The sequence below is a fragment of the Schistosoma haematobium genome, chromosome 1, assembly GCF_000699445.3.
Source record: "Schistosoma haematobium chromosome 1, whole genome shotgun sequence".
Classification (NCBI taxonomy): Eukaryota; Metazoa; Platyhelminthes; class Trematoda; order Strigeidida; family Schistosomatidae; genus Schistosoma; species Schistosoma haematobium.
The window spans coordinates 6,232,327-6,304,415 of record NC_067196.1 but is presented as its reverse complement, the minus strand read 5'-3'; the positions used below and the strand labels follow the sequence as shown (position 1 = coordinate 6,304,415).

The 72,089-nt window shown below is 35.0% G+C and overlaps 2 protein-coding genes across 2 annotated transcripts in view; both read left to right on the top strand.

The window, feature by feature from the left end:
• Positions 1-9,041, top strand: part of CTDNEP1 (CTD nuclear envelope phosphatase 1) — a 14,290-nt gene extending 5,249 nt beyond the window's left edge. The window contains exons 5-6 of the mRNA XM_051208788.1: positions 4,376-4,487; positions 6,611-9,041. Coding sequence (XP_051073018.1) covers positions 4,376-4,487; positions 6,611-6,762 — 264 coding nt within the window. The 3' untranslated portion in view covers positions 6,763-9,041. The remainder of the gene's footprint in view (positions 1-4,375; positions 4,488-6,610) is intronic.
• A 17,299-nt stretch (positions 9,042-26,340) lies between these two features.
• Positions 26,341-35,537, top strand: MS3_00009920 (uncharacterized protein; the record flags this gene model as incomplete). Its single annotated transcript, XM_012941610.3, has 3 exons — positions 26,341-26,667; positions 28,666-28,746; positions 35,332-35,537. The coding sequence occupies exons 1-3, from the start codon at positions 26,565-26,567 to the stop codon at positions 35,535-35,537; spliced, it is 390 nt and encodes a 129-aa protein (XP_012797064.1). The 5' UTR covers positions 26,341-26,564.
• Positions 35,538-72,089: the final 36,552 nt, after the last annotated feature.

Here is a 72,089-nt window from a genome sequence, read left to right as displayed (position 1 = left end):
AGTTGGGTGCTTTCCTCAATATGTGTCCTATCCATTTCCATCGTTTCCTCCTGATTTCTTCCTGCGCTGGGATCTGGTTTGTTCTTTCCCACAGTAGGTTGTTGCTAATAGTGTCCGGCCAATGGATCTGAAGTATTTTGCGTAGACAATTGTTAATAAGCACCTGTATTTTCTGGATGATGGCTTTCGTAGTTCTCCAGGTTTCCGCCCCATACAGTAGAACTGTCTTGGCATTTGTATTGAAAATACTGACCTTGGTGTTGGCTGACAGTTGCTTTGAGTCCCAGATGTCTCTAAGTTGTAAATATGCTGCTCTTGCTTTGCCGATCCGCGCCTTCACATCTGCATCAGATCCACCCTGTTCATCAATGATGCTGCCCAAATATGTAAAGGTTTTTACATCTTCTAAATCTTCTCTGTCAAGTGTGACTCGGTTGTTGCATGTTGTGTTGTATCGGAGAATTTCGCTTTTCCCTTTGTGTATGTTGAGACCTACTGCTGCTGAGGCTGCTGCTACACTGGTCGTCTTCTCCTGCATTTGTTGTTGCGTTTGGGATAGAAGGGCCAGATCATCTGAGAAGTCTAGATCGTCCAGCTGCATCCTAGATGTTCACTGTATCCCATTCTTCCCCCCAGATGTTGACGTCTTCATGATCCAGTCGATCACCGGGAGGAAGAAGAAGGGTGAGAGCAAGCAACCTTGCCTGACACCGGTCTTTACCTCGAACGAAATTGTCAATTGTCCTCCATGCACGATTTTGCAGTTTAATACATCATATGAATTATGTATGATATTGACTATCCTCTGAGGTACGCCGTAGTGTCGAAGAAGTTTCCATAGTGTTGTTCTGTCCACGCTGTCAAATGCTTTTTCGTAGTCAATGAAGTTGATGTAGAGTGATGAATTCCATTCAATTGATTGTTCCACAATGATCCATAGAGTTGCGATTTGGTCTGTACACGATCTATCCTTACGGAATCCAGCCTGTTGGTCACGAAGTTGGGCGTCTACGCAGTCCTTCATCCTGTTTAACAATACCCTGTTGAAGACTTTTCCCGGTATTGAGAGAAGAGTGATGCCCCTGTAGTTATCACAGTTGCTGAGATCTCCTTTCTTTGGTATTTTGATCAGAAGTCCTTCTTTCCAGTCTTTTGGTACTTATTCCTCATCCCAAATCTTATTGAAGAGAATGTGGAGTATCCTTGCAGTTGCCGCTACGTCTGCTTTTAGTGCCTCTGCTGGAATGTTGTCTGGTCCTAGTGCCTTTCCACTCTTGATTTGCCTGATGGCCATGCTTATCTCTTCAATTGTTGGTGGGCCAACATCGACTGGGAGGTCCGTGGGTGCTGCTTCGATGTTGGGTGGGTTCAGTGGAGCTGGTCGATTCAAGAGTTCTTTGAAGTGTTCTTTCCACCTATTTTGTTGCTCTTCGATGTTGCTGATTACCTCGCATTCCTTGCTTTTCACTGGTCGTTCTGGTTTGCGGCGATTTCCAGAGAGTTTCTTTGTTATGTCATACAGTTGTCTCATGTTTCCTTCTCTTGCAGCCTTTTCCTCCGTCGTTGTTAGATCTTCCACATATTTACGTCTGTCGGTTCTGATGCTCCTCTTCACTTGCTTGTTTACTTCTGTATATTCAGCTTGTGTCTTAGCTTTTTCTGCTCTTGTTCGGCTGGTATTGATTGCTGTTTTCTTGTTCCTCCTTTCTTGAATCTTATCCAGTGTATCAACAGTGATCCATTCCTTGTGATGGTGCTTCTTGTGACCCAGGACCTCATGACATGTTGAAGTGATTGCCTCTTTGATCCCCTTCCAGTTGCTCTCCATAGTAGTTCCTTCTCCATTGAGTAGATCATGAAAGGCTTGTAACTTATTGCTGAGGACTATCTTGAATTTGTTGAGTTTGTCAGTATCCTGAAGAAAGGCCGTATTGAACTTTTGTGATATTGTCCGCCCCATTGTCCAGTGCTTCTTGAGTTTCAATTTCATATTGACGACTAGTAAGTGATGATCTGATGCTATATCAGCTCCTCTCTTGGTTCTCACGTCTTCCATCATCCTCCTGAACTTTTTGTTGATGCAGATATGGTCGATTTTGTTCTGCGTAGTGTGATCCGGTGAAGTCCATGTGGTTTTGTGTATGCGTTTCTGTGGGAATATGGTGCCGCCTATGACCAGTTTATTGAAGGCACATAGGTTTGCAAATCTCTCACCATTTTCGTTCCTTCCTCCCAGTCCGTGTCGTCCCATGATGTCTTCATATCCAGTGTTGTCCGTTCCAGCCTTGGCATTGAAATCTCCCATCAGAATGGTCAAGTCCTTTGTTGGGCACTTCTCGATGATTGACTGCAGCTTATCGTAGAATTGATCTTTAGCGTCTTCATCGTAGTCGTTGGTAGGAGCATAGCATTGAATGATGTTCATTGAAATGCCTTCTTTCTTTGTTTTCAAGGAGGCTTTTATGATCCTTGGTCCATGAGATTCCCATCCTATAAGTGCGTTTTGTGCTCGTTTGGACAGCATCAATGCAACTCCTTGTGTATGTGGTGCATTTTCTTCTTCATGGCCGGAGTACAACAGGAGCTCTCCTGTAGTTAGTCGTTGTTGTCCAACTTGTGTCCAATGTGTTTCACTGATCCCAAGTACCTCTAGGTTGTATCTTCTCATTTCTGCAGCAATTTGGAAGACTCTCCCGGTGTCTCACATTGTACGAACATTCCATGTACCTAAATAAATGGTTGCTCTGGTTGTCGGAAGGGGCATCGGCCTCGTAACTTCTGAAGGAATTCGGCTTTCATCATGAAGCGTCATAGTTCTAAATGAAGACCTTCTGATTCCCAGGGTAGAGTTTAAAAGGTTTGAATAATTTTTTCTGGTTAGCGTTTTTTAGCGAGTTAGTTTTCTACGAGATGGGGACGCTAACCCCATGCCCAACCCTCCTCCTTTACCCGGGCTTGGGGCCGGTAGTAGCCCCCGGAGGGACTGCAGGCGGAGTTACAAATAGATATATAAGTTGCAAATATTGATCTATTTGGCGAATTATTCCTCAGTGGAGGATCTATACTTCTATGAAAACTCAGTTCTAAAGATTATTAGGATTGATCCCATATGATTTCTAGGATAGTATCCCTCATTTCGAACTCTGAAGAGTTTGCGTGAAGTGTGATCACATGTGGAGTTGAAATCAGCCAAGTACCATCATTCCCCTACATATCGCTTATATTCTAATACACAATATTCTGCATGTATGTTAGATTAAATTGTTGCCACGTAGTATTCCTGATTTCCATTTTTCTTAAGATGATCATTCGTGCTCATCACCAACCCAATCAACAAAACCACTTTTTTGTCTTAGACTTTCCCATCCCACAATAGTCGATTACAAAACAAGATTATAATGGGTTACAATCGTCTTGTATTTATTGTCCAGTCACCTCGTTTTTGAACAAAGAACTCTAAAAAAAACAATTGAAGAACAACCAACGACATAGGCTTATGTTGCCAACTAGAAATGTTTAGCGCCTTGGAATGCTGGGTTTAAGTTTAAATAGCTATAATCTAAATGAAAGTAACAACCTTAGAGAGTATGAGTTATCTAATTTTGTGTGAATCTGGTAGGCACGTTATGATTATGTCTATGTTACTCTTCTATCCATCTCAAATAAGTTAATTGGTGTGTGTTTACTTGACCTGTACTCAACCAGTATAAAAGTTTTAACATAAATTAACCACCCTAACATAATACCTTTCTTTCGTAGTCCATTCTATACGATATCTGAGGACTTATTTTCTTCAGTTGTGTTTAATGAGAAATAAAAATAAAAAGGTACCAGTTAAATAGAAAACAACCAATTTGCTGTACTTGCCAGTTCTCAGGTCATTTGTGAATCTAAATTGCTGATAATAAATGTCTATATTTCTCATAGAGGTTTTCTGCACTGTAGAACAATTTAATGAGAACCCAATGTTACTAGAAAAACCAGAGCTTCTACGTGTCATTTTACCATTGAATGAAATTAAACCAACCATTCAAGAATTGTCTAGGTTCGGTACATAAAAAGTTTACACTAAGCATTTTAGACTCCAATTAAGACAAAAAATGTAATATTTCGGGTCATCCGGTTTCATAAGTTACTCTAGGATCATATGTCTATCTTTAAGTTAGATGTAAGACTGAAAGCCATAATGTTTCGGTGTTAATAAATGTAAATCGTTTGATAACTTTTGTGGTTTAGTGATTTGGACCTTAGCACGTTTATGCCAGGTCCTCGGTTGATTATAACTAATTGAATCTCTCATTTCTATGTTGTTGAATGTCTTGGCACCTTAAGAAAGCGCTTATTTGGTGTTTTTTTTGTTTATCTACTGTTTTAGCATTGTACATATGATAATGGCAGCTATTCAAAGAATCTTTCCCTAATTACCTCTGATATGGCTTCTGTATTTATATTAGACAATTCTCCAGGGGCCTATCGATCATATCCTGGTAATTTTGTGTAATTTATTACTATATTTCAACTTCATCTATTGTCTAGCTTGTTTTCGAAGGAAATTTAAGGTTCTTTCAAATTTGAATCGTTTTTTAAACGTTTGTTTGATAATTTTTGCAATCTGATCTCATGTCCGTGTCAGACAATTTTTATTTTCGACATACGAAGAGTTGGTTAAATAACCTGTAGTTGAGTTTCGTCCATCTATTAACAATGGGACAGTGATAACAAAGATTGCTTATATTGATGTATTTCACCCTAATTTTTACTAGGAAAAGATATAACTTGTTGCACCGTGATACAACCTTCTAGAAGTAAGGTTCTTCTGATTCTATTCAACGACTAATCGCAAGTAATCAATGCATATACATTATCATGTTAGTGTTATAAACTTCAGTAATGCGAAATAATTACTATACGCACTGTCGCTGATGGCAAGCTAAGCGCAATATATGTAATGAGTATGTTATCACAAACGGATGAAAATGATGTTATCAAGCCCCCACTCCCACATTGTGTTTATTCAAAGAACTTTCAGTATGTTGACGATTGACTCAACGACACTTTCATTTGTATCCAGTATCAGAAGACAGTTCTGTCCAACAAAAGTAAAGCGACTCTTATATCAAATAACAATCACTGCATGAGTGTTATCAACCACCTTGTGAAGGGTTAGCGTTTTTTTAGCGAGTTAGTTTTCTACGGGATGGGGTCGCTAACCCCATGCCCAACCTTCCTCTTTTACCCGGGCTTGGGGCCGGCAGTAGCCCTCGGAGGGGCTCCAGGCGGACTTGTAATGAATGTACACAACATTTAAATGAAATACTCGCTGTTTGTCGCTGGTAGTCTTCCACGCGTTTCTCACAGATCTACACTGTATGACGAAAGTAAATATTCCATACAATTTAAATCAGATCCCTACCCTTTTTAAAATGGATGCGACAAAGGTCTAATTATAACTAAATATATACTCCTAGGTTTCTACTGTTGGAAATGTAAGTACAAACTGCTAATCACACGTAAACTTCAATAATTTCATTAAAACATACCAGATATTTTCAAATGATCAAGTCTCTCTTCCTCGACAGAAATATATCCATCTTTGTAGAAAAAGCTTGAAAATGGTTCTTTAGTTCCTATGTACTGTACCACCTTATTAGTTGAAACTTTCTCTAAACACTTGTATCATCGAGTATATTAATGTTCAGCTGTTAAACATGCTCAACATATTTTGACCAGAGTTTCTACGACGGTAAATCAGTTAAAATATCTTTTGAAGTCTTTTACTCAGCTTTACAAGTATATTTAGTTGTCACCTATCGCTGTGCCGTCAATCTCAGAAGTGAATTAAGGGAGTGTTATTACAAACACTTTATTTGATACGGTCATTTGATAAATAACTTCAGGGTGTGTTGTTTGGATATAGGGATAAAGTTATTTCGTTGGCAAAAGTAAGTGTGCCACTATAGCTTCAATCTACGTTATGATAACGGTTGGTTACATATCATTGTTAACACCTATACGTTCTTCTAAAATTGATATTTGTACTGCTTTGTTTGTCTTTCAGTTGAGAAATATTAATATGCTTATATCATTATTAGGAATAGTTTGAATTATCTTGTTGATATTCAGGACTGGGTTTTGATCAGTATTTGTTAGTGTATGTGCATCATGTATGGATTGCCTCGATATAAACATGATGACACAAGTTATTCATTTTAGATTAACTGTTGTTAGTAATAAAATCCCAGTGTGAATATCAACGATAAAATGCTGTCCATCCATCTGATGAGTCCCAAACAGGACGAAATGTGGGTTCTGGATCCAACTCCTAGCCACAACTCATCTGTTTTATCAATATTCTTTTCGTTTATTTATTTGTTTAGAGTTATTGGACTTTTACTAGTAATTGTCTCTTTTTGTCGTGTAGTAGTAGTCAAATGGCTCGGCTTCCATTAACTAAGTCTCAAGTTCGTACCCCGCTCTACCCACTTCTGTTTGGGTAGCTGGGTTGTATCATTAATTCTTATACTCAAATACCTAGTGAATGAATCGATTTAGTAAATTTATTTTTATCTCTTATTTTGATGCTTGTCCATCTTTATTTTAATGCCTACAGATAATGCTATTCCGATTCGGTCGTGGTTTTCCGATTCACGTGATACAGCCCTTCTATGTCTACTACCAGTACTGGATGCTCTTAGGTTTGTGAGCGATGTACGTTCAGTACTAAGTCGTAATTTACACAGGCCCCAATCCATACTACCTTAACACTAATACATGCATACATGTTCTTCTGTCCAAATACCTGATTACCTTTTTGTGTGACCAGATTTCATAGGTTCTAATTATTATTAATACTTAGTTGTATATTCAACTTCACAATTCTCATTTCAGTTAAACCTTTCTAGTGCGTTAATCTTTATACTTAGAATTTTATCAGACTATATAATGTGTACATGATGTTTTCTAATTTCATTAGGGCTCCTTATCTAATAGACTCAGTACTGTGTTTTGGATTATTATTCTCAATATCTTTCTGTGTTTGCTACGTTTTTGTTCATGTTTTAAAGCTTTATAATCTTTTTGTCTCCAGTCCACTCTATTGTCTGCACAGTACTACTCTATTTTGCGTCTGTTGTTTGATTCCATGAATAACTTTAGGGAGGTGTTGTTCAAATTAGTATGTATACTCTACTTTTTCTGTGTACGCCTCAGTTAATATGAAATAGGTACAATTGATTTGTTGATACACTACTAGAATAGCATATTCTATTGTCCTTGTGAGCTAAAATTGTATTATATTTTGAATACTTTGTTTCTTATACTTATCAGTATTATACCTGTTGTTATTTTTAGAATTCCCTTCATGTCTGATTCCAGTCTCTATTTCCTTCTTTTTCTTCTAATGATAAATACAGTTATTTAAACCTAATTATTACCTCAATAACCAATTCTACCAGCTTTCTTGTGTGTGTAAATAATAAATATACAATTTATTTCTTACTGTAAATTAGCTTTCTTTTTGTGGACATATTTAAACTATACGTTGGAGTGGCCTAGCGGTCTAAGGCGCTAGACTCAAGTGTTCTTCTGGGTGTTCTGGTTCACGATGTGGGCGTGGGTTCGAATCCCACCTCCGACACATACTCGCCCCCAAATGCCCTGGTACGACCGAGGGTGGGGAGAGTCTGCTCTTCCTCTCAGGACGCGTTCACATGGCCATGTGTATGCAACCACTGTCAGAGAAGTTCTACTCACTTCCTTCTCGCGGCATCACCGTTGTTTACAAAATTGAAAGAACGAAAAGCAAATGTTCGGCGCTTTGACCGGGCTGGTGGATATGGAGGATCCACCTAAGGGGGTTAGAAAACCCTTATTCCAAACTGATGGTACATATGGGCTGGCTCCAGTATCCTGAAGGAACAAATAGTGTATGAACCAATTGTTGGTCACCGGTTACCATAGGACTGCATCTCCCTACGTTGCTCCACTGTCTTGTGTATTAGACCTTTAGGTTGAAGTCTCGGGGTGTGACCCCCTGGGAAAGCCACCTGCTTCGATCTGGGCACCCAAGCAGTATCACAGCCCACACAAATCGAGTGACTTGTGTTGCGCATTTGTATTTATGTGTTCAAGTGTTATAAGGTAAAAAATAATGCTGATGACAGGGTAATTTTTGGGATATTTTCCTGAATATCCCAACACCTTTTTTTGGAGATCCGGAGTTGATGTCCGGATTTTAAATTTTTCTCGCGTCTATCCTCCCCCTCGAAATAATGTTGGGTCCTCATTTACCCAAGGAACAGTTGATGTGACTCTATTTGAAGCATATTTCCCGCGTTGAGTAGAGAGTCCACTAGGACTGACTAGATGGTGAGGATCAGCGACAGTAGATATGAGGTCATTAGGGTTTAATTCTTGTGAAACATTCCCATCAGATCTCTTCAAAATTCCATTAGTGGATAATGTTTCATTAAAATAAACAGCATCTATCAAAATTGTATTAGATTTCTGACCATTATTTGAAGTATGGGACATATTTTCTGGCAAAACAATGGGATCTTTTCGTGAGCTGGATATGCCACTGTCTGTACATGCTGTTTCGAGGATAATGGAGTTTGACTCCATTACCGGGAATGTTTCTGGAATGGAAAGTACTGGACCACTGGGCGCATCGTGGATGACTGCTGTCTCGTTTGAAGTACAGTTCATCGAGGATTCATGAAGGCTGTTGTCATTTTCCAGCTCACTGTGTAATTCAGATATCAATCCATCCACCTCCGTCGCGTCTTAGTAGCATGAAAGATTTAGCAGCTGCGTGCGGAATTTGACTAGTAGCTCCAAATGTCGTTCAAAGAGCAGCTGTAATCGATCGGAAGGGAGAGTCATTTTTTCGAATCAGCACCTGTGATGAAAATTACTGTATGAATAATGACCAATGTCGTTGAAGGACAGTGACGACAATCTGGATGCTGATTGGTTGAATAATTAGACTGGATGTCGTCCAATTACAGAATGACTTTGGGTTGTTTTTTTTCTTCATCCCCGTCGCCAATTGTTATAAGGTGAAAAATAATACTGATGACAGGGTAATTTTTCGGATATTTTCCTGAATATCCCAACATCAAGTAAAAATAAATTATACACATTTATGATTATTACAATTTCTGGTTGATTTCGTGTATAAGAAAAATGCAAAATCTTATCATAACCATAAGATAACTAGTTTAACCTAAAGTTTCTACGTTCAAATTAATTTTTGAGAAGCATAAAACGAGATCTTAAAACTGGTCTTGTTTGTATCAACAATATTTATGACATTTAATTTCCAAAATACATTACTGTTCACTATGGCTCAATAGCATTATGTAATTCTATGAGTCTATAGGTTTTATTAAGCTTACTCTAAATGTTAAAAATTTTATAGGTAAGAATTTTTTGGGTTATACACTTTCCCCTTCATATTCATCATTGAGTTTGGTCGGTCTCCTCCCCTTCTAGTCAGCGTTAGTGAAATTCGAAATTTAAATAACAATGCTTAATTACTACATTATTTGGCTCCGGAATGTATGGTTTATGATTGCTTTATACTGATCGTATCCTGTGTTTTTGTATACGCTTTGAATATCTTATTCATCTCACTTACATGGAAAATAGTATCTGCTCTAAATAATTATTGATCAACAAATTTTACCCATGAAAATGCAAAGCGGAATTAGTGTATGTGCGTGCATGCATCATATGTCATTCAGTCGATTGGGTGGGACGACCAGACTAATCTATATTGCACTACTTGTTTTCAATACATATAGTGATACCCAATTTTAAGCAATTTGAGTAGTACAGTATTGTTTTCCAGGTAGAAGGGTGTAGGATATTTTATAAAACTGTTTATGATTGATTAATATTTATTTTTTCATAGCATTATAGATTTGGAATTATTTGAGTATGACTAATTTCCATTTGTTAGGAGTTTATCAGAAACATTAAGGTGGATAGTTAGCTATCTTATCAGATTCTAACCATCCACTTCATCCATGTCTTTCTCCTTGTATATCCTCTGGTAGAACGTGACGTCAGTACTTTAGATTCTATGCATTCAAGCAAAGGTATAAAAGCTCTAAAACAACTTATCTAGTAAATATACTATGCGACGAATAGGTTGTTAGAGTTGACCTGTCAGTAAATTATATTATTAAACATGTTTCTAATTATATAAAGTTGTACAGATTCAAATCTTCTTTAAAAGAAAACATTCCATTTAATTCCAAGTAGTTTATCTACTTGACTTATGTATATATGTATGCACTTATCAGTTCCTTTCATTTTTTCCCCTTTTTTGTAAACGAAACTTGTTGAAATATCTTGTACTGAGAATCCTATATTGTACCAAAAATATAATATTGAATAAAGTCAATAATAATGCCGTTAGATTTTGATTTCGTTTGGTCAATGTGTTGTACTGGTGCCAAGGTTTGACTTCGTGCAGCATATTCTTCAGTAAGTTAGTATGCCGAGACTACACAAAAACTATGAAAATCATCACTGCCATGTTACCTTATATAGTCATTCACTATCTGAATTGTTGTTAATAACTCCCAATACTAGGCACTACAAAACTTAAACTGCTTACTATCACTTCTCTTGAGATGAAAGATTTTACGTCTGCTTATTTCTTTTGTGTATTACAATCATACATGTTGTTTTCCCATCCATTGCATATTTGAATTTTTATTAGTATTATAGTGAACGAGAACACAAGTGGAGACAATCGAATGTATTTGAATACAAAATTACAGTATCTCTTAGTAAAATCTGAGTACTATAAAGTAAATACTTTATTTACAAAATATCAATCAATTGTCTCAGGCTTTATTGTTCCTTCATTTCCACACCAGTCATTCTCTGTTCCTGTTCTCTTTTCTTCGATCTTCTTAACCTTCTGCCTTCAGGTATTTCATTTTCGATTGATAATACATACTACTAATACCTATTGACATCAGTAGCCCACACCATACAAGTATTGATGAAATAGATATAATGTATATACCAGTCAAATCCAGAACTCATATTTCGTCCTATTTGAAACACGTTAGCCGGATGTGCGAATCATTATAAATTAAATTATAATTAAAGCGTAAATAAATCATATCGAATATTTAATAATTCGAACAAACATGCTAGAAGACAAAGTAAAAGTTGAGAAACAAAGATAACATTGTAACCATAATAAGCAAATAAATGTATGGCATTTGTGGGTAAGGTCCATGATAAATGTATTTAATAGACAAAAATATTTTCAGTTTAACACCTTAAATAAAGTATAAAAGTACTCTTGAAATATGTATTAAGGACAGCAGTACATTGTCACTATCTCATCACTAACTAACTCCGTGATTTAACTGAGATCGATAATGTGCACCCTTGAATTCACGTGTTTGGTTTATGGTTGTGTTATGAGTATGCACTGCTGTGAAAATCCGTTCTTGGATGTAATAACTAATCCGTTGATTCGTGATCCTCAATTATTTTCTAGATAAGGTCATCCGATTAATTTCTTTATTAAAACTTGTTTGTCATTAATATTCGAATCACAATAACTATCATGATTGATTTGAATTTGTCACTTAAATAGTATTTATTTCACACATACAAAACGTCTGTCTGATCTAAATAGCACGGTGAAATCAATCTTACGGAATGTAACCGTTCTAAAGATTCGTACGATCTACTGATTTTTCACTTTTGAGCAGATAACACTACATGTTATAAATGAATCGTGATAGCAAATGTCATCTGATAGGTTTTTTCTGGGTTTACTAAATACTCTCAATCTAGCGGTAAGTTTTTCAGCTCTGACTTCAACTTTACTAATGGTTGTTGTAAAATGATAGTTTCTTATTTTAAAGCATGACTACCCTAGACGTTACATATGATGTATTTTAATTTGGCTTGGTTCATCTGAATTACACCTGTGCTTTAACTTCACGTAATACTTCCCTCATTTGGTTAATGAGTTTAGTCAGGTATCCATGACCAACTAAGCATGTAAAACAAATATACATCCATCAAAGTTCCTAGATTACCCTGAAGACGAAGAAAGTTGACTCGATAAAAATTACAGGAGTCGGAAAACCAAGGAACGTGAAGTATGAAGTATTGTTAAAACAGCATCTAAAGGAAGGCAAGAAGTGAGTATTGTTGTATCAAGAGATATTGCCTGAGATCTTCGATTACTAATTATGATTCTCGCATGAACCCCAACCAAGAGATCTGAACTTTCTGACAACTCAGTCAAGTGGTTAATAACTTAGTGAACTGATGTCATGTCTTCTTCCAACCTACTGTAATCAGTCAGTCATTAATAGACCTCTGGCTCAAATTTAAAATATTTTTGGTAGCAATCAATGTTTCTATTGAGAAATAATTAAAATACCCTAATCCACTGATAAAAAGATAGATGATAGTTTGAGCTAATGAGTAATAGCTATTATTCAACTATTAATTAAAACTTAATAGATTGTTGTAGTGTGGCGTCCACTCGCGGTTGACTATGATCACCACTACAAGAAGCTTGCGTACCAAATATCAGAAGGCGATTGAAGGTTGTAGCGATATTTATTTGTTGGCGATCCCGTGGTATCGAAAGAATACCGAGATCGTACCAAAGGAGTACAAGTGGAATCGCTGAGCAAACGTAAGTACGTGCAAGGTCACACTCAACGGAAGGAAGAATGTCTTTAGCACAGTAAAACAATCACTGGTGCAATTGGTTATAATAATAATTTTTTACATTAAACCGATCGCGTTCTCTTGATAAAAATAGGTCACTACAAGATCTTTATTACTTAACCTTCTGTATAATACAAAACAAGTAATGATAATAAATGTATTTTTTGCTATGTCCCAAAAAATGGAAAAATTGTATTTCTGACGACGTTTCGTGACTTAATGTAATCCGCTTCTTCAGAAGGATTATCTACCCAATGCTCAATTTATTTGAAACTATGAGGTCCAACCTTGGTATTGATACTTGAAAAGTAAAGATGTTTTAGCGTATTTTTAACCAATATAAAAGTATACTGGAAATTTACTTATCTTATCAATTTTGATTATTTCGCCAATAAGATATTGTCCAAAAATAGTTATTTAGACAGTTTAGTAACATGGATAACAATTTGGAAACTGAGATACGTTATTAATGAGTTATTATAATAATTTCAGTGGTTGAGATCATGAGTCATTTGAAGCTAGACCACCATGAAAAAACTGGAAGTAAAAAAATTATCACTTGGAAAAACACAAAAAAACAAGTTTTTTTAACATCCTGGATTGTTAAGGAAGCATCGACGGAACATTTTGTAATCTATAGAGATGTAGGAAACGTAAATTGATATTAACAGCACTTGACATTATGAAATGAAGTTCTAAGTAGATCCATGAGCTTTGTACATCGTCGGTAGACGAAACGGCTTGTCTTTTTAATAGATCGAAAACTGCTTGTTTGACAATTGTCGCTTAGACTAAGCTTGTTGTCATTTGCGAATATTTATAAGGCATTGTTCGTTATCAGTTGACCTCAGTTGGGATACCACTTACAATCAGGGAGCACTATAGTAGCTGCTTTTTTCATCTATATTGGGTTTGTCAACAATTCTCAACCGTGATCCCATAAAGCATAGAGTTCAGGGTCTTTTGATCTTGTGGCGAGCGCCTAAACACTAGAGCACTGAGTTGTCTTCCAGTGGTATACATCAACATTAGTCCACTCCCTGTATACTACAATGATCTTCTGATGCCAATGATAATAATTGTTTCACTTATAAAATCTTCTAATACCACTGATCAAGACCTCACACTAGTACTTCAACAACCGATCTTGAAGTCAGTCAATAGTGAGCACACAGTTATAGTATTGACAACCATTGAGAATCTTAAAATACTAAACAGTCGTTCCATCCTAGTCTGAGACCTCAGTACTGCTCATCTACAACTGCATCATCGAGGACCACGTCAAAGACCTTGTAATAGTGCGTGATTATCTTCCATTTTCTTTAGTGCGTTCTTGCGTCACAGTCGATACGGTTGAACTTCACTGGTCACTGCTCCTCACTAGAACTCTAGAGATCCTCTCTCGAGGTTAGTTACTAGTAAAATGATAATTATCAGTATGGGGGTCATGGAGGATTAAATAACTATCGAGTAGTTTGAATTTTTCAATGGTTGTTTAACCAAGATAGATTCATAATCTCAATACATTTCAACGATATCCACAAACTTCTCTTCCATAGTTGTAGTTTCGTTCGATGAGTCTTGAAGAGATAAATTTAATTTGTGATTAATTATCGTCTAGTTATAATCTAGTTAGGAGAACAACACCTTTATATGATTCTAAACACGATAAATCTAATCCTGTATTCTTCACCGGTAATATATTTCTAATACTCAAAATTCCCTCTATAAATTAACTGTGTATATCAATTACAGACTATGTTTAAATTTGTGGATTACATAACACACGGAGATTAAATCTAAATGTGTATCTATTTATTTTCAGGTGCATAATTCGCCGAGCAAAGCCATAAAAATAGCATGATGTCTCAAGGATAGATAATATGTAAACTCCCATTATAGGAAAGGGGAGTTAATGAACGTAAACCAACGATACTTTGCTTACATGTCTTCATTTGAATCAGTCTGATCATATACGATGATGTGTAATTTGTAAACGATCATTGTCAGACTTACTTTAATTCAAGGAACTATGCGAACTACGATTTCCTTCTCGAACTAAACCTAGACGACAACTTCCCAAGTTTCTTTCTTTCAGGAATTGCACTAGAGATTATACTAATACTTACTCCCAGTGTTTATTCATCGAAAAAATGAAATCAACAAATTCGGTATTCATATGAAGTATTTCCTTTTCAAAAAATTATTCTTTACACCACTAAAAGATTCACAAATGCTTTTTTTTAAATTTCCGCTTGTGAATACTTTACTGACAAATAAGTAGTATTACACTTTATCACTCCATAAATTGTTCGACAGAAGGGTGTTTACCTTAACTTCATGAAAACTAAACAGTAAAAGCATACTTTACTGCCGACACCTACTGACTGTAATCTCGAAAAAGTGAAGACAATCCTCAGCTAATCAAGATGCAGGTGATATAAACAATGATTTTATGAAATATCCCTACTAAGACATCAAAAGTTCAAATTGAACGAAGAAATATTTCTTTTCAGTTAGTTCCTTATCGGGGTTCTACACAAATATATTGATTTTACATTTCAGTAGATGTGCAGTCAGTTAGTAACCCGAAATAGTGTCTAGGAATCACGTACCCATGGGTTTACGTATTGTGTACAGGTATTAAAAGATTGAACCCGGTTGTTTCAGACTATTTAATGATTATCAGTATAGTGATTATGGAGATTGTTAAGTTTTTGATTGAGATCACTGCTGAGGAGTCCCATAATGGGACGAAACGGCTGTCCAGTGCTTCCAGGTTTTCAATGGTGGTCTAAAATCAATCGGTTCATGATCTCAGTCAAAAAATACTTAATGATTGATTTACCTGTCGCTCAGTTTTTTCTATGGGGTTGTGTCTAGAAGACAATTTCTAAAATTTGATATGGTCACTGAGTATTGTATTCATCTTTTCTATGTCGACTGTTTTATCCATCAGAACTATTCTTGATTTTTTTCAGATTTGGAAACCATTAGGTTTTCATCTGTTTTTAGCTTATTGAAATATTCTTTGTCCATTTTAATCAGGATGCTATCCGTACTGTCAACAATATATTTAAGTGGACTTTAGCCTTTCTACCTCCTCGTTATTTGATGGTATTAGATCATTCATTTGTGCACAGAGTTTTTCCAAATGAACTTTCATATTCATTTTATTATAGCTTTTGTGACTATGACAAAATTTCAGATCAAGAGATAATACTTCAGTATCAGTCATTTAATAATAAAGGCTTGAAAAATTATGGACATTCTGGATTGAATCTAGCAGGAATTTAATTTCTAGGCACTGATTTCCTAGACTTTTGACCAACTGGGTTCGCTTTTCTCCTTTTCTGACATTTACAACTTAAATCACGTAATCTGAACTATTTTTTGTTTGAAATGAGTTTGAGTTGAGTTTTAGGGTTAGGGTTAGACGGTGTCATTAGAGGAGGAAACGCTTTGTATCCACATAGAGGAACAGTTGTGTAGATAGTTCTTTTATTTCAAATCTTAAGAACTCGTAAGTTAAGTCGAAACATTCAAAAATCATACTAAAATTGTTTCAATTTGTTAACTTTGTATGACTTCTATTAGTTTTTTCCATGAAAAATTAGCCACTTACACATTATCATAACAAAAGTTGCTCAAGTTTGTTTCTATTCTTTATTCTCACAATGCTCATCAATTTTAAACGTCTTAGTAACTTGTTAACCACATATCTATTATATACTATTCGTCATCATGTTATAATTTGGTGTAAAAGCTCAAGAGAATATATCTTAGATCTAACTGATTCAATACTAACTAACCGACTGGATATAAGCTATATATATATATATATATATACATATACATATACATATATATATATATATATATATATATATATATATATATCAGTCTTGCGCGCTCGAGCGCTTAACTACTGGACATGGTTGAACTCCATTGGTCACTGTTTCTCACTAAAACTCTAGGAAATACCAGGTCTGTTGTGAGATACTAACTAACTGATGACAATGGTGGATGTGTCGCTAAATTTCGTGGATTAGTTGAAATTAAACATCAACACCGCTGGATACCGGTCGGCTCAGTGGTCTAGAGATTAAGTGTTCACATACGAGATTGATATGTCCTGGGTTGGAATCTCGCGAGGTGTGTTCGTGGATACGCACTGCTAAGGAGTCCCACAATAGGACGAAACGACTGTCTAGTGTTTCCAGATTTTCCATGATGATCTAGTTTCAATTGACTAATGATCTCAACTACTGAAATTACTAAAGTATCCAGAAAAACCCCTTCTAATTTAAAAGCACTGGCTGATTCATAATACAATATTACTTATTGATTTGTCTGTAATCTAATTGTGAATTTTTTAATGGTAAGATTAGAATTCAATCACTAAGTTGTTAAATAATGTAGTCTTTACAGATGACTAGTCTTATGTAATGTATATTCGAGATACCGATTTTCTAATTAATCTCTTAATTTGACTAATTTTTGATGCTTGAAACATTAATGAAACAAGAAGATGGAAATATGAAGAGAGATTCACTTCTAGGAATAATTTGATTGACGGAAACAAAATATGCTGACTAATTTGATTAGGGTAGGCAGATACTGAATGGGCTTCTAGAAAATTCTGGAAACTTTTCAATAACTATGATTGGTGAAAGGTAATATAAAGTTGTTTTGAGCTTTTCAAATATTTTTGAATAATTACAGGTTTCTCTAGATAGTATAGTATATTTCCGTAAATCATACAATATGATTATTCGAATATTTGAATACTGAAACTAATCTAGTTGTGTAGTAAATTTCAGTTGTCTAAGATTTCAAATCAAATTCCTAACCATGGTTCTTCTTTTAGTCATTAGCATGATTTCACTGACCAAATAATAATAGCACAATGCTGATAGATGTATGATCTAGTCAGTCACAGAGACGTTAGGAATTTGACGTGAATTTTCATTGACTCAAATTATCACACCATATCAGCACAATGTTAATATTAAAGTAGTAAAAGTAGCAATGGTATTAATGATAATATAAATGGTAAAGTTTAGTACGATTCTACTGAAGGAAGGAAGAATTCCTAGAATGAAAAGTATAAAATCATTCTGAAACTCAGGATCAAATGATAACAAGATTGTTTGAAACGAACCACATACGTTATATTATGGATGCTCATTAATTTGACTAGATACTAATTGGTCTCATTTTGACAACTAACTTTCCATATAGCTAGGATAGAAAGTTATCACCGAATGTGTATTCCAAGTTAATAAGTTTCTAGGTATTTGATCAATCTCTGAAAAGTTAGACTAACATAAGGTCAATTATATATCTTTAATTGTTGATATCATGAGTCAATTGAAGGTAGATCACCATGGAAAACCTGGAAGCATTGGACTGACGTTTCGTCCCATTGTGGGACTCCTCAGTAGTTCTTATCCACGATCCCACATGCGAGATTCCAACTCAGGACTGATCGGTCTCGCAAGCAAACGCTTAACCACTAGACCACTGAGACGGCCGGCATCCAACTCCAGCTAATCCACGAAATTGAGCGACACATCCACCACTGACTCATGATCTCAACTATTAAAATTACTATAATATGCACAAAACTCCTCCTGTTATTAATTATATATCTGACAAAATTAATTGATACTAGGGAGATTGAGGAACTCTGCCTGTAGCTCTTCTAGAGTTACTGCCGGTCCCAAGCCCGGGTAAAGGAGGGGGGTTGGGCATGGGGTTAGCGTCCCCATCCCGTAGAAAACTAACTCGCTAAAAAAACGCTTACCAGAAAAAATAATCCAAACCATTTTAACTCTGCCCTGGGAGTTAGAAGGTCTTCATTTAGAAGAATTATGACGCTTCATGGTGAAAGCCGAGCTCCTTCGGAAGCCACGAGGCCGGTGCCCCTTCTAACAACCAGAGCAAAACTTTTTATAGGTACATGGAACGTTCGAACACTGTGGGAAACCGGGAAGACCAGTCAAATAGCAATGGAAATGAGGAGATACAACTTAGCAGTACTGGGAATCAGCGAAACCCACTGGACCCAAGCTGGACAGAAAAGGCTAAATACGGGAGAGATGCTGCTATACTCCGGTCACGAAGAGGACAATACTCCACACACTCAGGTAGTCGCTCTTATGCTGTCCAATGTAGCACGAAATGCACTTGTAGGATGGGAATCTCGCGGATCCAGAATCATCAAAGCATCATTCAAAACAAAGAAGGAGGGGATCTTAATGAATATTATCCAATGTTATGCACCCACCAATGATAGCAACGACGACATTAAAGATCAATTCTACGAGCGGCTGCAGTCAATCATAGAGAAATGCTCAAGAAAGGACCTAACTATTCTGATGGGAGATCTAAATGCCAAAGTCGGAATAGACAACACTGGATATGAAGATATCATGGGACGACATGGACTGGGAGAAAGAAACGAAAATGGAGAAAGATTTGCAAATCTGTGTGCATTCAACAAATTGGTCATAAGAGGCACAATATTTCCACACAAGCGTATACACAAGGCTACATGGATCTCACCGGACCACACTACAGAGAACCAGATAGATCATATTTGCATCAACAAAAAATTCCGAAGGACAATGGAAGATGTGAGAACCAGGAGAGGTGTTGACGTAGCATCAGATCACCACCTAGTTGTAGCCAATTTAAAACTGAAGCTAAAGAAGAACTGGGCAAGTGGACAAACAGCACTACAAAGGTTCAATACAGCCTTCCTTCGAGATACTGACAAACTCAATGAATTCAAGATAGCTCTCAACAACAGGTTCCAAGCCTTACAAGATCTACTGAAGAAGAAACTACTATAGAGGACAACTGGAAAGGTATCAAAGAAGCATTGACTTCAACGTGTCAAGAGGTTCTGGGCCTAAAGAAGCACCATCATAAGGAATGGATTTCTATAGAAACACTGGACAAGATCAAAGAAAGGAAGAACAAGAAGGCAGCAATGAACAACAGCCGAACACGAACAGAGAAAGTCCAATCACAAGCTGAATACATAGAAGCAAACAGGCAAGTGAAGAGGAGCATTAGAGCCGACAAGAAGAAATACGTGGAAGAATTAGCAACGACGGCAGAAAAAGCTGCTAGAGAAGGAAATATGAAACAGCTTCACGATACAACGAAGAAACTAGCAGGGAAATACAGTAAATCAGAGAGGCCGGTCAAAGACAAAGAAGGCAAGCCAATCACTGAAATTCAACGACAGCGAAACAGATGGGTAGAATACTTCGAGGAACTCCTGAATAGGCCGGTCCCAATGAATCCACCGAACATCGAAGCAGCACACACAGATCTTCCTATAGATGTCAACCCACCAACGACGGAAGAAATTAGAATGGCCATCAGACAAATCAAGAGCGGGAAAGCAGCGGGACCCGACAACATACCAGCTGAAGCACTGAAATCAGACGTCGAAGTAACCACAAGCATGCTTTACCCTCTATTCAAAAAGATTTGGGAGGAGGAACAAGTGCCAATGGACTGGAAAGAAGGACACTTCGTCAAGATTCCAAAGGAAGGAGATCTGAGCAAATGTGAAAACTACAGAGGCATTACACTACTGTCAATACCAGGGAAAGTCTTTAACAGAGTTTTGCTGAACCGGATGAAGGATGCAGTAGACGCACAACTTCGAGATCAACAAGCTGGATTCCGTAAGGATCGGTCGTGCACAGACCAAATTGCAACACTACGGATCATCGTCGAACAATCAGTTGAGTGGAACTCGTCACTACACATCAACTTCATTGATTGTGAAAAGGCATTCGACAGTGTAGATAGGAGGACATTATGGAAACTTCTTCGACACTACGGAGTTCCTGAGAAGATTGTCAATATTATCGAGAACTCATACGACGGACTACAGTGCAAGGTCGTGCATGGAGGACAGCTGACAGATGCATTCCAAGTAAGGACCGGAGTCAGACAAGGCTGCCTACTCTCTCCCTTCCTCTTTCTTCTGGTGGTTGACTGGATTATGAAGACCTCGACATCTGAAGTAAAACACGACATAAAATGGACAGCTCACAATCAAATAGACGATTTGGACTTCACAGATGACCTAGCCCTCCTATCGCATACACATGAACAAATGCAGATAAAGACAGACAGTGTAGCAGCAGTCTCTGCATCAGTAGGCCTCAACATACACAAGGGGAAAACCAAGGTCCTCAAATTCAAATCGGAGAACAGCAATCCAATCACTCTTGATAGCGAAACTCTGGAAGATGTAGAGTCCTTCACATACCTAGGAAGCATCGTCGATGGACAAGGAGGTTCAGATGCAGATGTGAAGGCGAGGATCGGCAAAGCAAGGGTCGCATTCCTACAATTGAAGAACATATGGAACTCAAAACAACTTTCAACCAATATCAAAGTGAGAATCTTCAATGCGAATATCGAGGCAGTACTACTGTACGGAGCTGAAACTTGAAGAACTACAACAACCACAATCAAGAAAGTACAAGTATTTATAAATAGTTGTCTACGCAAGATACTCAACATCCATTGGCCGGATACCATCAGCAATAGCCTTTTGTGGGAGAGAACAAACCAACTTCCAGCTGAAGAAGAAATTAGGAAAAGACGATGGAAATAGATAGGACATACATTACGCAAATCGTCAAACTGCATCACGAGGCAAGCCCTAACTTGGAATCCTGAAGGGAAGCGTAAAAGAGGAAGGCCAAAGAACACATTACGTCGGATAATAGAAGCTGATATGAAAAGGATGAATTACAACTGGAAGGAGCTGGAAAGGATTGCCCAGGACAGGGTTTGATGGCGAATGTTGGTGAGTGGCCTATGCTCCTTCACGAGGAGTAACAGGCGTAAGTAAGTAAGTAAGGGAGATTGAGGAACTCTTGTGACCACTCTTTGGAGTAGCAGCTCTGATCTGACTAAAATTATTCAAGTTAAGGATCTTCACTAAGTTAATATCAATCTGGCATACATTTCAACTGATAAACTCTCCTGAAGACATGTTGATCAATGACGTTGAATGCAGGCTTCAGACTAATAAATAAGACTAAGGTCTAGTGTCTGTAAGTATTTCTGTTTGAATTCTTGTTGAAAGGTGTGTATTTAATGTATATATCTACAACCATATTTTCAAGATTATACCTGTAGCTTGTTGGTTATTTCTATTCCAAAGGGTTAGAGAAATAAAAGTATACATTTACCATTTTTACCGATGATGATATGACGGGAAGTAATTCCGTCTGGCCTTGAGGATTACCTCAATGAACTGTCTTTAAGGAGCCAAATATGGATTTCTGTGGCTTAAAATTTTCAAAATGCCTACTTTAAAATTCTTTACTTGATTTCATTTCTAATATTAAAATGGAGTATTCTTCTTACAGAATAATAGTTTAAAGTTGATGAATCCAAATTATATGAGGAAGGTAATAAGATTCCAGTATAAAGATGTCTATATTTGTGAATATGTTTGAATTATCTTAAGAGCTGTGTTTCAGAGTGAAAATAACAAGAAATATGGTTTTGTTGATATGTTACAAGTAAATGAATTGTAACTAATTTGTGTATAGACGCTGGACGTGAGTGGGACATACATTGCAGAAATTATCAGACTACATCAAGATGCGAGCGCTAATTTGTAAACTTGTAGGGTAAAGAGAAAAAGGGAGACAAAAGAATACATTGCATCGGGAATTAAAAGCAGACATCAAAAGAATGAATAGCAACTGAAACCAATTGGAAAGGATTGTTCAGGATAGTGTTCGTTGGAAAATTATGGTGAGTGGCAAGATGTACCTGGAATCTTTCGTGAACTGATGCTCTCTGTGATATTTAAACTCACATCACTCAACTTTAGTTTGAGATATTACCGTTCGGACTATTAATATTCGAACCAAGACTGACCTCTTGTAGGTCTGAGATATTTAAAAGTGAGTGATCACAGAGCAGTGAGTAATTTTTATGCTTGCCTATGCCGTCATAAATGGTCGAATTTTATCAATCATGATGCAATGCTTTCACCAGTTCAAGCGACTCGAGACCACATGCGCAATTTTGGAATAGTGGGCGGTTTGAGGCACTCGTCAAGGGATGCAGGTTTGATGTAGGTTGTGTAAGTTGACACTCGTCAACTATCAACATAAAGCACGCGATGTCAAGTCACTTAGACTAATGGCTACATTGCAATTTTACCCATAGAATTCAACTGGCACTATAGGACTAGGAACAAACATGTCTTTGGTTCCCGACTAGTGGTCAGTTAACCGTTCTAAATATCTTTACCTCATATTAAAACAAAGTTCATAGGTTTTACAAGTGATTCATGTATCAAAAAAATTCATTTTATTCACTCGGTTTGTCATCTATATTTATTTAGGAAGTTCTTCTTAAACTGACATATCAAAGTGGAGATCACTACTAAATGGAGCATTACAAAGTTCGATGAGTATATTGCTTTGTAATTACACACACATATACATAAAGGGACTAATGTACACTCACACCCACAAATATCTACTACTTGAAAAACTCAATTTAATTCATTTAATCTACACGAAAACCTTTAGACCAGTTTGATAAAAAATGTCATGTTGTCTACAGTTTATTCAATAAAGAATTACCATTAATATTTATCTTTTACGGGCATATAATAGTTTAATCAATTAGAATACAGCTACAGGGGTAGTGTCATAATTTATGGACGAACTAATATATAAAATGGAGAATCTTGGATTTCGATTCCAAATTCATCTATTCATCAGTGTTTGAAGTCACTAACTTCTGGTCTGAGCCATGTTGGCAGATGTAGACTACTTGGTTGGGGTCCGTGTGAATATCGTAACCAATGGTTGGAGATACTTGGTGACATGGCTCAGAATCGATCACAATCTTGTAGGTGTATACACTCTTTGCCTTCCCTTAAACTATGAGATTAAAATCTCTTCATATCTTACTGTGAACTAATTCTTTCTTCCTGTACTATATCCTTATACGCAATCTTTCTTTTATATATTACCATCTATGAATCCGGTGTTCATCTTGTTGTGCTAATGCCGTATGGCCACTTGGACTGATGCATATTAGTGCCTGATCCTACACTTTAGCTGCCTGACTAACAGACCATATGGCTAATTAACAATTAGTTTTGTTAGTTTGTGATGAAAACTTTAATTTTACTTCATAATCCTAATCAAACTGTCAGTTCGAATTAAATCTTAACACTAATTTTCTAACCTTAGGAAGTAATTTCAAGGTCAAAATTTCAAGGTCATTTGAACGTCATTCAAAGGTCGTCCATAAATTCCAGTCTTTCCATTATTTGTTCTGTTTTTTTTTTACACCAATCAACGATTAAATAAATGATGAAATTTATCCTTTAGTTAGAATTAATCCAATCAAAATAAAGATGGTGAAATTTCAACGAAATAATCATACGATCAGATGCTTATTTCTCTTCTATTTAGAAAAAATAATTGAAATTGGGAGATAATTTTCATCTTTTTTTGGAAAAAGAAATAAAACTAGAAACTAATATGATTAATATCCGAAGGTGTTTTGTGGAGTTCATGAGTCAATTGAAGTTAGATCACTATGAAAAATCTGGAAACACTAGATGACCAATTTGTTCTATTGTGGGACTCCACAACAATGCATATCCACGATCCCATCTCTCGAGGTTCGAACCCACGAACCATTAGTCTCTCATGCGAGCGTTTAACCACTAGATAACTGAACAATCATTTCATAGGTTGTAAGTAGTTCGTGATTTCTCGTGTGTCAATCAGTGATGACAATGGTGGATATGTCGTTCAATTTCGTGGATTGGTTGAAGTCAGACATCAACACTGTTGGATGTCGGTCGGCTTAATGGTCTAATGATTAAGCGCTCGCACGCGAGACTGATAGATCCTGGGTTGGAATCCCGCGAGATGAGATCGTGGGTGCGCACTGCTGAGGAGTCCCATAATAGGATGAAACGACCGTCCAGTGTTTCCAGGTCTTCCATAGTGATCTAGCTTCAATTGACTCACGATCTCAACTATTGAAATTATTATTATTATTATGTCGATATGATTACTAAAACCTATTTCAAGTAGATTGAGACAAACGGTAGTAATGAATGTATATATAACTAACAAAAACTGATATAAATTCAGTCAACATCAACAGTAACGAAAATATTCCGAACTTTTCAAATCATGATATAAATATCGTATCTGTATTAGATTTGGTGATTCATTTGGCATGACTGGTCGTCTTTGATTGTTATATAGGAGTCGCTAATTTCTTGTACTTGTAAACGAGAAACCACTGCACCTGTTTTACAAGTTACTGGTTAGATAGAATCAATAGTTAAGTGGATAATGAGGTGTGGATTTGAAACGAGAAATACTGTATTCAACTTTTTGCTTAAATTTGAATACTGAGATGTAAGTACACTAAGCTGATGACTTTCAAGTAAGAGAAAACGTACATTCTAGATTTTGCTGCTAACGATTAATTCATCTATCTTATAAAAAATTCAGTAGAAATATATAAACCTAGGTTCCATCCAGTACTCGTCAGGAAAGTAAATCTGAAACAAAATAACTGCAGCAAAGAAACTGTAGGAAAATTAAAAGGAAACAACTTTTCTTAACAGTGATAGACATTTGAAACAATTAGTCCCTTTAATAAATTTCGATAATGCAATGAGAAGACGAAGTTTATGTGTGATCAGACTGATCGAAATGTATTGTGGAAATATATCACATAATTCTGATAAACTTCGTCTTCTCATTTCATTATCGAAACGATAAACATACCAATTTTCCCAGATTGAAATCATGAGTCAGTTGAAGCTAGAACACCATGGAAACACTGGAAGCACTGGATGGCCGTTTCGTCCTAGTATGGGACTCCTCAGCAGTGTGCATCCACGATCCCGCCTCCCGAGACATTCGAACCCATGACCTATCAGTCTTGCGCACGAGCGCCTAACCATTAGACCACTGAGCCGGCATCGAACAGTGTTAATGTCTAACTTCAACCAATCCACGAAGTGGCGCCACAGTACACCATTGTCTTCAGTGAGCTGATATCTCACAACAGACCTGGTTGAACTCCACTGGTAACGGTGGTCTAATGGTTAAGTGCTTGCGCGCGAAACCAGTGCGTCCTGGGTTCGAATCTCGCGGGGTACGGGATCGTGGATGCACACTGCTTAGGAGTTCCATATTAGGACGAAACGACCGTCCATTGCTTCCAGGTTTTCTATGGTGGTCTAGCTTCAACTGACTCATGATTTCAACCTGTGAAATTTCTAAAAATCTCCACAAAACCCATTCTGATAATATCCTTTAATTGTCAGAAGTCAGGTTAAAATAACACCAAAAAATTGTTTACTTATCAACTCTGACAAAATTCTTATCATAAGACCATGTGATCATAAACAAATAATAGTTTGTCAAGTTACGATTAGTGCTGTTTACTATTTTGTATATCCATATATATATATATATATATATATACATATATATATATATATATATATATATATATATATATATATCGAAGTTCACAATTCCATTATACTGTAATCTGATTGGTTAATTTTTTCATAATGTTGGGGTGTGTAGTCATATATATATCGAAGAGGATCAAGGTTCGTTATTCTCTTTTTTTTTCGTTTTAAAAAGCATTTCGACAAAAACAAACAAACAGACAAGCATTACACACATATTACTATTTTATTTGCAAGTTTCCAAAAAAAATTTTTTTTGCTGTTTTCGTTGTTGTTGTTGTTGTCAACTGAACTAAATTAAACAATGAGATATAAAAATTTAGATATTTCAATCTTATCAATGGTCTATCGGTTAATTTCATCTTTAACTCTACTTTTACTATTCACGATACAAACAAAAGGATATGGTAAGTGAAATTAATAACTTTTAATAAATAAACTATTTGTAAATTGTATAATATGTAATTAGGATCATGAATGATTATCTGTATTGAAGTATACTGTACTTTTTTTGTTTGTAGGATATGTACTTATCTATATTAGACTGTTACTATGTTATGATACTGAATCGATTGTTTGATTATGATCCTGTAGGTTATACATTTATTGATTACTATTTGATTAATGGAAAGAACATTAAGTATAATCATTGTATCCATTTACTTGTAACGTGAATTTATAAAATACACTCATAATTGATTTTTAATGTACTAGATATAGTGTTTTTTTTTTAATTATCCAAAACAGCTTAGATGACAGATTACTTACTTACTCCTGTTACTCCTCGTCGAGGAGCATAGGCCATCCACTAGCATTCTCCATCCAACTCTGTCTTGGGAAATTCTTTCCGGTTGCTATTCATCCTTTTCATGTCTGTTTTTCAATTCCTGACACAGTGTGTTCGTTGACCTTCCTCTTATTCGCTTACCTTCAGGATTTTAGGTTAGCTCTTGCCTCGTGATGCAGTTTGATGATTTTCGTAATATATGTCCTATCCACTTCCAACATCTTTCCTTGACTTCCTACTCTACTGGAAGCTGGTTTGAGATAACAGATTATAACCTCTGTATTAGTTATTTCAACGTAGAAAAGTATTGTGCAACTCTATCATAATTAAATCAATGATTCGATCTTTGTTTACTGACTAGAGGTCAAATGAAATATTAAATAATTTTGCATACAATAACTATCTACTCTGAATATGTTTTATTAGTTAAAATAAAAGTATAATGATAAACTGTTGAAGTACAAGTACATATTGAATAATAAATCTTGATAACTGTCTATGGTAGTATAATTTAACTCTATCAAAATCCCTTGTTTAAAAATATTATATTAATTTCAATGGTTGAATTCATGAGCTAATTGAAGCTAGACCACCATAGAAACACTGGAGGGCTGTTTCTTCCTATTGTGGGACTCCTCAGCAGTGCACATCCACGATCCCACCTCCGGGGGTTTCCAACCCAGGATCCATCAGTCTCACGTGCGAACGCTTAACCACTAGACCATTGAACCAACTGGCATCCAACGGTGTTAATGTCTAACTTCAACTAATCCACGAAGTTTCACATTGTTAAAAAAAAATTATTCAAACCAATTTACAAACTAATAGTAATTGAATTTAATTCTGACTCATTACAGAATGGTAAGTTTAACTACCCAGTAATTATTGATATGGCACAATGTATCATTAATGTACTATTGAGTACTTCTTTTCTTAACGATTGGTTTTATTTGATAGATTCAAAGGTTTTAATGATTAATTGAAGATGATGTAATACACAAGTTCGCTCTTGTTAATCTTATATATGTGACATGATATTTAATATTTTTAACTGTTTAGACTTATATCACGTGAGTTTTTGTTCTTTTGTTTATGAATTACTATGCCATTAAGTTAAATATCATCATAAGTACATTTTAAGATTTATTTTAATCGAATGAATTACAAGAGACGTAGTCCTACACTGAATTGTTTGCTAAATATAATTCATTTTGTTAGAATTATATAAAGTTCGGAGACAAGTAATTCAATGACTTACTTACTCTTGTTGCTCCTTGTCGAGGAGCATAAGCCGTCTACCGGCATTCTCTATCCAACTCTGTCCTGTGCAATCTTTTCCAACTCTCTCCAATTGTTATTCATCCTTTTCATATCTACTTTGTTTTCCGACGTAATGTGTTCTTTGACCTTCCTCTTATTCGTTTCCATTCAAGATTCCAAGTTAGGGATTGCCTCATGATCCAGTTTGATGATTTCCTTAATGTATGTCCTATTCATTTCCAACATCTTTTCCACGCAAAATACTCAATATACTTTTTCTATAAAAATCTCATTATCTAGTTAGTTATTTTTTTCTGTGATTTTATCTTCGATTTATTTTTTGTTGTTGAATTTTTAGTCGCGTCCAATAATGGAGTTCTAATACAAGGTTTGAAGTTCACTGAACCATGTCCAGAACGTGGCTACGATTTTAATTATCGTAAGTTTGTTATAATTAATTTTGATTATAAATTAAAATGAAACTAAATCTGAAAGTTAAATAAGTTGAAAGTCAACAGAATTGTTTTATTATCCATTAAACTAGATACTTATTTATGCTATTATTTATTTATGCATTAGAGGGGGGGGCACTGAATACATATGCACCACACAATTCATTTGATTTGTGTATGGTCTATGATACTGCCTGGATGCCCAAACCGAAACAGGCGGTTTTCTTAGGGGGGGGGCAACACCCCGAACATTTAATCTAGATGCTTGATTCACAAGGAAGTGGAGCAACGTTAGGTGATACAGCCCCATGGTAGCTGGTGACCAATAATTGGTTCATACATTATTTGTTCATTCACGATTCTGGTGCTAGCCCATATGCAAGATAGGTTTGGAATCACAGTTTTCCAACTCCCCTAGGTAGATCCTCTGTTTTCACCGATCCGGTTAAAGCATCGGACATTCACTTTTCATCCTCTCAATTTCGTAAACACCCCGATGCGAGATAGTGAGTAGGACTTCCCTGATAGTGGTTGTATGCACACGACCATATGAGAGCATTTCGAGATGGAGAGCTGACTCTTCCCACTCTCGGCCGTAACAGGACATTCAGGAATGCCTTAATGAATTTTATAAATCAATAATAAGAGTGAATAAAACGTAAATATACGTACTATTGCCAGTCTTACTAATGTTTTACATATTTGAGGCTCCTTTGAAAAACTGGCACAAACAATGAGAGATAAAACTCACTTTTCTCATAATTACATCTAGTTGGTTATAAAGAAAAAAACAGAAAATCTCACAATTTCTAGAACTCCATCAATGAATAGTGATCAGTGGTCTAGTGGTTAAGTGCTCGCGTGCGCGTGCGTTCGAATCTCGCAAGACGAGATCGTGTATGTGCACTGCTGAGGAGTCCCACAACAGGACGAAATGGCTGTCCAGTGTTTCCAAGTTTCCCATGGTGATCTCGTTTCAAAGGACTCATGATCTCAATCATTGAAAATACTAATTACTGTCAGTTAATTAATATTCCTTGAAGTGACATGTTTTTGTTTTACAAGTTCACATATTATTCAAACAACAGTTTAACAAAATAGAAGAGTAATGAATACTATCGTTATCGAATTTATAGATTCCAAGCCTAAATCCAGTAAATGAATTGTATTGTTTCGTTCAATTATTTACATATATTACAAACTATCAACCAGTCATCTTATACATGTTACTACTATTCATAAACCTTTAATATACTTTATAATACACTACACAATTATATATTACAGTATGAGAAATAGAATTCAAGAGACCAGTTATTGTTATATTTTAGTCAAGATTAATAATGTTAATCTCGAGAAACATAGTTCCAACAATAATGAAACTACATTCATTCTATTCCTATTGTACTGAATATTAATAAGGCGATACAAATTGCTATCTAACGTATATTTACTAAATAATATTAGTTTATAGTATAAAAAAAATAGTTCACCTTGAAATGTCCCAGATATTCCCGTCCAATTAACCTTAATTTCTTTGTAATGACTCGGATAAAGTGGCGTGATCTCATGTCTTCTAATATACATATATGGTATTTGTGTATACACATAATAGAATTAACTACACAAAAGTATTTCCATCCAACATTGTGTTAACCTAAAAATGTATACATAAACATATATTCAAGTATTTATACATTAAACCCTAAGACACACCCTTTATGATTCTATGCATATTTAAAATAATAGATATATATGAACTGATAAAATGACACCATTGAATATGATTTATTATTATGATTAAGTCAAAGTTCATTCTTCTAATCTGACTAGACTGAACTTCTTTTAAATATATAAACAGATTCAAAATGAATATAATTAAATAACTTCATACTATTGAGTTGGCATTCAATGATGTTAATGTCTAACTTCAATCAATAACATGATCTTACGCAATCATTCATCTATTGTCTGAAATACCTTACCTGTCTCTATCCGATACGGATTGAACTCCACTGGTTACGGCTTCTCATTTGAACTCCGGGAAATCCATCTTGGAGCTAGTCACTAATGAGCACATGATGATTATTATTAGAATGGGGTTTGTGGATATTGTACTAATTTGAACAGTTTAAATCATAAGTCGTTATATCAGCTAGACCAGGTTTTCAATGATAGTCAAGCTTAGAACGACTCATGAATTCAACTATTCAAATAACTACAATATGCACAAATCCTCATTCTCATAATAAAATTTTATCTAATTTATATTGGATCTTACAGACAACATAAATTTCAGTTCCTATTCCTACTCTTATGTAGCTAGTTGTGGTAATTAGTTGATTGATTATGGGATTTACAAAGCTTTTTATTTGCATACACACAAGCTTTTAAAGTTGTTATTTATACTACTATCTATTACACCATCACGTTTATCCATTGTTCACATGTCCTCACAGAATTATTTCTTAACATTTCATCTTAATTTCAATTTTACGAATTTCGGGTTACTAAATGACTGCACATCATTGGCATAGATTTTCTACTGAATTGTAAAATCAATATATTTGTGTAGAACCTCGATAAGGAACTAACTGATGTCTTAGTAGGAATATTTCATAAAATCATTGTCTATATCACCTGCATCTTGATTAGCTGAGGATTGTCTTCACTTTTTCGAGATTACAGTCAATAGGTGTCGGCAGTAGAGTATGTTTTTACTGTTTCGTTTTCATGAAGTTAAGGTAAACACCTTTCTATCGAACATGAATTCAACTATTCAAATTGCTACAATTTCCACGAATATCATTCTAATAATAATCATTATGTACTCTTTAATGTCTGGCTTCAAGATAGATTTTTTGGAGTTCGAGTGAGAAGCCATGACCAGTGAAGTCCAATCCGTGTCGCATATAGGGAAATATCTACCTCAGACAATGGATGAGTGGTTGCGCAAGACCATGGATCGATATAAATTAGACATTAACATCATTGATCACCTGCTCAATGATCTACAGGTTAAGCGTCCGCGTGCGAGACTGAAGGTCCTTGATTCGAGTCCCTTTGTTGCGGGATCCTAGACGCACATTGCTGAGCAGTCCCGTACTAGGATGGAACTGCCATCCAGTACTCCCAAGTTTCCAATGACCGACTCATGAATTCACTTATTAAAATCACTACAGTCTCCACAAACTGCCATTCTAATTTCAATAAGTAATTGATTTATTCAATATTGTGATATTAATTCCATTGGAAACATAGTAGAGTAGGTTAATTATGATAAATTGTCGATAGAAATATGTGATCTTGGTTGTCGGTATAATTGTCTGTCCACAAGCTTCAGATAATAAGTTATTCTGTTTATTGTGTGATGATAACCACACGTTTCCAGTGTTCAGTGAAAGTGAAAGTGAGATATGTAATATTTTCGAGTATTTTTCCATTCATTCAATGTGTCGGTATTGCATTCAATAGTGTAATTTATTTTCACTGAACAATTCATTTTAATAATTTGAATGTGAATATGTGTTGTGTGAACACACCAGTGTAGTGAATTCGAAGATGTGGGATAAGAAACGAAACCAACGGACAAATGAGGTGAGAGTGAGAGTTTGGTAAGAAATCCTCTCTGAAAACTATGTTTATATGTGTGATATGGATTCAGTGAATGAATGGAAAAATGCTAGATATTGCATATATATTAACGGTTGAGAAGTGGATGTGGTAGCTGTTTTAATTCATTTAATTCATCTTTAGTTAAATCAAACATACTTTTGATATAACTAAGCGTCTGGAGTTTTATTCTTCATATCTTTCGCTGCTTCATTAGAAAGGCAGTTTAATTTCGGTTCAACTGTAAGTATAATATTGAACGGTCATAATCATGAATTCACTTGGTATTGTTTGGCTTGTATCTTCCCATTGAGGTTTAAGACTGCAATTGATCAGTCAGTTATTACCAAGTGAATTCAAATTCACCCAATTGCACAAGCAAGTGACTATCAAGACTCAGTAGATGGGTGGATAACGCAATGGCGTTTGGAGCGAATCGTACTGGGTTCGAGCCCCGGGGTGAACATCAACCTTGGTTTTATTAACCTATTTGTTTCAACACATAGATATTGGTACCAAGAGGCACCAAATACACAACCGCCACACAAATCTCATTCGATATGTGTGAGGGCTGTGATACTGCCCGGGTGCCCAAACCGAAGCGGGTGGTTTTCTTAGGGTTTTATATGTGTTGGAAATTTTTCTCAAAGCTTCTAACCTGTCGTTGTTTTAAAGAGAGATAATGAATCCTTAAAATTATCTCAAACGTATTAGTATCTTCAATGTACTCACTCTCTTATAACAAGATTAATTTATACCATATTATGTTGTAAGCTTTCAGGACAATGTATAAATTACAACAAATATTTTTGATTTTGTAAGATAAAAGTTATAGTAATTTAGTAGTTGAATTCACTAGTCAATTGAAGCTGGACCATAATGTAAAACTTAGAAGCACTGAACGACCGTTTCGTCCTAGTATGGGACTACTCAGCAGTGCAAATCTACGATCTCGCCTCGATAGATTCGAACCTAAGACCTATCGGTCTGTCTGATTATAACAGTTATATTTATTCACTTCACTTGGTGTTGTTCTACTTGTATTTTCCCAATGTTATTTAGGACTGTAATTGATCAGTCTCATGTTGGCACATATTCATCCTGTGCGGATTGCTTCGATATAACCTTAAGTCACAAGCATTATAAGCAAAGATGGATAGTGGCTAGCAGTGGAATCCAGTTTGACGTGCGTTTTGTCCCATTTGGGACTCATCAGCTGAATGTACCCATTACACAAGCGATAGTTAAATGGAGAACACGATGACGTTTGAAGTGAACGGCACTATGTTCGAGTCCCAGAGTGGACATCAACTCTGAGATACTGATATATCCAGCTGACGAATCCCGAATAGAACGAAACACGCATCCTGGATTCTACTGTTAGCCACTATCCATCTTTTATATTTATTCACGTTTCTAATGTTATTTCCAACATATTTTAGTAGTCATTTTCACTTTATCAAGATTTTAATATGTTACATCATTTTAGTCACGAGTGAATCAACTTATCATCATCTATGATTAATTATCAGGTCATAATTAAGAAAAATCGACCCTATATATATATCAAGGCCATTCAGTACTGGTCCTTGTAATGGTGTCTACATAACAAATAAGTAAATATATTCAATGATGAATATAATGGGACAGTAGAATACTTTGAAATAAATATAAAATTTGTTTATTGAATGAAATAATCGTACGATAATACAATCACATGATAAAAAGTAATAGAGAATCAACTTAATTTGAATAGTAGGTTGAGCCATATTTAAGTCTGACCTTAAATTATAATAATGAATAGGTGTATCACATTATTGTCAAAGTAGAGTAATGAAATATAAAGCAAGATAATAATGATATTACCATCAATCAATATACTTACATAACTTACTTGAACTATCTAAAAACAAATATCTTCTACGTTTACGTGTTTAGTATGTAAACATAGATAAGTAGTATCAGAGGAGTATGAATTCAGTTCACTTATTTATGATTGAGTTCATGAACTAATTGATGTTAGACCACTATTGAAAACCTGGAAGCATTGGACAGCCGTTTCGTTCCATTGTGATACTTGCTCAAGGGATTAGAACCCAGAACATTCGATCTCGCGCGTGAACGCTTAACCTCTAGACCACTGAGTCGGCATTCAACGGTGTTAATGTCTAACCTCAACCAATCCGCGAAATTGCGGTTACTTCATGTTATCAATTACAATTCTTTAGTGAACTATTGAACTATTTTTTCCTAACTGATTTCTGTAGGTGAATTATATAACGAGTTGATAATTATGTAATCCGATAGTTGAGATCACGAGTCAATTGAAGCTAGACCACCATGGAAAACCTAGAAGCACTGGATGGCCGTTTCGTCCTATTGTGGGACTCCTCAGCAGTGCGCAGTTTAACCTTGGACCTATCAGTCTCGCTCGCAAACACTTAACCACTAGACCACTGAGCCGGAATCCAACGGTTTTAAATTAATAAAATCTCTACAAAACCCCCTTCTGATACTAATTATCTATTCGCTAATACTGATTTATATAATGAATTGAATATTGAATTCTATGATTAATTTTGAAATTAAATATCTTCGACGAGACTATAATTTATGGGACGAACCAATCACTTGTAAGGTAACATGTCTCAGATTTTGGCGCAAAATTCACTCATTCATTTGAGTAAATAGAGTTTCGTCATTATAGCTGATGTCAATTGGTGATGAAAACCCGGAATCTAATTCCTAACCTTAATCATTAACTATAAATTTTAATTCTAATTCCTTACACATGTTTATGACCCTAATTTGGTCCTGGTTAATAAGTGGACACTCTCAAGGTCAGTCTAGCGTCGCTCAAATGTTGTCCATAAATAATAGTCTCACCATATCTTCTTTTGTTCTTCTTGAAAAAAAGTCTTCTTATATTTATTTTACTTTTTTTTTTGTTTTATAATTAGCTACTGGAAATTTTATGTGTGTAGTACCAACACCAAAAGAATGTTTTAATTTATGCCAAAATATGGGTTGTACAGAATGGAATCATATGAATTTAATTCCATCAGGAAGTGAAGAAATTAAACGATATCATAGATGTCGATGTTTTCCTGAATATAATATGTGTTTTTATAATTATGTACCTAAAATACATCGTAATTTTGATTAATTGTATTCTTCTCTCTCTCCCTCTCTCCTTCCCCCTCTCTCTCCTCCCTCCTCTCTTTCCCCTTCCCTCCCTCCTTCTCTCTCTAATATATATATATATATATATATATATATATATATATATATATATATATATATATATATATATATATATATATATATATATATATATATATATATATATATATAACTTCAGATATCCATTTAATGAAACATATCCACATGGCTCATACACAAATTAAAGACTAACACAAACTTGTATAATAACTATTCAATGCTCAAAAATGTACAATAATATTTTCTTCTTTTTTTTTCTTTTTTGTTTTGTTTTGAACTCAGGTCAGTTTTTGTTTCTATACATATATACTACTCATTATTCCTATTTATTTCGTTATATAACACATGAACTATTTATAAATAAATGTGAATTAATAATATAAATTTAAAGTAAATTCACTTGTTACTGTTTATTTGAATCTTTCCATTGTTATTTAGAACTACAATTGATCAGTCTCTTATTAGTATATGTGCATACTGTGCATATTGCCTCGATATTACCTTAATTTACAAGCATTATAAGCAAAGATGGTTGATGGCTAGCAATGGAATCCAGGGCATGGGTTTCGTCTTATTTGGGACTCGTCAGTTGGATGTACCTGAATCTCAGAGTCGATATTCACTCTGGGAGCGTTCGCTTTAAATGCCATCACGTTATCCACTTAGCTACTGAGTTCCGATAGCCAAATTGTTTTATTTATTTGGTGTGTATTTATAGTTTCGTTTGTGTAGAACTCAAAAGATAACTTTGTGACGTCTTACTAGGCTAAATGGATCTTTATTGGGATAATGTGACATAGTATTTTGTTGGCTTAAGCTATTATGTCTTATACCACATGATTTCATTCTGAATTATATCTCAAGAGCTTTGATTAATACTTCATGGATATTCATTCTAGAGCAACTGAGAGATTCTCAGACTGTGATCATGTAATTTTAATCAACAGATAATTGGTTGGATAGAATACATATTCACTTTACATAGTATACAACAGTATATATCGCCTGTGCCATAGGTGGATTATATCATTTGTTCTTATCACACCAGAGGAAATAAGGACTCAATGAGTTGATCTACTTAGCTCTTCAATAACAAACAAGGGACTGCTATAATCCACTACCGGAGCATCCTATGCCTGAAGAGTAAGAAACTTTTCAGATTATCAGTTTCCTTTGGGTACATTTCTTTAGCTTTCCTGAAGAATGAGAACATTTTTGAGGCACTACTGATTAAGAAGAGATCAATGAGTATATGATAGTACGTAGAGATATTCCTAGGAAGTTTTTGGAAAATGACAGCAATGAAAATTCCTGTTTTGTGTTATGCCATAGTGGTAATTTTTTGTACGTATCCTTTTAGAATATAAGACATTAGCCAATCATACAAATGTGGTAACGCATTGGAGGGAACAGACTCTTTTTATAAGTGACTTTAAATTAAGATTTTGGGTACCAGGATACCACGGAGATTACTTACTCAAAATACGAACAGATATTATGACATCATTTTCATTCAGCTCTTGTTGTATATATCCGGAGGATAGGAACGTAATCTATTTCTGGAGCTGTCCTTATAAGTCTACAGTTCCACAAGTCTTATCCTGTAAGTAAAATTAGACGTTTTCACAATGAGTCTGAACACCATGTTTAAACAAGGGATAAATTGCCTTTCAGGATAGTAAATATCCTTATTAAATTATCGAAAGTATCTGGTGACATCGACCAAGGTGACTTGAATCTTTTTGAAGTACACTACATAAAGAAGTGATTCCTAAGGACTAACACTCAGTTCGTTTGGATACAACGTTATTTCATCAAACATGTATCCACCGAGCAATGTAAAGTATTTTGATATTCTATATCTTCTTACAAAATATAAGTAACATAAAATATCATTCGGAAAAACTGATGGAAGGTGGTGGTGAAAATTTTATAAAAAAGGATAGTACGAAAAGCTTATTTGTTTCGATAAAGTAGTAAGAACTCGTTTGTTTTCCTTTCATCCACATTAACATTTTAACTCAATTACGTATTTAATGATGCATTAGATAGTAACTGCACATACATCGTAGGAACTGCTTATGATTTTCAAGAATTTCGCTTACATGATTCTTAGAACGTTGTTCCATGAAATCATTTGAAGAGTTGTTGTGAAAATTGTAACGTGAATTTACGAGTGATACGGAAAACAAACTGAATTTCTCTCGAATGAATGTATTATTGTAGCAGGGATATAAAAAGAATTAAAATCCTTGAGAAACTCAAGAACTTTTAAAACCACTTACTTATGCCTCTTATCCATTAAGTGAACAAGAACACAGATAGGGACAATCGAATGTACTTGAATACAAAATAATAGAACATCTTAGTAAAATCTGAGGACCGTACTGTAAATACTTCGTTTGCAAAATGTTAATCAATTGTCTCAGACTTCGTTATTCTTTCGTTTCCACAGCAGTCATTCTTTGTTCCCGTTCTCTTTTCTTTGAACTTCTTAACCTTCCGTCTCCAGGCATTTCACTTTTGATTGATGATACATATTACTTATATCTGTCGACATCATTAGCACACACCATACTGTCCGTGGAAGAGCATAGGCCTCCCACCAGCATTCTCCATCCAACTCTGCCTGGCTAATTCTTTTCGATTCTTTCCAACTGCAAATTATCCTCTTCATGTCTACTTCCAATTTCTGATGTAATGTTGTTCTTTGGTCTTCCTCTTTTCCTTTTCCCTTCAGGATTGCAGGTAAGCGCTTGCCTCGTGATGCAATTTGGTGATTTTCGTAATGTGATCTATCCATATCCAGCGTCTTTTCCTAATCTCCTATTCAAATGGGAGCTAGTTTTTTCTCTCCCACATTAGGTTGTTGCTTATGGTGTCTGGCCAACGTATCTGGAGTATCTTTCATAGAAAATTATTTATAAATACCTGTACTTTCTTGATGATGGTTGTAGCAGTTCTCTAAGTTTCAGCTCCGTACAACAACACCATCTTGATGTTCACATTGAAGATTTTAACTTTGGTGTTGACTGACAGTTGTTTTGAGTTCCATATGTGGGAATGCTGCCCTAGTCTTGCCAATTCTCCCTTTTAAATCTGCATCTGATCCTCCTTGTTTATCGATGACGCTGCCCAGGTACGTGAACATTTCCACCTCTTCCAGAGCTTATTTATCAAGTGTGATTTGACTGACGCTCGCTGTACTGTATTCGAGGATTTTGCTTTTTCTCTTGTGTATGTTGAGGCCTACTGATGCAGAGGCTGCTGCTACACTATCTGTCTCCATCTGTATATGTTGGTGTGTATGGGATAGAAAAGCTAGATCACCTGAGAAGTCTAAGTCGTCTAACTGCATTCAAGCTGTCTACTGTGTTTGGTTCTTTCCTTGAGATTTTGAGAACTTCATAATCCAGTCAACCACCGGGACAAAGATGAGGGTCGAAAGTAAGCGGCCTTTGTCTGACACCGTTATTCACTCAGAATGCATTTCCCAGCCGTCCTCCATGCACGACTTTGTAGTGTAGCCCGTCGTATAAACTCCGTATGATGTTGACGATCTTCCCGGGTACACCACATTGTCGAAGAAAGTTCCATAATGTCCTTCTGTCCACGCTGTCGAACGTTTTCTTATAGTCAAGGAAGTTGATGTATGGCGAAGAGTTCCATTAAATTGATTGTTCAACGATGATCTGTAGTTTTGCGATTTGGTCTGTAGACAACCGATTTTAACAGAATCCAGGCTGTCGATCTCGAAGTTGGGTGTCTACTGAATCTTTCATTCTATTCAATAACACTGTTGAACACTTTTTCTGGTACTGATAGTAGTGTGATACCTCTGTAGTCCTCACACTTGCTCAGATCTCCTTTCTTTTGTAGTTTGACGAGTTATCCTTGCTTCCAGTTTATCGGTACTCGTTCCTCCTCCCAAATCCTTCTGAATAGAATGTGCGGCATCTTTGCAGTTACTTCTGTGTCCGATCTGTGTTCTTCAGTTGGTATGTTGTCTGGTCCTGCTGGCTTCTCACTTTCGACATATCTGATGGCCATGCTGATTTCTCCGATCGTGGGTGGGGTGACATCTGTGGGAAGGTCTGTGTATGCTGCTTCAGTGTCTGGTGGGTTCAGTGTGGCTGATCTATTCAAGAATTCTTCAGTGTTGTATCCACATGTTTCACTGTTTTTGAATCTCAGTGATTGACTTGCCTTCTTTGTCTTTGGTTGGTCTCTCTCGTTTACTGTATTTTCCTGCCAGTTTATTTGTTGTGTTATTTCCGTTATTTCTAGATATTCTTCGTATTCCATTTGTCAACTCGAATGCTCCTCTTCACTCGCTTGTTTGCTTTTGTGGAATTCTCTGCTGTTGTTCGACTGTTGTTAATTGCTGTCTTCTTGTTTTTCCTTTCTTGAATCCTGGTCAGGGTATCGATAGAGGTTCTTTCCTTATGATGACGCTTCTTGTGGCCCAGCACCTCCTGGTATTTTGAGGTTGGTGATCCGCCAACCTCTTTTCAGTCATTCACCATAGTAGTTGCAATTTCTCTAAGTAGATCTTATAAGGCTTTGAACCTGTTGCTGAGTGAGATCTTGAATTCATTGGGTTTGCCAGTATCTTGAAGGAAGGCTGTATAAAACTTCTTTAGTTCTGTTTCTCCAGTTGTCCAATGTTTCTTTAGCCTCAGTTCCATCTTGGCAACCGCTGGATGGTGATCTGAAGCTACGTCAGCTCATCTCTTTGTTCGCATATTTTCAGAAAATCCGATTTTTTAGCGATGCAAATAATATCCATATGGTTCTCTGTGGTGTGATCCGATGAGATCCATGTAGCTTTATGTGTGCGTTTGTGGTATGGTATACCAAAGGTTCACAAACATGATGTTACACTTGGACCTATCCTATAAATGATCAGCTCAACGTATTACAAAGCTGCACGTTGGCTATCAGATAGGTTATACTCAGTCTTTCTGAGATTTATTCCAGTTTGCTGACAGACTAAATCGTACGAATGTTGTCGGTAAGTTCATGGTTTTTTTGATGTAACATACTTGTTCACCAAGATACCACTTTTTGAAATCATTAATATAATTTTTCAGAATTCTCACCTACTTTTACCAGTCCAAATTTTCAGAAACTACTGCTAATATGAATAGACGTTCAATTCCAGTTCAATAACACCACATACTGTCAACTTGTTGGTGTAGCAATAAGAAGTCCATTAGGTTTAATTATGGCAGATGCTTAGAAAAGCGATTGGCAAAACGACTGAGTACTCCAGATATGCTGATGACATATTTATTGTCTGAAATAGTAAACAGCATGCAATCCGTCTGCAAGAACTATTCAGTAATGCTCATCCCCACATACACGAAAAGAATGACACGTTCCACTTTCTTGATACTGCCATACTACGTAAGGAAGATGGAACAGTTCAACTTTAGGTCTATCGAAAAAGTACTTGAAATGGTCTTTACCTGAATTTCAATAGTTTTTGCCCAATGAATTATAAAAATGCATTGATCAAATCACTATTTTATCGGGTAGAGAGGATATATGCCATCGATAAACTGGAAGAAGAATTGATGAACGTTGAAAAATATCTGAGACGACTGTTATCTACAGAAATTTATTGACAAATATGAAAAACCAGTATCAATAAATCTCAATTTCAAAGCTGATGACGTTGCAAGCACAGTCAGCTGGAGGTTTATCATTGCATTAGCCAGAACTTAACCGGCAGTCAAACAGTGCAATTAATAAACATCTCTTGGATACAGGGCATGAGGTTGATAACTTGAAATCCTTCAAGGTGATTATTTAACAATCAAGCTCCAGTCTTCTGAAGTTTGCTGAAGCCGTTGTTGTCAGATGTTAAAATCCTGTCTTGGTGACAAATATTCCTTCGTTGCATTAAAAAAAATTATTTCAACTTATTCTTTCATTTAATTGCATCATCACGTCTTTTTATTTCGACTGCCTCCCAGATTAGCAATCTTATTTTATTAACTGCGCTTTACTCATTTCATTCCTATCAGCGTTTACTCGTTATGTATTCACTCGTTTCTGGACTTTTGGACTCTTGTCACAATCGATGTTGTAGAAAGTTCTTTTACATAAGGTATATATTTACAATTGTTTATTCAATCTATTAAATTTACGATTAATATCGGCTTCTTTTATGTGATTGCACTGTTTCTACTATAGTTTCTTCAGTATCCCATTAAGAAAGAATATAGAGCAACTCATAACTAGATAACTTTAATTAATATCACTGAAGAGGCCAAAAATATGATTCCGCTAGGTCACAAACCTATTTTGGTTACACAGCCATTGAAAAACGTGGGAGCACTAGAAGGCGTCCTGCGTTCAACTTCATGTTACGAGGTCATAGATACTTACTGTTGAGGAGTCCTGAATCTGGAGGAAACGGCCGGTCAGTGGTACTATATATTCATTGCTTTTTTAAACTTAGACTGGTTCGTGATTTAAATAAGAGTTCAATGTGGTATTTATTAAATTAAGGTTGTCGTCCCAAGTTTACATAAAATTTAAGATGCTGATCGATTCCGCGTTTGTATATTTTGCTAAATGACATATCTAAGAATTAACCTGGTTAGTTTCAAATATTTTCAGTAACCTAGATGTAAGTAGAATGGTTTCTGTGGTATATAAAAGTCTACAAATAGAAATACATCAAGAAGAAGTGTCATCTGTATTTCGTCTGATATTTAATAGATCCTATCAACAGTAACAACGGAATCTCTTTTTAAACACACCATCAACCCCCAAATGTTCTAGTACGATCCAGGGTGGGAAGAGTTAGCTCTTTCTTGAAATGCTCCCACATGGCCACGCCTATGCAGCTTCTGCCAGGGAAGTCCTACTCATCACCTTCTCGCGACTTTACTGTTATTTACGAAATTGAGGGGACGAAAAGCGAATGTACGGTGCTTAAACAGAGTTTGTGGATGTGAAGGATCCATCTAGGAGAGTTGGAAACCCCTCATTCCAAACCAATGGTCCATATGGGCTCCAGAATCCTGATGAAACAAAAGGCCAGCATGGGACTGCATCTCCTAACGTCGCTCCACTGCCTTGTGGATTAGACCTCTGAAAGAAAGGCTTGGAGAATGGCCCTTTAAGAAAAGCACCTGCTTCAGTTTAGGTGTTTCAGTAGTCTTCCAGCCAGTGAGACTACAAATTATGGACGACCTTTGAGCGAAGCTAAAGCGACCTTGAAAATGTCCGTCTACTTAATAGGGTTAAATGAGTGTTATAAACCAGCGTGAGGAATCGGAATTATGACTTACAGTTAACAGTTAGGGTCAGGGAATAGATTTAGGGTTTTCATCACGAACCGACATAAGCTAAAATGCCAAGACGCTATTTGACCAAATGGATGAGTGGATTTCGGCACGAAATCTATGATCTGTTAACGTAAATCGGATTGGTTCGTTCATAAATTATAGTCTCGACTTCCATCCCTTACATAGATCAAATGATATATGTGGCACATATACATATCTGGTGCCTTCTTGTGTTAATGGTTATGTGTTTAAATAAATAAATAGATCATCTAATAGATTATCCTCATAGGAAACCTGAGCCAACCTACTTCCTTCTCTTCAGCCAACTTTACTTAATTTGCTTCTTGACATAAGAATGTATTTTTAAAAGTACACTTCTTTCAAAATTCACTATGTCCATGGTTACTTTGGTACAGCTAAACGGTAGAACTTCGGATGAGTTAAAAAATGAACAGTATTTCTTGATTTTTATCACTTCGGTAATTTTAGTACATCTACGTAACTAATTTGTTCAATTATTTACCATACTACTTCCTACTTTATTCAGTAGTCGAGATATAAATTGAAATATTTCTTGGAATTGTGAATGTAAATCATATTCATGTTGTCCATTGATTAAGCCAAGATAGCAATTTTAGTAATATCATAACTAATAATTATAATTTCACTGAGTATCAATGTAATCGAAAGTCACCAGATATCTGGTTTATCAGTTCATATTTATCTCCCGATCGGCTTGAAGATCTTTGAAATGGTGAACTGTAAAACAATTTCATAATCTTAATGTTATGTATAATATAAACAGTGTGATGTATTGAAGTTTCCAGAAATAACTTCTGGAATTCCGCAAAATTTCAACTTTTCTCCCAAAAGTTTGTGACTTTCTATATGACATATATGTGAGATTATCTCCTTGTTTAAGTTGTACTGACACCAGGTGACGTATCAATCCCGTGCAACTTCTAAACCTTAAACTGTTTTAGATTATCTCAATTTGAATACAAGTTTTTGATTTGTTTTATTGATATGTGTTATTCTTCCATATATTTTGAGTGGCGTTTGTAAGATTCTAAATAAAGAAATACATTTGTAAATCATGCAAGATCTTATTGCTGAAATCTTTTGTTTCTTGTTAAAACTTTTCAACTAATAGAAATTTAAAAAAGCACATTGAATGACCATTATATTAATTCTTGATTCCAGGTATCAATAAAATGGACTCTATCATCCTTATTGAAGCATAGAGTTTCTGAATTAATCCCATACATAAATAACTGATCATGGAGTTGTAGTGTTTATATGTTAGTCGTTGAAGATATCGAAATTCATCGATTATCTAAGAGAGCTCATATTTAAATTAATGTCATAGTAAGGTTTGGTGTTAATATTCAAAAACAAAACAAACTGAGGAATCTTAATTATAAACATACTGTTAGCTTTTTCCAGTGGATAGAACGATGAAAAACGTAACTCACGATGTCAGTCAGGGTTTATATTTAATTGATTTCATTTGAATATTTGAGAATTAATAATGCCCGTACTTCTCAGTAAGTGATCAGTGCACTTATTTATTTGTAATAAACATACAGTATATAATCTCATAAGATCACTTGTAATCGGTTAACGGAACGAAAAAACAAGCTAAACTATTCCGATGCATCCCAGACCTGTTAACTACAGGTTCAGATGAGAGAAAGGTATATTCCACAAGGAGCAAGAACCACGAACGAACCAAGCACACAACTCAAGCACATATATATATATATATATATATATATATATATATATATATGTACGGCATAAAAAGGTCTTTGGGAAACGTCACAAAATAATGTGTTCAAAGAATCAACAAACCAATAACATTTAGGATCCTTCCAAGTGGGAAATATAATTTGAAGGTAAAAAAGGGCACTTTTCACTCAAAAAACAATTTCCCAACATAAAGTTACAAAAATAAGACATTTATCAAATGATTCCTGGGGAACTAACAGTTACTTAATACAAACCAATTTCTACTTTCTTCTATCTCACTTAAACTGGACAAATTATGTAATTTTTTTAATGTTTAATAATAATAATAATAATAACAATCTGAACAGTAACTAACACTTCCCTTGTTTTCGCTATCGTTTTACTTGTTACCAAAATGTCACATATTTGATGTCATGTACATTTATTTTATTTTTCAAAGAAACAAAAAAAACACAAACTCAATTTTCTTTTCTTTTCTTTTTTCCTCTTTTTTCTTACATATTTTAATGTTTCTCAGAATAATATTATGTACTATTAACCTCTAAAAAAAAACAAATGCATATACAAATTCTTTTGTACACACACACACACACGCACGCACGTTTGTTGTTGTTGCCACGGTAACAGTATATATATATATATATATATATATATATATATATATATATACATTCATGTCGTATGTTACATAATAATAATGATTGTCGTAAAGACATTTGTTTATATATTTCACTTTAATGGTTGACAATAATTACTAATTAAAACAAATCTTATTCAAATTGTAATTTATGTTGTTTTCATTTTATTTCACCGTTTATGTGATTCAATTTCCCCCCTTTTTTTCTCCCATTTTTTTCAAACAAAAATATTATTTAATAGTCTAGTTTCTTATCTACCTATTTTTCTCTCTTTGCGTTTTTCTTCTTTTTTTTGTTGTTGTTGGTTCTTTTACAAATCTCTATATTTAGTCATATTCATTGGTCAGTTACATTTTGTTTTTCTCTCTTTTTTGTCTTTTTTTCTCTTTACAGGGAAAAAAATAAAATTAAAAAATTAAAAAAAGAAAATAGACGAAATACTGGCCACATTCCAAACAAATATCACATCATTTATAATAATATAATATAAATGACTATTAGTCTATTACAATATTATGATATAGAACATTGAAGATTGTGTAACATTTCAGTGGAATGTAAAGAAATGATAAAATGATTAACTGAGTAATAGATTTAAACAGAAAACTCTTTTATATTTAATTCAATTTCTGAAATATATATATATATATATATATATATATATATATATATACATTTAGTTTGTGTGAGGGCTGGGCTATTGTCCGGATGCCCAAACAGAAACAGGTGGTTTCCTTAGACGGTCACACCCTGAGACTTCGACCTAAAGATCTAATACACAAGACAGTGGAGCAATGTAAGGAAATACAGTCCCATGGTAAACGGTGTTCAATAAATGGTCCATACGCCATTTATTTCTTTAGGATCTTAGTGCCTATTTACACCATTGTTTTGGAATCAGGGTTTTCCAACTCCAGTAGGTGGGTTCTCTGTATCTACAAAACTTGATTAAAGCACCGGACATTCGCTTTTCGTATTGTCAATTTGGTAAACAATAGTAATGTTGCGAGAAGGCAGTAGGTATTACTTTTCTGACAGTGGTTGTATGCAAATGGCCATGTGAAAGCAATTCGAGAGGGAGAGTTGACTTTCCCCACTCTTGGCTCTGTTCATTAAATGGTTGAGTGTTGTGTATGAATGTGATTTTCATTGGAGATTTCATTTCAAGTTGTAAGTCTTACTTTATTTGTGTTTTCCTTTTTCATGTAGTATGTTAGTACAAGCTGGATTGATCAGTTCATAGAAAACGTGTGAATAACTTGAGATACTTGAAACAAAATCCAACAGCATAACATCGAATGAACGGAGGAATAGATGAAACTTTTGGATGTTATAGATATATCAAACGTTGAAAAATGAATGAATAACCTCACATCTAAAACTATGATTAAGGCTTTATCAATGAAGATACTATCAATCAATTTTGCATAGTCTAATTGTAATATGTCAATTTTCTACAATTTATAGCCTTTTTATAACATAAAGTTTACTGATATTGGTTGAATGTTTTATGACTGCGTCATCAAGTGTTACATCTGATTGTCGCTGATTATTATATCGGAGTGACTTATTACTTGAACTTGTAAGAAAAAACAACGAGGAACCACTATAACTCTCATGACGTGAAGTAAGAACACCAATACTGGGACAACACGACGACGACCCCAGTCTTAAATACAATCATTTATGTATCGATTATACACCCATTTTAAATATTAATTAAGATGAAATCACATAAATGAAAAAAAGTACTTACAGTTATAACGAATTATATGCTCGCTAGTGACTGGCTTCGAGAGGTATTTCCTGGAGTTCTAGTAAGAAGCAGTGGCCGGTGGAATTCAACTGGGCCAGTTGTGAGATAGTAACTCTTTGGTGACAATGGTGGACGTTAGCTAAATTATGTTGATTGGTTGAAGTGAGACATTAACATCGTTGGATGCCGGCCAGTTCAGTGATCTAGAGGTTAAACATTCGCGCGTGACACCGATAGGTCTTGGGTTTGAACCCCATGAGGCGGGATCGTGGATGTGGACTGATGAGAAGTCCCATATTGGGATGAAACGGTCGTCCAGTGTTTCCATGACGGTCTGGCTTCAGTTAACTCATGAATTCAACTATCAGAATGTTTTAAATATAGGATTTATTTTTATGATTAAAAATTAAATTAAAATGAAGAAGTCTTCTTCTTATTCTCATTACATAATATTTGGACAAATATAGTTTATATTTAATAACTAGTTACAGTAACATTCTTTTACGTTTTAAGTCTGGTTAATGAACTTCAATGTTTCTATGGTATTTGAAATGATTGAACAGAATCGTTTCATAAATAACTATGATAAACTATGTTAACATTTCAGTGTCTTAATTTTGAAAGCAGTAACAACTTCTACGTAAAATGTTTTGATTAAATTAAGCTAAATTATTTGATACATTTTACAAAATGTAATACCCGTTGAATATTTTAATGAATGGGAGGAGGGAAGATTTAAATTGTATATTTGCATTTAAGTATCCAAATTTATATTAATATTTTCGATAATAAAGTGATTTGACTGAGATCATGAACCAATTGATGCTAGACCACCGTTGGAAACCTGGAAACACTGAACGACCTATTGTGGGACTCCTTAGCGGTGGGCGTCCACGGTCCCGTTCGCGGGATTCAAACTTAAGGCCTTCAGTCTCGCGCGAGAATGCTTAACGTCTAGACCACTGAGCCGGCCGGCATCCAATGTTGTTAATATCTTACTTTAATCAATCGACGGAATTGCGCGACCATCTTCCATTGTACTGAGGTAGATACCTGTCTCAATCCGACACGGATCAGATATGTTATTATGTAATATCCTGAGAGTATACAATCCACTTTATCTAGAATGATAGTGAAAGACTCTGAGTTAAATTATGTAACTTAAGAAGCATACACTGCCGAACTTGAAATTAAATAAGACATGTTAAATATAATGTAACCTTTAAATAATTAAATGAAACTGTCATTAATCATAGTAGTTTAATTCATGGACTGATTCTAATTAGATCTACATTGAGAACTAGGAAGCACTGGACACATGATACTTTTAAAGACTGGGTATCTATGATCTCATAATAGGCTGATTCTAAGATATTCAGTCTTACAGCGTGAGTTATTATGTAGACCGCTGACGTGGTATCCAATGGTTTAGATATTAAATTTTAGTCACCTTGCCATATCGCGCTCAATGGTGTCTAGTTTTTAATGATTGTCTAATTAAGATCAGTTCGCGATGTAACCTATGAAAATTCAACAGTGTCCACAAATTACCCTATACTATGATAGATTAATACCATTTTGTAACCCGAAAATTTTGTTTATATATATATATAGGTTATATACATTTTGAAATACGAGTTTTTTTAATTCCAATTCTTTCCAGTATTGATTTGATTATTATTGGCCTTATTTTCATATATTTACATTTAAACATAAAATAACTTCAATTTCTATGGTTTTCAATACCATTTTAGTTCAAGATATACATTGTAATCAACTATTCTGACAGATGATACAACTATGGACAGTATCCCTTTAGAATACCCTTGATTTCGTTTTAATGTCATAATTCTCTTGTAAAGAATCTAAGCATCCTGCCGAAACTTCATGATTTTTATAGTACTGAAGATTCTGAGATAATAGCCAGGCTAAACGTCAGCTATCACAAGTGTAAGAATTATGCTTGACCTGTTTTCTCTTTCAAATATTTTATTAATATGGAAGAAGTCTATCTTCTAGCTTATTAATATAAACAGCCCAGTTGTTTTAACAATTACTCAAGACCTACATTTACGGTTTGTCAATGCATATATATATTACTTACTTACTTACTTACGTCTGTTACTCTTCGTGAAGGAGCATAGGTCGCTCACCAGCATTCTCCATCCAACCCTGTTCTGGGCAACCCTTTCCAACTCTCTCCAGTTTTATTCATCCTTTTCATATCTGATTCTATTCCCCAACATAATGTGTTGTTTGACTTTCCTCTTTTCCCCTTCCCTTCAGGATTCTAAGTGAGGCCTTGCCTCGTGTTGCAGTTTAATGATTTGTGTAATGCATGTCCTATCCATTTCCATCGTTTTTTTCCTAATTTCCTCTCCAGCTAGAAGATGGTTTGTTCTCTCCCATAGTAGGCTGCTACTGGTGGTATCCGGTCAATGGATGTTGAGTATCTTGCGTAGACAACTATTTATAAATACTTGCACCTTCTTGATGATGGTTGTAGTAGTTCTCCAAGTTTCAACTCCGTACAATAGAACTGTCTTGACGTTCGTATTGAAGATTCTCACTTTGACATTGGTTGAAAGTTGTTTCGAGTTCTAAACGTTCTTCAATTGTAGGAATGCAGCCCTTGCTTTGCCAATCCTCATCTCTACGTCCGCATCTGATCCTCCATGTCTATCGACGATGCTTCCCAGATATGTGAAGGATTCTACATCTTCCAGAGTTTCGCCATCAAGGGTGATTGGATTGCTGTTCTCCGCTTTGAATTTGAGGACCTTGGTTTTCCCTTTGTGTATGCTGAGGCCTACTGATGCAGAGACTGCTGCTACATTGGCTGTCTTTATCTGAATCTGTTCACGTGTATGCGATAGGAGGGCTAGGTCATCTGCGAAGTCCAGATCGTTTAATTGATTCTGAGCTGTCCAGTGTATGCCATGTTTTACCTCAGATGTCGAGGTCTTCATAATCCAGTCAACCACCAGAAGAAAGAGGAAGGGAGAGAGTAGGCAGCCTTGTCTGACTCCGGTCCTTACTTGGAATGCATCTGTCAGCTGTCCTCCATGCACGACCTTGCACTGTAGTCCGTCGTATGAGTTCTCGATAATATTGACAATCTTCTCAGGAACTCCGTACTGTCGAAGAAGTTTCCATAATGTCCTCCTATCTACACTGTCGAATGCCTTTTCATAATCAATGAAGTTGATGTATAGTGACGAGTTCCACTCAATTGATTGTTCAACGATGATCCATAATTTTTGTATTTACCCTTGTATATTTTCCAATGAACTAAAGTCTATGTAAACTACAATTAATTGACGTATAGAAAAACACAAAAGCTCTGGAATATCATATCTACTGTAATATAATATATAAGGAATGTGTGGTACAGTCTGATCTAACCTAAAAATACCTTTACTGTTTAACGTGAAAACAGAATATTCGCTAACCTATAAGTTGTTCTGTTCTTTTTTTCTTTTTTTTTTCAATAAACATTTCACTTATCTTCATTTGATTTTTATTTATTTATTTTATTTAGCTAAATATATTTTGGGCTGACGATTTCAACTCCATCTGGAGCCCCTCTAGGGCTATTGACGGTCTCATGCCCGAATAAATGAGGAGGATTGGGTATAGGGTTAGCAACCAAATCTCGTAGAAAACTAACTCGCCAAATAAACGTTAACCAGAAAAAATAATTCAAACCATCTAAACTCTGCCCTGGGAGTTAGAATGTTTTCATTTAGAAGAGTTACGACATCTCATGATGAAAGTTGAGTTCCTTCGGAAGTCACGAGGCTGATGCCTCTTCTGAAAACCAGAGCAGCCATTAATTTAGGTACATAGAATGTTTGTGTAATGTGGGAGATCCAAGGTGCTGCAGAAATGAAAAGATACAACCTGAGGTGCTTGAAATCATTCCTTTAGACATCTAGGATCAAATAAAACGATTAATATTATTATTATCATTTTCACTAGCTAATATCAAAATATTTTTTCCTTTTTAGATACATATGACTAAATGACAATTCTCTATTTTCTAGTATTTTATGTAAGCCAGTAGAGTAGAATATCAAGTGTGAATTTTATTCATATTCTATTTGTTATTAGTGTAAGATTTTGTGAAGATTATAGACTTTTTATCATGAATAGATTAATGTTAAACTACCATCGAAAACCCAGAAGCACTGGACGGCTGTGTTAGGATGACCCCTCACGCAGGATTTGAACCTAAGACCTTTAGTCTCTTATGCGAACACCTAACCTCCGGTATGGGAGGTCATGGATACAAGCTACTGAAGAGTTCTATACTAAGACAAATAGGCCATCCAGTGCCTCAGAGATTAGATCGGTTGTCTAATATTGTTCATCGTCGAAACTACTGATTGGCGATATTTATATTTATTATGATTGTTTTACTCACTAGATTGATACCAAATGCATCCTAGATTTATCTCTTTCAAATGTACTGAACATTGTACTGATAAATAAGCAAATAATTATTTAAAATTATGGAAAATATTTGTACTTCAAATGGATGGCACCGATGACATTTCCTCCCTGAAACTACGTGTTTTGACTGGCAAGGACAGGATTACCTCGATGATTCAAAATCACCAAAAGATAAGTATGATATTGACTGTGAACATGCAAAAATGAATGATAATGAGAGTTTTCAGGTGGTTGGACTTTTTGACAGTAAATTTTCAAGATGTAAGTGGACCATGATTAGTTGAGATTTGAATTATCCCGTTGTTAATAAAAGTATGATATTCATTACACAAGCTCGTAACTATCTTGACTAAGGGGCTAAGTGAATAATGCACTTGAAGAGGAAGGTATTGCGTTCAAATCTTGATGGGAGATCCAAGCCAATTCAGCTGATGATTCTCGATTAGGTTGATACGTCCGTCCTGAATTACACTGCTAGCTGCAATTCATCTATTCTAAAACGTATATTAATTTGCAAACCACTCTGAATGAAAAAACCTTTTACTATAAATGAATAGACGTAATGAAATAACTCAGGTAAAACAAGTGATCAATAAATATACTTGGTGTTTTTTCAATTGTATCTTCCCATTGTTATTTAGGACTGCAATTGATCAGTTTCTTGTTGGCATACGTGCATCCTGTACGGATTGCCTCGATATAGCCTTAAGTCATTAGCTCTTTAAGCAAAGATGAATTCTGGCTAGCAGTGTAATTCAGGACGTACGCTTCGTCTTATCTGAGACTCGTCAGCTGGATGTACCTGCATCCGAGTTAATGTTCACCCCGGGACTCGCACCCAGTGCCGTTCATTTCAAACGCCATCCCGTTATCCACTTATCTACTGATTCTTGATAACTTTGTGATAAACAATCATGACGTGTTTGGGAAAAATAGAGACGGAATACATTTTTTAAAATCAAAGATTTCAGAACCATCTTGATTATTTCCAAATCTTTGACTAGTAATCAGATTAGATTTTAATATATGACAAAGATCGAAAAAATAAAACTTACATATTTTTCAGTCATTTTCATTCAAAATCAAAACTATTGTTGTATTATCTTTAAAACCACAAAAACCGATTATTTTTATGAACTGTCATGTTAGTTTGACTGGATTACTTGACTGACGCTTGACAAAATCATAGCTGTACAGAAAACTTACACCTGTTACTCCCAGTGGATCATAGGCCACCGATCAGCATTTTCCAACACACTATGTCCTGGACCTCCCTTTCTAGTTCCATCTAATTTTCGTTCATTCTTATCATATCTGGCTCCATTTCCCGGCATAATGTGTGCTTCAGTCTCCATCTTCTCTTTTAGCCGAGAGAATTCCAAGTGAGGAATTGCCTTGTGATGCAGTTCGGTGCTTTCCTCAATGTGTGTCCTATCCACTCACAACGCTTCTTTCTCATTTCTTAATAAACTTTGATTATCTTATTACTTAAGTAATATATACATATATATACTCTTCACTATTACGAACATTCTGATTTAACGAGTTTCCCATAATAATAATAATAATAATAATAATAATAATAATAATACTAATACTAATAATAATAATAATAGTTTGTTTTGGTTTCTTATCTCCCACAATAGGTTGTTGCTCATAGTGTCTGAACAACGGATCCGAAGCATTTCGCGTAGACATCTCTTAATAAACACTTGTATCTTCTGGATGATCGCTTTCTTAGTTCTCCGAGTTTCCGCACCATATAGTAGAACTGTTTTGACAGTTGTATTGACAATTCTGACCTCAATGTTGATTAACAGACAGTTGTTTTGAGTTGCAGATATTGTTCGATTGTAGATATGCCTCTTTCATTTTGCCGATCCATGCCTTCATATCTGCATCAGATCCACCGTGTTAATCAATGATGCTGCCCATATATGTAAAGGATTTTACATCTTCCAAATCTTCTCCATCAAGTGCGATTCGATTGGTGTATGTTGTATTGTATAGGAGAATCTTGCTTTTTCGTTTGTGAATGTTGAGGCCTACTGCTTCTGAGGCTGTTGCCACACTGGTTGTCTTCTCCTGCATTTGCTGTTGTGTGTGCGATAGAGGAGCCATATCATCTGAGAAATCTAGATCGTCCAGCCACATCCTAAATGTTCACTGTATCCCATTCTTCCTCACAGATGTTGACGTCTTCATGATCCAGTCGATCATCAGGAGAAAGAGAAAGGGTGAGAGTAAGCAACCTTGTCTGACACCGGTCTTTACCCCGAACGGGTCTGTGAGCTGTTCTCCATGCACGATTTTGCAGTTTAATCCATCATAGGAATTCTGTGTGATATTGACTATTTTCTCAGTCACGCCGTAGCATTGAATAAATCTCCATAGTGTTGTGCTGTTCACGCTAGCTGTACAAATGGTGGAGATAATTTATGATGTACTTGTAAACAGTCATTTGAATTACTAATGTTATGATTAGAGATTTGATAATGGTGAGAATTTTCGTGGTTTATTGATCATTTGAGAAATTCACTGACGGAGATAGTGACCGCAAAATAGTTTTATGGGAGCATAGGAAGAAACTTGTCAACATATTGCCAATAAATATTGAAAGCTACCTTTTGTGGTGGAAGATGTAGTAAAATTTTCAGAAAAGAAAGAATCATGTTCAACTCATTTTAAATCATCTGAAAAAAACAATATAACAGTTTACTAATTATAGCGTGGTAATATTATCATTCACCGTTTATAGAAACTAGGTAATGTGTAACAAATTACGTTATACAGTAATCAATTATCTCAAGATTACATGTACATCTTGCTGGTAATGGTCAACTAGAACGAAGCTTTGTCTTATCGACTACCTTAAACCACTTAAAATCCCCATTTTATGATTATTAAGTCATATATACGATTATATATTAATGGTGATTATTATAAACATCGCATTAAGATCACATGAATATCTCGAAGGCAGGGGACTCTTTGACATAACTATAAATTAGCAAAAATGTACAAACAATGTAAGTGTTAATAGTGAATTATATGACATTTTCATGCATATAGTTGATGCATGACACTACCATATGAGGGATACATTTGATTTATTTAAAAAAACTGTTCACTGATTAACAATATCTCAACTGGTAACTATATTTAAAAGGATTAAAGTTTCACATCATAATTTACTGATTAAATTACTAATCAAACTGATTTAGTATGTAATTCGTATGTAAATTCGTTGGATACACACTGCTGAGAAGTCCCATACTCGAATGAAACAGTCATCCTATGCTTCCAAGTTTTCCATGGTGTTCTAGCTTCAATCGACTTATGAATTCAATTGCTAAATTACCATAATACCCATAAAACCCTTTTCTGATTATCATTCTATATATGTTAGAAATTTATTTATTTTATTTATTTGAACACATAAATATTGGTACAAGAGGGCACCAAATATATATGCGCCACACAAAACAATGAGAATTTGAGGAGAAAAAGGAAAAGAAAAAAAAAGGTAAGGAGCGTTAAAAAAAGAACAATAACGAACAGATTAGTGTGTGGTAGTATAATAATAATAATGGGGGAGACGGAAAGGTAAAACCAGAAGAAATCTTTCAGTTAAGGAAGTTATAACCACTTTTTATGAAGAAAGTAAAAGAAGGTTACAGCAGGATCGCCACTGGCTCCTATTCTGAGCCATAGCTGATAACATCTTTAGCCACTGTGTTGCACCATCTCTCGGACCCCAACCAGGGAGTCGTGAAGGACCAACACAAGTCAGCCCTTTGCAGCTTTCTTTCATACCACGACACCATGTCATACACTGACCACCTCTCCGCTTTTTCCAACCAGTCCCAGAGTCGGCAAATAATGCACGACGTGGAATTCTCTGGGACGATATTCGGAGAACATATCCAAGCCACCGAAGTCGGTGTTTCAAGATGGTGACACCAATCGAATTATCATCTCTGTGCCCGAACACACGATGCCGAACCTCTGCATTACTGACATGGTGTTGCCACTGAATGTCAGCAATCCTTCGGAGACGGCGATGATCGAACACAGAGAGTCGTCTAACGTCCTCAACTCGAAGAGGCCAGGTTTCACAGGCATAGAGCAAAACTGCTCTCACCGACGCGTTGTAGATCCGGCCTTTTACAGCCAGACTAACATCACGAAGGCGCCAAAGATGGCGCAGATTGGCATAAGCCGCTCCGGCCTTCACTATACGTGCATTGATCTCATCACTCACACCCCCACCAGCACTTATGCAGCTACCCAGATACACGAACTTCTCGACTACTTCTACCTGCTCACCATCCAGGGTAAGTACAGGATTAGAATCTTGCCAGTCTTGTAGAAGTACTTTGCACTTCGAAGGTGCAAAGCACATACCATACCTACGGGCACTGATTGCCAACTGATTAAGTGCGGATTGCATGGCTTGGGCATTATCGCACAGTAAAACAATATCATCCGCACACTCAAGGCCATCTAAGATTAAACCTTCAGTAAATGATTTTATTCATTTCATTTCATTGAATTCCACTGCCTAACCACTATTCATCTTTGCTTATATAGCTTATAACTTCAGGAAATATCAAGGCAATCTGCACCAAACAAGTGACTGATCCATTTCAATCTTAAATATTAATGAATGGGAAAAATACAAGTAAACAATACCAAATAGAATGTAAGTCATTGAATTGATTATAAACATGTTTTATATTCAATCATTAAATCTAGAAATTATTTGATTACAAATATTAAACACAAAATTATTACGTGTCATGATTTTTGCAAATTCCTATAGTTACACAAACACACACACACAGAGATAAACAAAAAAAGAAAAAAAAGAGAACACAACAAGCACGACACAGTTCTATGATAAAAAAAAGGAAACTGAGTAAACTATTAATAATTACCGACTGTTATTTCTAATCAATATTAGATTGATAATAATTCTAACCCTGGACATTTATATAAATAGAATACAAGGAGAAGAAGAAGAAGACGAACATGAACAAGGACAAGAAGATAAAGATTGAATTGATATTTACTATATAATTCAATCTTATTACTACATTTATATTGGTGATTCAAATAAGAACATTACCAATCAATAAAAATGTGACGTTTATGACCATATTATATATTTACTACTATTATTATTATTATCATTCAATGTTCAACATAAAGTCAATACCATAGAATGTCAGGTTTTTAGTCGTTAGACTAGTTTGTTTGTTTTTTCTTCAAAAAAAGTAAATAAATAAATAAATGATTATAACCAGTGTTATTTACTTGTGATAATCAGAATACATTTTATAATATAGAAGATATTCCATAATTTATTTTAATGATATAAACAGATTTTTACGTTTCTTAAGTATAAAGTACAACGTTCTTTTTGTTCTCCTTTTTTCTTTTTCTCTTTCTTATTCTTCTTTTTATCCTTCTTTTTTCTTCTCTTTCTTCTTTTTCTTCTTCACGTTGTGCTTGTTTATGTCATATTTTAACTGGTTAAACTTTTGAAATAAGAATATTTCATAGAGAAAAAGTGAGCACTATTACAAATATTCTTTGTAATTCACGCTGACAATAGAATATATATGAGTGATCATTTAGGTTCCATTGAAATAGTCTACATTTCTTTATAAACTTTGATTATCTTATTAATTAACTTATATATACACATATATATATTCTTCACTATTACGAACATTCTGATTCAACGAGTTCCTCACAATAATAATAACAATGCAGTGAAGGAGAACACAGGTGAGGACAACCCAATCGTGTTTAGCACAACATTACAGAGTTACTTGGTAAAATAGAAAACCCATACTATAATACTTAATTTGCGAAATGTTCAATAATTGTCTCGGACTTCGTTGTTCTTGCATTTCTATACTAATTGCTTTCTAGTCCCGTTCTTCCTTTCTTGATCTTCTCAATTTTCTGCTGCCACACATTACATTCCTAACTCGCATTATATACTACTTATATCAGTATAAGTAGCACGCACCACAATAACTATTATTATTATTATTATTATTATTATTAGTGGCTTTATTCAATATGTTTGGTACAATATAGAAAGTATTCCAACAAGTTTCCGTTTCTTATTTTTTGACCGATCCTAACGATAACATATTGAGTGATTGCCAACTAGGTGTTAGCAGTTTTAGAATTGACCTCTGAATAATGTACATTCTTTTTGATATATATATATATATATATATATATATATATATATATATATTGCTAGCACGCACAATGTCTCTGATTGTGTTCCTTCCTAACATGTACAGAGGTTAGACATTAACACCATAGGATGCCGGCCGGCTCAGTAGTGTAGTAGGTTGAGCGTTCGCGCGCGAGACTGGAGGCATTGGGTTCGAATTTCGCGGGTGGGATCGTGGATGCACACTGTCAAGGAGGAGTCCCACAATAGGACGAAAAGGCTATTCAGTGATTCCACGTTTTCAATGGTGGTCTAACATCAATCGGTTCATGATCTCAATTATAAATGTACAGCCTAATGATGAAGTTATTGAGAACAATTGTTCGCTCAAATATTCTTGATTTTTGAATATTCTATGACGATTTTTAAACTATTATTTATATGTATATATAATTTGTTTAGTACAGAAATTATTTGTATACAGTAAGGATATACTCATGGACGTTGAATTTAAACTGAATGATTTCCATATACAATAAATCTTACTGTTCTACAACATCTGGTAGACACTGGAAGTCGTATCTCAGATGCATATTCAAGTTTACCTTGTGCCTAGTGGCAAGAAAATTAGAAATTCTCCCACAATAGAACAAAACTACATCCATAAAGAAACTTATTTTCATGCTATAAATAATTTGTCATATATATTTAAAAAATTGTACTGATACTCAATTGATGGGATTTGATCTGCACTAAGAAGGACTTGACACACATGACATTGGTCACCACCCAGTGATCAATCAATTATAAATACATCTCAGTCCAACAAGAGGTCAGTAGCGACCCGGATAGTTCAGTGGTAACGTCTCTGACTGTAAAGCTGGGTGACACGAGATCGAATCCATCAAGGAGCATTAGTTTCCTTAAGGTTACAGGTACACCTTGCCAAGTAGCACAAAACCTAGGTCCGGGGGTTTCCTGTTGACTGCCTCCAACCACCATGTTATCTCAACATAGTGCACGCAATATCATGTCACCTAGACTGGTGGTCATATCACGACTTGGTCGATAGGATTCGATCTGCACTAAGAAGGACATGACATGCATGACATTGATCATTACCCAGTGATCAATCAATTGCACTGATACATAATCAATAAAAATTCCTTTCATGAGGAAAGTGAAAAAAAACGATATTTAAATCCAATGGGTATCAGGCTACTGGTCTAGAGTTTTAACTAACTTTCTTAATAACACAATAATGGTTGATATGTTAGCTATAAACGTAATCAACTTAAGAAAGACTAGTACTCCATCATTTGAATGAGAGATAACTTTTTTGAGCTCTATCACAATAATCTACTAGTGAGATCTCTTAGCAATTTAAATTAAGTGATTATATGATTATAAGTAGTGGTTTTCTGGCATAGAATTAGTCACTATTGATACTGTTAAAACTAAACATTGTATGTGAATTAAAATGACAGGTTTCAGAGTGTTTTCGAGAAAACAATTCTTTTTCGACAAAGTTTGAGTACTTATTGTTTTAATCTTCATGTAATCAACAATATGTAGTGACCCACTTTTATTAAGAGAACGCGATTGGTTTAATGGAAACAATTATTATTATAACCAATTGTACCAGTGATTGTTTTACTGTGCTTGTTTGTTTAACTGTACTAAAGACATTCATTATTTCTTCCATTCTTCCTTCCGTTGGTTGTGACCTTGCACGAACTTACGTTTGCTCAGTAAATTCTCTTGTACTTCTTTGGTACGATCTCGGTATTCTTTCGATACCACGAGATCACCAACAAATAAATATCGCTACAACCTTCAATCGCCTACTGATATTTGGTACGCAACCTTCCTGTAGTGGTGATAATAGTCAACCCTGACTCGACGCCACACTACAAATGTACCAAAGTAGAAAAGGAATATACAAGTTATGGTGTTTTCAGATTCTGGCTACCAGTAAAATCCAAGATGAATGTTTTATTCCATTTTTAACTCGTGAATTTTATGTATCTAAATCCCAGTGTTGATATTTATACTAATGTGACGAAACCAGTATATATCCCTTCAAGTGATAACCCGTTATCCACCAAGCTAATGAGTCTTACCTCTTCAATAAGCCTAATGTTTATTCTGAAAGTTTGCATAATCTTATTATTGGAATTCTGAATTGAAGTTAGTAATGGAATAGCCATATAGGAAGATCCTCTCAGGATACATGTATGCCATCAAAGGTTAATCAAAAGTTAATCCTTCTTAATAGCAATAAGATAATACAAACATGTACAAAATATATAGAAGTCAGTCGGACTTAACAACAATCTTTCGTTAATATAATATCATTTGAACATTAAATGAATTGCTTAATTATTTTCTCAGCATACTGATTGAGTAAATACTTCTATTTAGATCCCCGTTGATCTTGAATGGTGACTGCCCAAGTGTATGTTTTTGTTTGTAATATACTGACATTATGTGTTTTTTTTTCAATAACAGTTTTTCAAAATGGTAGTTTTAATGTTACTATTACTTTGACTGACAGTAATAGTAGATCTATTTCTCTCAGATGTTAGAATGCTAGATGAAAATAAGTAGAATACTTCATCGGTCTTTGAGTCACTAGTTCTATGAATTATAGAATATATTATGGAACCTGACTCAAAGTTCAATCAGCAATGGACCTAGTTCATTATGAAACATTTGTTAAGAATATCACTACAGTGTAGTATTGATATCATTGAGTAATTCAAATAATTAACATTTTCAATTGATGACTTTCAGTAGTGAAATATATCTTGAAAATCATGTTCATACTAAGATAAGAGTTATTTCCATGGTATTCTCACCATAACATAATACTATGAACAAAGTAGTGAGATTAGATGGTGGTTGGAGGTAGTCGACAGGAAACCCTGAACCCGGGTTTTGTGCTACTTGGCAATCGTCAGCAAGGTATACCTGTAATCTTGAGGGAACTGGTGCTCTCTGGTCTATAGCATTCGATCTGCACTAATAAGGACTAGACACGCATGACAATTGATTGACCACTATCAATTGTGACTATGAACAAAGTACTTGATGTTACAAGCCTGAATGAAAACTATTTGGTTTTCTTCGTTATTAGTTAACCACAATAAAAAAAGAGGAATTAAATCACTATGACAAATAAACTGAATATAAAGTTATCAGTCATGATCTATTATAAAATCACTAATAATCTATACAATTTATGTTGCTTTTCATAACTGTGAACTTTTATACAACCATAAAACTTTTATATTTAACAAATCAAAGATGGATAGTGGCTAACAGTGGAATTCAGTTTGACGTGCGTTTCGTACTATTTGGGACTCGTCAGTCGAATGTACCTGAATTACAGAGTTGATATTCACTCCAGGACTCGAACCAAGTACCGTTCGCTTGAAATAGGTCATATAAATGCCAAAATGAGACTGATCAATTACAGTACTAAATAACAATGTGAAGATACAAGTGAAACAACACCAAGTGAATTTAATTAAAATAACAGTTTTCAGTTGAAAATAGAAGCTAACTGACAGTTTACTGATATTATTACATGTAAAGAATAACTCTGTTTAGTAAATAACGTACATAATTCAGTATGGAGAGTTAAAGTTTATCTACATAATGAATTATATTTTTACACAAGAATATCTGTGTACCTACGAACTTATCTTTAATTGCCTTATTGTTAAATCTAAACTTAAAATGTATTTTGAAAATCAGTAGATAGACTCATGAATTCAACTTTAAAATTACTATGATCTTTACAAATGACCATTTTGATAATAATCATCATGTGCTCAATAATGACTGGCTGCTAGATGATTTCCTGTAGTTCTAGTGAGAAGCCGTGACCAATGGAGTCTAATCCGTGTTGGATAGAGACAGCTATTTACCTGAGACAATGGAGGTTAGACATTGACACCGTTGAATGCCGACTCAGTGGTCTAGAGGTTAAGCGTTCACGTATAAGACTGAAGGTCGTTGGTTTGAATCCCCTGTACGAGGTCATGGACGCGAACTGCCGAAAAGTCCCATATTAGAACAGATTTGTAGTCCAGTGTTTCTAGGTTTCCCATCGTGGTCTAGCTTAGTTTAATTCATGAATTCAACTACTCAAAGACAATAAATATTCTCTTGATTGACTTCATTCTCTTTCAATGAAGTTTAAAACTCAACAAAATGTCATATAAAGAATATTAATCATTAACAGAACATACACAATTTATTTCAGTCCATCAATTTAGTTCTGTTTTACATATAAACAATATCAAGTATATAAATAGTATGTAAGTTATTCAAGGGTTATAAAATGTTAGAGATCCAAAGTGAATCATTAAAGACATTCATAAATAAATATGTTCCTGTTTTTCTTTTTTTCCCAGTTTGAAATTTTATTATACAATCGGTACTTTATCCATATGAAAATCAATATTATTGAAATTTTTCTATGGGGATATCTATAAAGTATAATATCAAGTTGTCTAGACGTATCAATTTTTTCTGTTTACCGTTTCTTTAACGAGGGAAAAGCAAGATTCTCTTATACAACACAGCATCCACCAATCGAATCGCACTTGATGAAGATTTGGAAGATATAAAAATCTTTACATATATGGGCAGGATCATTGATGAACACGGTGGATCTGATACAGATATGCAGGCACGGGTCGGCAAAACGAGAGAGGCATATCTACAATCGATCAATATCTGGAACTCAAAACAACTGTCTGTTAACCAACATCGAGGTCACAATTGTCCATACAAATGTCAAGGCAGCTCTACCGTATGGGGCAGAAACTCGGAGGACCACGAAAGCCATCATTCAGAAGATACAAGTGTTTATTAACAGATGTCTACATAAAATGCGTCGGATCCGTTGCTCAGACACTATGAGCAACAACCTATTGTGGGAGAGAACAAACCAGAACAAATCAACTGAGTAAGAAATGAGAAAGAAGCGTTGTGAGTGGATAGGACACATATTGAGGAAAGCACTGAACTGCATCCCAAAGCAAGTGCTCACTTGGTATCGTTAAGGCCAAAAGAGAAGATGGAGACCGAAGAACACATTATGTAGAGAAATTAAGACAGCTATGATAAGAATGAACTATAGTTGGTTAGAACTAGAAAGGATTGCCCAGGATAGATATATTTACTTTACAATAACTTGTGCACTTCATATTGATACTTTCTGATCAAGTGATTTCTTTAATTTATACAATAGTTTGAATTTATCATTATTAAACAAAGATTGAATAGAAGTGAATGTAAGTGAAACATCAGTGAACACAGCTGAAATGAACCAGTTTAACGGCATTAGAAAAAGATTTCGGAAAATTACTTTAGTTATATAGACGTAAAGGATGTTTTAAATCACTATGAATAAAAGATTTACTTCTTAACTGACAAATAAAATTTGTTTCTAATTTTAGAAGATTGTATGAACTACAATGAATTACCATCCATGTGTATTAATACATTCTAAGAGCAGTGTATAATTTTCATTAGGGTAAATGATATTAGTTTCCCTTTAATTGATTCGAAGAAAGATCAAAATTTCAAGATGTGGACATAATTTATTCAGGATCCTTGAACAGATCACATGTTATCACCAGATGTATATAGTATTAAGGGAATGAGTAAAGCGAATGGTACTGGGTTCGAGTCCCAGAGTGAACATCAACTCACATGCAGGTACATCCCAGGTACAGTCCCAAATAGGACGAAACGCGCGTCAAACTGGATTCCACTGCTAGCCACTATCCATCATTGCTTACAAATAGCTTGTGAATTCAGGCAATATCAAGACATACGCACAGTATGCACATATGCCAATAACAGACTGATCAATCGCAGTCTTAAACCTCAATGGTAAGATACAAGCCAAACAATACCGAGTAAATTTGAGTAAATTATTCTTATAGACAAAGTAATTTATTCCAAAACCTTCATTTGAATCATTAAGTCAACTGATTGGAATCGACATATTCATTACTTTTCGTGAGGTATGTTAAAAGCTTCTTACAATTACCATAGAGATAGACCAAAAAATGCTATAAACTGGTAAATGGTTTAATGGTTTAGATTAATACTTTACAAATAATAATAATAATCCTTCTGTTCAATATCACATCTTTGATAACTTTGTAGTATTTACCTGTTTTATATTCAGCTAACTTGTGAATATTCACAACACAACACAACAAAGATTTTCAATAATGATAAGCTGCTATTCATATTCCTTTGTAAAGTTATTCAACCTAATTCATTACTGCTACATCTCTTTTAAGGTGTTGGATAATATATATGATGATTTTAATGAAATTTCATTGTTTGAATTCGATAGTTTAATCAAACTTCTTACTTCTATTTAAATTTTGTGTTGATAGTGTTATTTAGAAAAAACAATGAAAAAACTTCACTATCCAATCGTTCCGCTCAGAGAACGAAGTTCTTTCAGAATATCTATCTTTATTGCATGATGAATTCTAATAAAATTTCTATTGATTTCTTCAATAGATGGAAGGAAAGAAAAAATTTATATCATAACTTGTGGTTTTGTGCCTTAATAATGTATAACGTAATGATACTGCCAATTAAAGAACATTGATTTATCGACCTGACCAATGACGTATAAAACCCGTACGAACAGTCTAGAATCCTTCTTCCTGCCTAACGTTACCCGATTGTTGAGTCTAGTACACCAATCAGCCTCTGCAATATGAATCAAGTATTTCAAACATACTAGGTTTATAAGCAAAGATGGATAATGGCTAGCAGTGGAATCCAGTTTGACGCGCGTTTCGTCTTATTTCGGACCCGTCAGCTGGGTGTACCTGCATCTCAGAGTTGATGTTCACCTCGGAGCTCGAACTCTGTAACGTTCCCTTCAGACGCCATCGTGTTATCCACTTAGCTACTGAGTCCTAATAGCCACCTGTTTGTGCAATGGGGTGAAGTTTAAATTCACTTGGTGTTGCTTTGATTGTCTCTTCCATTGTTATTTAGGACCATCTCCACACGATACACATATGCCAACATGAGATTGATCAATTGCAGTCCTAAATAACAATAGGAAGATACGAGTAAAACAACAACAAGTGGATTTATACTGGGTTTATATACAAACCAAACAAACAGCATCGTACCATAAAATAGAAAATAACATTTATACAAGATCTAGTCAAAAGTGGCTGTGAATGTGGGAAATAGTAATTGATAGACTGGGCATAACTAAAGAATGGTAAATCGTATAATAATAATTCACAGGTCAAAATAAAGCTTATATAATAAGGGAAACACGAATATGAATAGTTTAGTTAATTAACAATTATACAATAAAAATATAGGTATAGTATTCGTCCAGAAATAGATTCCAACAGTTATCATTCATTATTCTCATCGAGATATAATAATGTACCAACCAGATAGGTGGCTCTGTATAAATTTATAGTAATTAACTTGATGATAAGTTGTAAGCGATTAAAATACATTAAATTGACGTTGAAATAGTCTAACATGAGAGAATCAATCGATCAATCACTATATTTACATATTTCGTTTCGTCTTATTATCGGACTCCAAGATCCCGGCTCGCGAGATTCGAACACAAGACCTAACAGTCACGAGCGCTTAACCACTAGACCATCAAGCTGGCGTCCAATGGTGTTAGTGTCTCACTTCAACCATTACTATAATCTCCACAAACCACCATTCTGATAATAATCATGTGCTCAATAGTGACTGGCTGCTAGATGATTTCCCGGAGTTCTAATGAGAAACCGTGACTAGTGAAGTCTAATCCATATGGAATAGAGACAACTATTCATAGATCGACGGAAGTTGGTTATTAACACTGTCGAATGTCAGCTCACTAATCTAGAGGTTAAGCGTTCATGTATAAAATTGAAGGTCTTGGATTTAATTCTCTTTGATGCAGAGTCATGAACTCTCACTCCTGAGAAGTCTCATATTAAAATGAAATAGTCATTCAGTACTTCCAAGTTTTTCATGGTAATCTAACTTTAATTAATTCATGAATTCAAGTATTAAAATGTATATTTTTAGTTCTAAATATAAAAAAGAAACTTCACATACTACTATTCTTCTTCTTCTTCTTCATTCACTTAAATATTCTTAAAATAAAATTTAAACAACGAAAAACAACAATTCTATTTTATCATTAAACTTCATGAATTCCAATGTATAATAGTCGAATATAAATAAATAGACCGCCTCTTTGACGTATTTCTATTATGATTATGCATTCATCATAAAAAAATAATTTCAATATTAAATTATGCTTTTAAAATATTTTCAACAAACTTTTGTTTGTTTTTCTTTTCGAAAAGAAAAACAAACAAAAAAAAGAGAAGAAAAACATACAAATGAAAGAGAGAAAAAGAACAAACAAACTATAAATAGTTTTAATGAGGTGGTATTCAAGTTTCAATTAGGTATATATTTACATTCAATTGTCATTAATGAAATATTAGTATACCTTTTTTTTTTAGAGAAAATAAGACAATATTAGAAATAAATGTTTTTCTTAGATGGGGGTGTGGGATGTGAGGGGTGGGTGGGTTGGGTTTATTTTATTCTTTGTACAATGAAATGTACAAATGAAAACTTCATTTTTATTAACTAAGTATACTTAGAATGTATGGGGCGGAAACTCGGAGAACTACAAAAGCCATCATCCTGAAGATACAAGTGTTTATTAACAGTTGTCGGCGCAAAATAATTCGGATCAGTTGGCCGGAAACTATTAGCAAGAATCAACTGTGGGAAAGAACAAACCAGATCCCAACGGAGGAAGAAATTAGGAAGAAACGCTGGAAGTGGATAAGACACACATTGAGGGAAGCACCGAACTGCATCACAAGGCAAGCCCTCACATGGAATCCTCAAGGCCAAAGAAAAAGAGGAAGACCAAAGAACACATTACCCCGAGAAATGGAGATAGACATGAGAAAAATGAACAAGAATTAGATGGAATTAGAAAAGAAGGCCGAGGACATAGTTGGTTGGAGAATGGTGGTTGACGGCCTATGCTCCATTTGGAGTAACAGGCGTAAGTAAGTAAGCAAGTAAGTAATACTTAGAATGGTATTTGAAAAGAATGTTTGAAAGTAAAAAGGTATCGATATACTAAGTTTATAAAAATTTAATTTGTTTTTAAAGAAACTTTTTAAGAAATAACTTCTTGTCCCCAAAATCATATATATATATATATATATATATATATATATATATATATATATATATGGTGTAGGGGTCGGTACTATGTCAAGCCTAATTAGTTTATCCTAACCTCTGAATAGAGATCAATCTATACATTCTTCTCAAATCCCATTTTTAACCTGTCACATATTTGCTGATTAATCATGACTGTTTTTCTTTTACGTGTGCTAACTACTTACCTTAATTATCATATATTTAATATCAGATGGGTTTTGTGAAGATTATAGTAATTTCAATGGTTAAGATCATGAGTCAGTTGAAGCTAGAACACCATGGAAAACCTGGAAGCACTGGACGGCCGTTTCGTCCTATTGTGGGACTACTCAGCAGTGCATATCCACGATCCCGCCACCCGCGAGATTCGAACTCAGGACTTCCAGTGCTTCTAGGTTTTCCATCGTGGTCTAACTTCAACTGTCTCATGATCTTAACCATTGACATTATATAATTGTAACTTATTTTTGCTCAACTAAAAATATCGATTCATACTTGACCAAATTGAATTGGCTCCATTGAGTATAATTCTGTTTAGCTTCGCTTTCCGATCAACGATTATACGAAATATACATATACGAAAATCCATTCTTGTATTTGACTCATTTAATTTCATTCTTCACCAACGTGATTTATATACATGATTATATAAGAGGGTAGCCAGAATGTATATTTTGACAGTAATCATTCGATAACGACCAATCGCGCCATCTAACTGGGGTTATATGTATTTCAAACATGTCAATTTCTGTAAATATTTTTAACTTAATCTTTACATTACTAATATTATTACCATTATTGTTATTAGTGTTCGCATGAATATGATTATTAACATTATCGATGAGATGATAATTTATGGATGACCTTTGAGCGATACTAAAGTGACCATGAGAGTGTCCAGCTAATAACTAAGACCAAATAAAGGTTATAAACGAGTGTAAAGAATTAGAATTACAATTTCCAGTTGATGGTTAAAGGTTAAGAATTAGATTTATTGTTTTTATCACAAACTGAAATCAGCCATAATGTGATAACCTTGCACCAAAAATCCAAAGACCTGTTATCTTACACCTGATTAGTTCATCTATAAATTATAGTCTCGCCATATTATCATATTCTAGTTGGTACTTTACTTCATATTACCAATATATACGAATTGACTTCTTTTTGTAACCAGATTTCAGACTTATAATTTTCATAAAGGAAAGAGTAAAGAAACATTGATTCTATCATAATTTAATTTAATTTTTATCTTACAAGATACTACTTACAATAAGTAATGTATCAGTAATATTGTTGTGCGTGCTACTTATATTGATATAAGTAGTCAGGAATGTAATGTCTGGCAGCAAAAGATGGGGAAGATCAGGAAAGGAAGAACGGGAATAAAAAGCAAATACTATGGAAATGCAAGAACAATGAAGTTCGAGACAATTATTGGACATTTCGCAAATTAGGTATTATTGTATGGATTTTCTATTTTACCAAATAACTCTGTAATGTTGTGCTAAATGCAATTCGGTTGTCCTCACCTGTGTTCTCCTTCACTAAAATATTGATGATTATTATTGTCTTTTTTGGTTATAATGATATTTTTGCAAACCAACATTATTTAACTGGTAAAGAAAAAGGAAGGAAAGAATGACAAATACCAATCGAAAAATAACATTCATTACATATTTTTGAGGAAGAAAAAAACACAACAAAAAACAAACAAACCAAAAGAGTTTACACATTGAAATCATGGGTCAATTGAAGCTAGACCACCATGGAAAACCTGGAAGCACTGGACTGCCGGTCCGTCCTAGTATGGGACTCCTCAGCAGTGCGCACCCATTACCCCGCACCCCTCGAGATTCGAATCCAGGACCTATCATCTTCGCGCCAGGCGCTAAACCAAGTAGGCCACTGAGCCGGCCGGCATCCAACAGTGTTAATGTCTAACTTCAACCAATCCAGGTTTTCCATAGTGGTCTAGCCTCAATTGACTCATGATTTCAATCTGTGAAATTTCTAAAATCTCCACAAACCCCTTCTGAAAAGAGTTTAATCATCTAACTACACTTTATTGTCTGATTATAAGTTACTCAATGTTTCATCTATACAATGATATTGTACTTGAAATAGCCTAATGTTAATATTAAATACAGACTGAGGTATTACTACATGAAGGAATTACATTGTTTTTCTTTTTAAAAGTTGACAATGTTTTTCCGTTAAAAGTTTGATTCAAAACAATATTATTGGGTAGTTGTTTACGATTGACAAAGCAAGGGCAACATATGGAACTCAAAATAACTGTCAACTAATATGAAAGTGAGAATCTTCAATACGAACATCAAGACAGTTCTACTGTATCGAGCTGAAACGTGGAGAACTAATATAATCATCGTCAAGAAGGTATAAGTATTTATAAACAGTTGTCTACGTAAGATATTGAATGTCGGTTGGCTGGATACTATCAACAACAGTGTCCTGTGGGAGAGAAAAAACCATCTTTCAGTTGAAGAGAAAATTAGGAAAGGATGTTGGGAGTGGATAGGGCATACATAACGGAAATCATCAAACTGTATCAGTAGGCAAGCGCTAACTTGGAATCGTGAGGAGAAACTCAAAAGTGGAAGGCCGAAAAACACACTTCCTCTAGAATTGGAAACAGAAATGAAAGAGATGAATAGCAACTGAAAAAAAACTGTAAAAGATTGTCCAGGACAGGGTTGGTTGGAGAATACTAGTAGGTGGTCTATGCTCCTCGACGACGGGTAACAGGCGTAAGTAAGTAATTAAGTAGTTTGGAATATTGCTATGTTTATAACCAAATTAAAGATGAAGTATTCCGTTTTATGATGTACCAATCTCATCTAAATTCATTATTGATTCGATGACAAAGGGTGGATTAAGATTTATGCTCTTAGATCCTGAAAAATATTGATTAATAAACGTTCATTTCCAAAATTAGAAATCAGGTTAGTAACTTTCTAATTTCCAAAGGTCGTTTAGCTATGAGCTTCAACGTTATATAACTTAGATATATTCAGAGATTATATATTAAGAGATAAATGTATATTAAGAGATTAAGTGGTTGTTATTGTAAATGAAAGTTTACAACTTAGCTGTTCATTATTTGTAAACATAACGTCATCAGATCATTTGTTGTTAAACTACAAATATTTTTCTGTCATGTTGACTCTGTAATGTGTAAAATTGTTTCAAGCGGTTAGATTTACCTTTTAGCTATAATTTAAATGTGTATCTATGTTTTCTTTTTCAGTTATGACGTCTCCAACTAGGATGAAATAATGAGATGAATAGCTATCTGCAACTTCAGGTTTACGTTTAAACAATGATGAAAACAACTTTCATATAACAAAAATCTATACCAAAACACCTGGTGCAAAAAGAAATAATAAGGACTTCAGAGACTATCTCGAAATTCCATAGAGAAGCTGGAGTTCCTAGAGTTAATCACGATGAGAAGAAGCTGGTTTCCGTATGAAGACAGTAAGCGATTGATATACAGTGACAAGAATACCCTGATGTTAAAAATAGGGACTCAGTTATTTAGATGTTATGTTTCTTCAAAGCAAAAAGGGAATAGGGAAATGTAGTTTTAAAATATCAAACTATAAGTACATTTGTTTAGTATGGCCTTTTTTACTGTTTCCAGAGTTAATATCAATTTAAAGAGAACATTACCTACAAATGATATAGGTTGTAAAACACTTAATGAAGTTTTACCAGGCTGGGAGTGAAACATTTTTCTTAAATGGTAGTATATGACAACGACTAATATAAAGAACTGACTAAAGTTGCAATGAAAGTTCAATAAACCCTAAGTCAAATGATTTGAAGGCAATATGTTCCCCACCAATCCTGATGATCTTGATAGGGTTGTAAATCAAAATATCTGAGGAGTTATTTATCAAGGTAAAATGAAATTTTATTGCTCCTCAGCTGTTAGTGGTTTTCAGTCTTAAGCTGATCTCTAGTTTAAACTGTCATCCATTTAGCCAAATGGGTGAATGAATCTGGTATCCTAAATCTGATTAGTTCGTCCATAAATCATAGTCTCGCCGATATACTTTGCACAATTATTGATTGGAACAGATAATCAGAGGATCGCAGAGAATGAAGCAAATAAGAGAGAGAAGCGAAACAAAGACGCGTAGTGAAGATGGCGTGTGAGGCAACTCGATTTAACAGTGCATGAATCGATATTTATAGTCACACGAAAATAAGCTATAGATATGTGATGAATAGGATAAGATGTACTCACACAAACACTTATATGAAAAGTCAAGGTTGATAGGTTTATAATTAAAGTGTTCAAAAGGTGACTCAATAAGAGTGGATAAATTGGCTTGTCCCGAAGTTAGAATAAGTCATATGGGCTTAACATAGTAACTGACACCACAATGTAACTAGTTTGATTTGTGTGTAAGACGGTTAAGTACCAGCATCAAACTCAGACGCAATACGTCACACCATTGTTCTCCAACATAACTTCAGTAATTTTAATAGTTAAATTCATGAGTCAATCGAGGCTAGACCACCACCTTGGAAAACCTGGAAGCATTGGACGGCCATCTCATCTTTGTATGAGACTCCTACACTTTTCAATAGGGAACAATATTGAATGTATGTCATTTAACATCATGTTTATTTACTTACTTACGCCTGTTACACCCTCTCCACAATGGAGCATAGGTCGCCGAACACAATTCTCCAACACATTATGTCCTGCGCCTCCCTTTCTAGTTCTACCCAACTATTGTTCATTCTTCTCATGTCGGTTTTCATTTCTCAACATAATGTGTTCTTCGGTCTCCATCTTCTCTTTCGGCCTTAACGATTCCATGTGAGGAATTGTTTTGTGACCCAGTTCGGTGCTTTCTTCAATGTGTGTCCTATCCACTCACAACGCTTCTTCCTCATTTCTTCCTCAGTTGGTTTGTTCTGGTTTGTTCTCTCCCACAATATGTTGTTGCTCATAGTGTCTGAACAACGGATCTGAAGTATTTTATGTAGACAACTGTTAATAAACACTTGTATCTTCTGGATGATCGCTTTCGTAGTTCTTCGAGTTTCCGTCCCATACAGTAGAACCGTT